Below are 72,089 nucleotides of genomic sequence, written 5' to 3' on the forward strand. Positions count from 1 at the left end.
AATGGGTCCAAAATGACCAAAATCGCACCCCCGGCCCATGTAGCCCGAAATGGGTCAAAAATGATGAAAATTGCACCCCCGGACCTTTTAGCACAAAATGAGTCAAGAATGACCAAAATCGCACCCTCTGAGCTTTTAGCCAAAAATGGGTCCAAAATTACCAAAATCGCACCCTCGCCCTTTTAGCTGGAAATCAGTCAAAAATGACCAAAATTGGACCCCCGACCCTTTTAGCCCAAAATAGTTCAAAAATGGCCAAAATCGCACCCTCAGACCTTTTAGCCCAAAATGGGTCCAAAATGACCAAAATCGCACCCCCGGCCCTTTTAGCCCAAAATGGGTACAAAATGACCAAAATCGCACCCCCAACCTCTTTAGCCCAAAATGGTTCAAAAATGACCAAAATCGCACCCCTGGACCTTTTTGCCCAAAATGGGTAAAAAATGACCAAAATCGCACCCTCGGACCTTTTAGCCCAAAATGGGTACAAAATGACCAAAATCGCACCCCTGGCCCTTTTAGCCCAGAATGGGTACAAAATGACCAAAATCGCTCCCCCGGCCTTTTAGCTGGAAATCAGTCAAAAATGACCAAATTCGCACCCCTGGCCCTTTTAGCCCAAAATGGGTCCAAAATGACCAAAATCGCACCCCTGGCCCTTTTAGCCCAAAATGGGTCCTAAATGACCAAAATCGCACCCCCGGCGATTTTAGCACAAAATGGGTACAAAATGACCAAAATCGCACCCCCGGCCCATTTAGCCCAAAATGGTTCAAAAATGACCAAAATCGCATCCCCGGCCCTTTTAGCCCAAAATGGGTCCAAAATGACCAAAATCGCACCCCCGCCCTTTTAGCTGGAAATCAGTCAAAAATGACCAAAATCGCACCCCCGGCCCTTTTAGCCTAAAATGGGTACAAAATGACCAAAATCGCACCCCCGACCCTTTTAGCCCAAAATAGTTCAAAAATGGCCAAAATCGCACCCTCAGACCTTTTAGCCCAAAATGGTTCAAAAATGACCAAAATCGCACCCCAGGACCTTTTTGCCCAAAATGGGTCAAAAACGACCAAAATCGCACCCCCCCACCCTTTTAGCCCCAAATGGGTCCAAAATTACCAAAATCGCACCCCGGTCCTTTTAGCCCAAAATGGGTCCAAAATGACCAAAATCGCACCCCCTGCCCTTTTAGCCCAAAATGGGTCAAAAATGACCAAAATTGCAACTCCGGACCTTTTAGCTCAAAATGGGTCAAAAATTACCAAAATCGCACCCTTTGACCTTTTAGCCCAAAATGGGTAAAAAATGACCAAAATCACACCCCCGAACAATTTAGCCCAAAATGGGTCCAAAATTACCAAAATCGCACCCCCGCCCTTTTCGCTGAAAATCAATCAAGAATGACCAAATTCGCACCCCCAGCCCTTTTAGCCCAAAATGGTTCAAAAATGACCAAAATCGCACCCCGGCCCTTTTAGCACAAAACGGGTCAAAAATGACAAAAATCGCACCGCCAGCCCTTTTAGCCCAAAATGGGTCAAAAATTACCGAAATAGCACCCCCGGCCCTTATAGCTGAAAATCAGTCAAGAATTACCAAAATCGCACACCCAGCCCTTTTTAGCCCAAAATGGTTCAAAAATGACCAAAATCGCACCCCCGGCCCTTTAAGCCCAAAATGGGTCCAAAATGACCAAAATCGCACCCCGCCCTTTTAGTTGGAAATCAGTCAAAAATGATCAAAATCGCACCCCCGGCCTTTTTAGCCCAAAATGGGTTCAAAATGACCAAAATCGCACCCCCGGCCCATGTAGCCCAAAATGGGTCAAAAATGATGAAAATTGCACCCCCGGACCTTTTAGCCCAAAATGAGTCAAGAATGACCAAAATCGCACCCTCTGAGCTTTTAGCCAAAAATGGGTCCAAAATTACCAAAATCGCACCCTCGCCCTTTTAGCTGGAAATCAATCAAAAATGACCAAAATCGCACCCCTGGCCCTTTTAGCCCAAAATAGTTCAACAATGGCCAAAATCGCACCCTCAGACCTTTTAGCCCAAAATGGGTCCAAAATGACCAAAATCGCACCCCCGGCCCTTTTAGCCCAAAATGGGTACAAAATGACCAAAATCGCACCCCCAGCCCTTTTAGCCGAAAACGTGTCAAAAATGACAAAAATCGCACCCCCGACCCTTTTAGCCGAAAATGGGTCAAAAATGACCAAAATTGCAGTCCTGGCCCTTTTAGCACAAAACAGGTCAAAAATCACAAAAATCGTACCCCCGGCCTTTTTAGCTAAAAACAGGTCAAAAATGACCAAAATCGCACCCCTGGCCCTGTTAGCCGAAAACAGGTCAAAAATGACCAAAATCGAACCCTCGGCCCTTTTAGCCCAAATCGGGTCAAAAATTACCAAAATCGCACCCCCGGCCCTTTTAGCCAAAAATCGGTCAAAAATGACCAAAATCGCACCCCCGGCCCTTTTAGCCGAAAACGGGTCAAAAATGACCCAAATCCCACCCCCGGCCCTTTTAACCAAAAACGGGTCAAAAATGACCAAAATCGCACCCCCGGCCCCTTTAGCCAAAAACGGGTCAAAAATGACGAAACTCGCATCCCCCGGCCATTTTAGCCAAAAACGGGTCAAAAATAACCAAAATCGCACCCCCGGCCCTTTTAGCACAAAACGGGTAAAAAATTACAAAAATCGCACCTCCGGACCTTTTAGCCGAAAATCGGTCAAAAATGACCAAAATCGCACCCCCAGCCCTTTTAGCACAAAACGGGTGAAAAATGAACAAAATCGCACCCTCGGCCCTTTTAGCCGAAAACGGGTCAAAAATGACCAAAATCGCACCCCCCGGCCCCTTTAGCCAAAAACGGGTCAAAAATGACGAAACTCGCACCCCCGGCCCTTTTAGCCAAAAACGGGTCAAAAATAACCAAAATCGCACCCCCGGCCCTTTTAGCACAAAACGGGTCAAAAATGACCAAAATCGCACCTCCGGACCTTTTAGCCGAAAAACGGTCAAAAATTACCAAAATTGCACCCCCAGCCCTTTTAGCCGAAAACATGTCAAAAATGACAAAAATCGCACCCCCGGGCCTTTTAACCGAAAACGGGTCAAAAATGACCAAAATCGCACCCCCGGCCCTTTTAGCCGAAAATCGGTCAAAAATGACCAAAATTGCAGTCCCGGCCCTTTTAGCACAAAACGGGTCAAAAATGACAAAAATCGCACCCCCGGCCTTTTTAGCCAAAAACAGGTCAAAAATGACCAAAATCGCACCCCCGGCCCTTTTAGCCGAAAACAGGTCAAAAATGACCAAAATCGAACCCCCGGCCCTTTTAGCCCAAAACGGGTCAAAAATGAAGAAAAAACGCACCCCCAGCCCTTTTAGCACAAAACGGGGTCAAAAATGACCAAAATCGCACCCCCGGCCCTTTTAGCCGAAAACAGGTCAAAAATGACCAAAATCGCACCCCAGGCCCTTTTAGCCGAAAATCGGTCAATAATGACCAAAATCGCACCCCCGGCCCTTTTAGCCGAAAACGGGTCAAAAATGACCCAAATCCCACCCCCGGCCCTTTTAGCCAAAAATGGGTCAAAAATGACCAAAATCGCACCCCCGGCCCCTTTAGCCAAAAACGGGTCAAAAATGACGAAACTCGCACCCCCAGCCCTTTTAGCACAAAACGGGTCAAAAATGACCAAAATCGCACCCCCGGCCCTTTTAGCCGAAAATTGGTCAAAAATGACCAAAATCGCACCCCCGGCCCTTTTAGCCAAAAATAGGTCAAAAATGACCAAAATCGCACCCCCGGCCCCTTTAGCCCAAAATGGGTCATAAATGACCAAAATCGCACCCCTGGCCCTTTTAGCCAAAAACGGGTCAAAAATGACCAAAATCGCACCCCCGGCCCTTTTAGCCGAAAACGGGTCAAAAATGACCCAAATCGCACAACCAGCCCTTTTAGCACAAAACGGGTCAAAAATGATCAAAATCGCACCCCAAGCCCTTTTAACCAAAAACGTGTCAAAAATTACAAAAATCGCACCCCAGGCCCCTTTTAGCGGAAAATCGGTCAAAAATGACCAAAATCGCACCCCCGGCCCCTTTAGCCCAAAATGGGTCACAAATGACCAAAATCGCACCCCTGGCCCTTTTAGCCCAAAACGGGTCAAAAATGACCAAAATCGCACCCCCGGCCCTTTTAGCCAAAAACGGGTAAAAAATGACCAAAATCGAACCCCCGGCCCTTTTAGCCGAAAACGGGTCAAAAATGACCCAAATCGCACAACCGGCCCTTTTAGCACAAAACGGGTCAAAAATGATCAAAATCGCACCCCCAGCCCTTTTAGCCAAAAACGTGTCCAAAAATGACCAAAATCGCACCCCCGGCCCTTTTAGCACAAAACGGGTCAAAAATGACCAAAATCGCACCACCGGCCCTTTTTGCCGAAAATCGGTCAAAAATGACAAAAATCGCACCCCCGGCCCTTTTAGCTGAAAACAGGTGAAAAATGACAAAAATCGCACCCCCAGCCCTTTTAGCCGAAAACGGGTCAAAAATTACCAAAATCGCATCCCCGGCCCTTTTAGCCCAAAACGGGTCAAAAATGACCAAAATCGCACCCCCGGCCCTTATAGCACAAAACGGGTCAAAGATGAACAAAATCGAACCCCCGGCCCTTTTAGCCGAAAACGGGTCAAAAATGACCAAAATCGCACCCCCGGCCCTTTTAGCCGAAAACAGGTCAAAAATGACCAAAATCGAACTCCCGGCACTTTTAGCCCAGAACGGGTCAAAAATGACCAAAATCGCACCTCCGGACCTTTTAACCAAAAACGGGTCAAAAATGACAAAACTCGCACCCCCGGCCCTTTTAGCCAAAAACGGGTCAAAAATGACCAAAATCGCACCCCCGGCCCTTTTAGCCGAAAACAGGTCAAAAATGACCAAAATCGAACCCCCGGCCCTTTTAGCCCAGAACTGGTCAAAAATGACCAAAATTGCACCTCCGGACCTTTTAGCCAAAAACGAGTCAAAAATGACAAAACTCGCACCCCCGGCACTTTTAGCCAAAAACGGGTCAAAAATGACCAAAATCGCACCCCCGGCCCTTTTAGCACAAAACGTGTAAAAAATGACCAAAATCGCACCCCCGGGCCTTTTAGCCGAAAACGGGTCAAAAATGACCCAAATCGCACCCCCGGGCCTTTTAGCCAAAAACGGGTCAAAAATTACCAAAATCGCACCCCCGGCCCCTTTAGCCAAAAACGGGTCAAAAATGACGAAACTCGCACCCTCGGCCCTTTTAGTCAAAAACGGGTCCAAAATAACCAAAATCGCACCCCCGGCCCTTTTAGCACAAAATGGGTCAAAAATGACCAAAATCGCACCTCCGGACCTTTTAGCCGAAAATCGGTCAAAAATTACCAAAATTGCACCCCCAGCCCTTTTAGCCGAAAACGTGTCAAAAATGACAAAAATCGCACCCCCGGGCCTTTTAGCCGAAAACGGGTCAAAAATGACCAAAATCGCACCCCCGGCCCTTTTAGCCGAAAATCGATCAAAAATGACCAAAATTGCAGTCCCGGCCCTTTTAGCACAAAACGGGTCAAAAATGACAAAAATCGCACCCCCTGGCTTTTTTAGCCAAAAACAGGTAAAAAATGACCAAAATCGCACCCCCGTCCCTTTTAGCCGAAAACAGGTCAAAAATGACCAAAATCGAACCCCCGGCCCTTTTAGCCCAAAACGGGTCAAAAATGACCAAAATCGCACCCCCAGCCCTTTTAGCACAAAACGGGTCAAAAATGACAAAAATCGCACCCCCGGCCTTTTTAGCCAAAAACAGGTCAAAAATGACCAAAATCGCACCCCCGGCCCTTTTAGCCGAAAACAGGTCAAAAATGACCAAAATCGAACCCCCGGCCCTTTTAGCCCAAAACGGGTCAAAAATGAAGAAAAAACGCACCCCCAGCCCTTTTAGCACAAAACGGGTCAAAAATGACCAAAATCGCACCCCCCGGCCCTTTTAGCCGAAAACAGGTCAAAAATGACCAAAATCGCACCCCAGGCCCTTTTAGCCGAAAATCGGTCAATAATGACCAAAATCGCACCCCCGGCCCTTTTAGCCGAAAACGGGTCAAAAATGACCCAAATCCCACCCCCGGCCCTTTTAGCCAAAAATGGGTCAAAAATGACCAAAATCGCACCCCCCGGCCCCTTTAGCCAAAAACGGGTCAAAAATGACGAAACTCGCACCCCCAGCCCTTTTAGCACAAAACGGGTCAAAAATGACCAAAATCGCACCCCCGGCCCTTTTAGCCGAAAATTGGTCAAAAATGACCAAAATCGCACCCCCGGCCCTTTTAGCCAAAAATAGGTCAAAAATGACCAAAATCGCACCCCCGGCCCCTTTAGCCCAAAATGGGTCATAAATGACCAAAATCGCACCCCTGGCCCTTTTAGCCAAAAACGGGTCAAAAATGACCAAAATCGCACCCCCGGCCCTTTTAGCCGAAAACGGGTCAAAAATGACCCAAATCGCACAACCAGCCCTTTTAGCACAAAACGGGTCAAAAATGATCAAAATCGCACCCCAAGCCCTTTTAACCAAAAACGTGTCAAAAATTACAAAAATCGCACCCCAGGCCCCTTTTAGCGGAAAATCGGTCAAAAATGACCAAAATCGCACCCCCGGCCCCTTTAGCCCAAAATGGGTCACAAATGACCAAAATCGCACCCCTGGCCCTTTTAGCCCAAAACGGGTCAAAAATGACCAAAATCGCACCCCCGGCCCTTTTAGCCAAAAACGGGTAAAAAATGACCAAAATCGAACCCCCGGCCCTTTTAGCCGAAAACGGGTCAAAAATGACCCAAATCGCACAACCGGCCCTTTTAGCACAAAACGGGTCAAAAATGATCAAAATCGCACCCCCAGCCCTTTTAGCCAAAAACGTGTCCAAAAATGACCAAAATCGCACCCCCGGCCCTTTTAGCACAAAACGGGTCAAAAATGACCAAAATCGCACCACCGGCCCTTTTTGCCGAAAATCGGTCAAAAATGACAAAAATCGCACCCCCGGCCCTTTTAGCTGAAAACAGGTGAAAAATGACAAAAATCGCACCCCCAGCCCTTTTAGCCGAAAACGGGTCAAAAATTACCAAAATCGCATCCCCGGCCCTTTTAGCCCAAAACGGGTCAAAAATGACCAAAATCGCACCCCCGGCCCTTATAGCACAAAACGGGTCAAAGATGAACAAAATCGAACCCCCGGCCCTTTTAGCCGAAAACGGGTCAAAAATGACCAAAATCGCACCCCCGGCCCTTTTAGCCGAAAACAGGTCAAAAATGACCAAAATCGAACTCCCGGCACTTTTAGCCCAGAACGGGTCAAAAATGACCAAAATCGCACCTCCGGACCTTTTAACCAAAAACGGGTCAAAAATGACAAAACTCGCACCCCCGGCCCTTTTAGCCAAAAACGGGTCAAAAATGACCAAAATCGCACCCCCGGCCCTTTTAGCCGAAAACAGGTCAAAAATGACCAAAATCGAACCCCCGGCCCTTTTAGCCCAGAACTGGTCAAAAATGACCAAAATTGCACCTCCGGACCTTTTAGCCAAAAACGAGTCAAAAATGACAAAACTCGCACCCCCGGCACTTTTAGCCAAAAACGGGTCAAAAATGACCAAAATCGCACCCCCGGCCCTTTTAGCACAAAACGTGTAAAAAATGACCAAAATCGCACCCCCGGGCCTTTTAGCCGAAAACGGGTCAAAAATGACCCAAATCGCACCCCCGGGCCTTTTAGCCAAAAACGGGTCAAAAATTACCAAAATCGCACCCCCGGCCCCTTTAGCCAAAAACGGGTCAAAAATGACGAAACTCGCACCCTCGGCCCTTTTAGTCAAAAACGGGTCCAAAATAACCAAAATCGCACCCCCGGCCCTTTTAGCACAAAATGGGTCAAAAATGACCAAAATCGCACCTCCGGACCTTTTAGCCGAAAATCGGTCAAAAATTACCAAAATTGCACCCCCAGCCCTTTTAGCCGAAAACGTGTCAAAAATGACAAAAATCGCACCCCCGGGCCTTTTAGCCGAAAACGGGTCAAAAATGACCAAAATCGCACCCCCGGCCCTTTTAGCCGAAAATCGATCAAAAATGACCAAAATTGCAGTCCCGGCCCTTTTAGCACAAAACGGGTCAAAAATGACAAAAATCGCACCCCCTGGCTTTTTTAGCCAAAAACAGGTAAAAAATGACCAAAATCGCACCCCCGTCCCTTTTAGCCGAAAACAGGTCAAAAATGACCAAAATCGAACCCCCGGCCCTTTTAGCCCAAAACGGGTCAAAAATGACCAAAATCGCACCCCCAGCCCTTTTAGCACAAAACGGGTCAAAAATGACCAAAATCGCACCCCCGGCCTTTTTAGCCAAAAATAGGTCAAAAATGACCAAAATCGCACCCCCGGCCCTTTTAGCCCAAAATGGGTCATAAATGACCAAAATCGCACCCCTGGCCCTTTTAGCCCAAAACGGGTCAAAAATGACCAAAATCACACCCCTGGCCCTTTTAGCCAAAAACGGGTCAAAAATAACCAAAATCGCACCCTCTGCCCTTTTAGCCCAAATCGGGTCAAAAATGACCAAAATCGCACCCCCGGCCCTTTTAGCCGAAAACGGGTCAAAAATGACCCAAATCGCACCCCCGGCCCTTTTAGCCAAAAACGGGTCAAAAATGACCAAAATTGCACCCCTGGCCCTTTTAGCCCAAAATGGGTCCAAAATGACCAAAATCGCACCCCTGGCCCTTTTAGCCCAAAACGAGTCAAAAATGACCAAAATTGCACCCCCGGCCCCTTTAGCCAAAAACGGGTCAAAAATGACAAAACTCGCACCCCCGGCCCTTTTAGCCAAAAACGGGTCAAAAATGACCAAAATCGCACCCCCGGCCCTTTTAGCACAAAACGTGTAAAAAATGACCAAAATCGCACCCCCAGCCCTTTTAGCCGAAAACGGGCCAAAAATGACCAAAATCGCACCCCGGACCCTTTTAGCACAAAACGGGTCAAAAATGACAAAATTCGCACCGCCAGCCCTTTTAGCCCAAAATGGGTCAAAAATGACCGAAATCGCACCCCCGGCCCTTATAGCTGAAAATCAGTCAAGAATTACCAAGATCGCACACCCAGCCCTTTTAGCCCAAAATGGTTCAAAAATGACCCAAATCGCATCCCCGGCCCTTTAAGCCCAAAATGGGTCCAAAATGACCAAAATCGCACCCCCGGCCCATGTAGCCCAAAATGGGTCAAAAATGATGAAAATTGCACCCCCCAGACCTTTTAGCACAAAATGAGTGAAGAATGACCAAAATCGCACCCTCTGAGCTTTTAGCCAAAAATGGGTCCAAAATGACCAAAATCGCACCCTCGCCCTTTTAGCTGGAAATCAGTCAAAAATGACCAAAATTGCACCCCTGGCCCTTTTAGCCCAAAATGGGTCCAAAATGACCAAAATCGCACCCCTGGCCCTTTTAGCCCAAAACGGGTCAAAAATGACCAAAATCGCACCCCCTGCCCTTTTAGCACAAAACGGGTCAAAAAAGACCAAAATCGCACCCCGGCCCTTTTAGCACAAAACGGTTCAAAAATGACCAAATTCGCACCCCCGGCCCTTTTAGCCAGAAATCGCACCCCCGGCCCTTTTAGCCGAAAACGGGTCAAAAATGACAAAAATCGCACCCCCGGCCCTTTTAGCCGAAAACGGGTCAAAAATTACCAAAATCGAACCCCCGGCCCTTTTAGCCAAAAATCGGTCAAAAATGACAAAAATCGCACCCCCGGCCCTTTTAGCTGAAAAGGGGTCAATAATCACAAAAATCGCACCCCCGTCCCTTGTAGCACAACACATGTCATAAATAACCAAAATCGCACCCCCGGCCCTTTTAGCACAAAACGGGTAAAAAATTACAAAAATCGCACCTCCGGACCTTTTAGCCGAAAATCGGTCAAAAATGACCAAAATCGCACCCCCAGCCCTTTTAGCACAAAACGGGTGAAAAATGAACAAAATCGCACCCTCGGCCCTTTTAGCCGAAAACGGGTCAAAAATGACCAAAATCGCACCCCCGGCCCCTTTAGCCAAAAACGGGTCAAAAATGACGAAACTCGCACCCCCGGCCCTTTTAGCCCAAAATGGGTCATAAATGACCAAAATCGCACCCCTGGCCCTTTTAGCTCAAAACGGGTCAAAAATGACCAAAATCACACCCCCGGCCCTTTTAGCCAAAAACGGGAAAAAAATGGCCAAAATCGCACCCTCGGCACGTTTAGCCCAAAATGGGTCATAAATGACCAAAATCGCACCCCCGGCCCTTTTAGCCGAAAATCGGTCAAAAATGACCAAAATTGCAGTCCCGGTCCTTTTAGCACAAAACGGGTCAAACATGACAAAAATCGCACCCCCGGCCTTTTTAGCCAAAAACAGGTCAAAAATGACCAAAATCGCACCCCCGGCCCTTTTAGCCCAAAATGGGTCAAAATTGACCAAAATCGAACCCCCGGCCCTTTTAGCCCAAAATGGGTCAAAAATGACCAAAATCGCACCCCCAGCCCTTTTAGCACAAAACGGGTCAAAAATGACCAAAATCGCACCCCCGACCCTTTTAGCCGAAAATTGGTCAAAAATGACCAAAATCGCACCCCCGGCCCTTTTAGCCAAAAATATGTCAAAAATGACCAAAATCGCACCCCCGGCCCTTTTAGCCCAAAATGGGTCATAAATGACCAAAATCGCACCCCTGGCCCTTTTAGCCCAAAACGGATTAAAAATGACCAAAATCGCACCCCCGGCCCTTTTAGTCAAAAACGGATCAAAAATGACCAAAATCGCACCCTCGGCACTTTTAGCCCAAATCGGGTCAAAAATGACCAAAATCGCACCCCCGGCCCTTTTAGCCGAAAACGGGTAAAAAATGACCCAAATCGCACCCCCGGCCCTTTTAGCCAAAAACGGGTCAGAAATGACCAAAATCGCACCCCCGGCCCCTTTAGCCAAAAACGGGTTAAAAATGACAAAACTCGCACCCCCGGCCCTTTTAGCCAAAAACGGGTCAAAAATGACCAAAATCGCACCCCCGGCCCTTTTAGCACAAAACGTGTAAAAAATGACCAAAATCGCACCCCCGGCCCTTTTAGCCGAAAACGGGTCAAAAATGACCCAAATCGCACCCCCGGCCCTTTTAGCCAAAAACGGGTCAAAAATGACCAAAATCACACCCCCGGCCCCTTTAGCCAAATATGGGTCAAAAATGACGAAACTCGCATCCCCGGCCCTTTTAGCCAAAAACGGGTCAAAAATAACCAAAATCGCATCCCCGGCCCTTTTAGCACAAAACGGGTCAAAAATGACCAAAATAGCACCTCCGGACCTTTTAGCCGAAAATCGTTAAAAAATGACCAAAATTGCACCCCCAGCACTTTTAGCCGAAAACGTGTCAAAAATGACAAAAATCGCACCCCCGGGCCTTTTAGCCGAAAACGGGTCAAAAATGACCAAAATCGCACCCCCGGCCCTTTTAGCCGAAAATCGATCAAAAATGACCAAAATTGCAGTCCCGGCCCTTTTAGCACAAAACGGGTCAAAAATGACAAAAATCGCACCCCCGGCCTTTTTAGCCAAAAACAGGTAAAAAATGACCAAAATCGCACCCCCGGCCCTTTTAGCCGAAAACAGGTCAAAAATGACCAAAATCGAACCCCCGGCCCTTTTAGCCCAAAACGGGTCAAAAATGACCAAAATCGCACCCCTAGCCCTTTTAGCACAAAACGGTTCAAAAATGACCAAAATCGCACCCCCGGCCCTTTTAGCCAAAAATAGGTCAAAAATGACAAAAATCGCACCCCCGGCCCTTTTAGCCCAAAATGGGTCATAAATGACCAAAATCGCACCCCTGGCCCTTTTAGCCCAAAACCGGTCAAAAATAACCAAAATCGCACCCTCGGCCCTTTTAGCCCAAATCGGATCAAAAATGACCAAAATCGCACCCCCGGCCCTTTTAGCCGAAAATCGGTCAAAAATGACCAAAATTGCAGTCCCCGCCCTTTTAGCACAAAACGGGTCAAAAATGACAAAAATCGCACCCCCGGCCCTTGTAGCCAAAAACGGGTCAAAAATGACCAAAATCGCACCCCCGGCCCTTTTAGCCCAAAACGGGTCAGAAATGACCAAAATCGCACCCCCGGCCCTTTTAGCCGAAAATCGGTCAAAAATGACCAAAATTGCAGTCCCCGCCCTTTTAGCACAAAACGGGTCAAAAATGACCAAAATTGCACCCCCGGACCTTTTAGCACAAAATGAGTCAAGAATGACCAAAATCGCACCCCCGGCCCTTATAGCTGAAAATCAGTCAAGAATTTCCAAGATCGCACACCCAGCCCTTTTAGCCCAAAATGGTTCAAAAATAACCAAAATCGCACCCCCGGCCCTTTAAGCCCAAAATGGGTCCAAAATGACCAAAATCGCACCCCCTGCCCTTTTAGCCAAAAACGGGTCAGAAATGACCAAAATCGCACCCCCTGCCCTTTTAGCCAAAAACGGGTCAGAAATGACCAAAATCGCACCCCCGGCCCCTTTAGCCAAAAACGGGTTAAAAATGACAAAACTCGCACCCCTGGCCCTTTTAGCCAAAAACGGGTCAAAAATGACCAAAATCGCACCCCCGGCCCTTTTAGCACAAAACGTGTAAAAAAATGACCAAAATCGCACCCCCGGCCCTTTTAGCCGAAAACGGGTCAAAAATGACCCAAATCGCACCCCCGGCCCTTTTAGCCAAAAACGGGTCAAAAATGACCAAAATCGCACCCCCGGCCCATTTAGCCAAAAACGGGTCAAAAATGACGAAACTCGCACCCCCGGCCCTTTTAGCCAAAAACGGGTCAAAAATAACCAAAATCGCATCCCCGGCCCTTTTAGCACAAAACGGGTCAAAAATGACCAAAATAGCACCTCCGGACCTTTTAGCCGAAAATCGGTCAAAAATGACCAAAATTGCACCCCCAGCACTTTTAGCCGAAAACGTGTCAAAAATGACAAAAATCGCACCCCCGGGCCTTTTAGCCGAAAACGGGTCAAAAATGACCAAAATCGCACCCCCGGCCCTTTTAGCCTAAAATCGATCAAAAATGACCAAAATTGCAGTCCCGGCCCTTTTAGCACAAAACGGGTCAAAAATGACAAAAATCGCACCCCCGGCCTTTTTAGCCAAAAACAGGTAAAAAATGACCAAAATCGCACCCCCGGCCCTTTTAGCCGAAAACAGGTCAAAAATGACCAAAATCGAACCCCCGGCCCTTTTAGCCCAAAACGGGTCAAAAATGACCAAAATCGCACCCCCAGCCCTTTTAGCACAAAACGGGTCAAAAATGACCAAAATCGCACCCCCGGCCCCTTTAGCCAAAAATAGGTCAAAAATGACCAAAATCGCACCCCCGGCCCTTTTAGCCCAAAATGGGTCATAAATGACCAAAATCGCACCCCTGGCCCTTTTAGCCCAAAACGGGTCAAAAATGACCAAAATCACACCCCCGGCCCTTTTAGCCAAAAACGGGTCAAAAATAACCAAAATCGCACCCTCGGCCCTTTTAGCCCAAATCGGGTCAAAAATGACCAAAATCGCACCCCCGGCCCTTTTAGCCGAAAACGGGTCAAAAATGACCCAAATCGCACCCCCGGCCCTTTTAGCCAAAAACGGGTCAAAAATGACCAAAATCGCACCCCCGGCCCTTTTAGCCCAAAATGGGTCATAAATGACCAAAATCGCACCCCTGGCCCTTTTAGCCCAAAACGGGTCAAAAATGACCAAAATTGCACCCCCGGCCCCTTTAGCCAAAAACGGGTCAAAAATGACCAAAATCGCACCCCCGGCCCTTTTAGCACAAAACGTGTAAAAAATGACCAAAATCGCACCGCCAGCCCTTTTAGCCGAAAACGGGCCAAAAATGACCAAAATCGCACCCCGGCCCTTTTAGCACAAAACGGGTCAAAAATGACAAAAATCGCACCGCCAGCCCTTTTAGCCCAAAATGGGTCAAAAATGACCGAAATCGCACCCCCGGCCCTTATTGCTGAAAATCAGTCAAGAATTACCAAGATCGCACACCCAGCCCTTTTAGCCCAAAATGGTTCAAAAATGACCAAAATCGAACCCCCGGCCCTTTAAGCCCAAAATGGGTCCAAAATGACCAAAATCGCACCCTCGCCCTTTTAGCTGGAAATCAGTCAAAAATGACCAAAATTGCACCCCTGGCCCTTTTAGCCCAAAATGGGTCCAAAATGACCAAAATCGCACCCCTGGCCCTTTTAGCCCAAAACGGGTCAAAAATGACCAAAATCGCACCCCCTGCCCTTTTAGCACAAAACGGGTCAAAAAAGACCAAAATCGCACCCCCGGCCCTTTTAGCCAGAAATTGCACCCCCGGCCCTTTTAGCCGAAAACGGGTCAAAAATGACAAAAATCGCACCCCCGGCCCTTTTAGCCGAAAACGGGTCAAAAATTACCAAAATCGAACCCCCGGCCCTTTTAGCCGAAAATCGGTCAAAAATGACAAAAATCGCACCCCCGGCCCTTTTAGCTGAAAAGGTGTCAAAAATGACAAAAATCGCACCCCCGTCCCTTGTAGCACAACACATGTCACAAATGACCAAAATCGCTCCCCCAGCCCTTTTAGCCGAAAATCGGTAAAAAATAACCAAAATCACACCCACAGCCCTTTTAGCCAAAAATTAGTCAAAAATGACCAAAATCGCACCCCCGGCCTTTTTAGCCCAAAACGGGTCAAAAATGACCAAAATCGCATCCCCGGCCCTTTTAGCTGAAAACGGGTCAAAAATGACCAAATTCGCACCCCCGGCCCTTTTAGCCGAAAACAGGTCAAAAATGACCAAAATTGCACCCCCGGCCCTTTGAGCCCAAAACGGGTCAAAAATGACCAAAATCGCACCCCCGGCCCTTATAGCACAAAACGGGTCAAAAATGAACAAAATCGAACCCCCGACCCTTTTAGCCGAAAAAGGGTCAAAAATGACCAAAATCGCACCCCCGGCCCTTTTAGCCGAAAACAGGTCAAAAATGACCAAAATCGAACCCCCGGTCCTTTTAGCCCAAAACGGGTCAAAAATGAACAAAATCGCACCCCCAGCCCTTTTAGCCCAAAACGGATTAAAAATGACCAAAATCGCACCCCCGACACTTTTAGCCCAAATCGGGTCAAAAATGACCAAAATCGCACCCCCGGCCCTTTTAGCCGAAAACGGGTCAAAAATGACCCAAATCGCACCCCCGGCCCTTTTAGCCAAAAACGGGTCAGAAATGACCAAAATCGCACCCCCGGCCCCTTTAGCCAAAAACGAGTTAAAAATGACAAAACACGCACCCCCGGCCCTTTTAGCCAAAAACGGGTCAAAAATTACCAAAATCGCACCCCCGGCCCTTTTAGCACAAAACGTGTAAAAAATGACCCAAATCGCACCCACGGCCCTTTTAGCCAAAAATGGGTCAAAAATGACCAAAATCGCACCCCCGGCCCCTTTAGCCAAAAACGGGTCAAAAATGACGAAACTCGCACCCCCGGCCCTTTTAGCCAAAAACGGGACAAAAATAACCAAAATCGCATCCCCGGCCCTTTTAGCACAAAACGGGTCAAAAATGACCAAAATAGCACCTCCGGACCTTTTAGCCGAAAATCGGTCAAAAATGCCCAAAATTGCACCCCCAGCACTTTTAGCCGAAAACGTGTCAAAAATGACAAAAATCGCACCCCCGGGCCTTTTAGCCGAAAACGGGTCAAAAATGACCAAAATCGCACCCCCAGCCCTTTTAGCCGAAAATCGATCAAAAATGACCAAAATTGCAGTCCCGGCCCTTTTAGCACAAAACAGGTAAAAAATGACCAAAATCGCACCCCTGGCCCTTTTAGCCGAAAACAGATCAAAAATTACCAAAATCGAACCCCCGGCCCTTTTAGCCCAAAACGGGTCAAAAATGACCAAAATCGCACCCCCAGCCCTTTTAGCACAAAACGGGTCAAAAATGACCAAAATCGCACCCCCGGCCCTTTTAGCCAAAAACGGGTCAAAAATGACCAAAATCGCACCCCCAGCCCTTTTAGCACAAAACGGGTCAAAAATGACCAAAATCACACCCGGCCCTTTTAGCCATAAACGGGTCAAAAATAACCAAAATCGCATCCACGGCCCTTTTAGACCAAATCAGGTCAAAAATGACCAAAATCGCACCCCCGGCCCTTTTAGCCGAAAACGGGTCAAAAATGACCCAAATCGCACCCCCGGCCCTTTTAGCCAAAAACGGGTCAAAAATGACCAAAATCGCACCCCCGGCCCTTTTAGCCCAAAATGGGTCATAAATGACCAAAATCGCACCCCCGGCCACTTTAGCCAAAAACGGGTCAAAAATGACAAAACTCGCACCCCCGGCCCTTTTAGCCAAAAACGTGTCAAAAATGACCAAAATCGCACCCCCGGCCCTTTTAGCACAAAACGTGTAAAAAATGACCAAAATCGCACCCCCAGCCCTTTTAGCCGAAAACTGGCCAAAAATGACCAAAATCGCACCCCGGCCCTTTTAGCACAAAACGGGTCAAAAATGACAAAAATCGCACCGCCAGCCCTTTTAGCCCAAAATGGGTAAAAAATGACCGAAATCGCACCCCCGGCCTTTATAGCTGAAAATCAGTCAAGAATTACCAAAATCGCACACCCAGCCCTTTTAGCCCAAAATGGTTCAAAAATGACCAAAATCGCACCCCCGGCCCTTTAAGCCCAAAATGGGTCCAAAATGACCAAAATCGCACCCCCGCCCTTTTAGTTGGAAATCAGTCAAAAATGATCAAAATCGCACCCCCGGCCCTTTTAGCCCAAAATGGGTCCAAAATGACCAAAATCGCACCCCCGGCCCATGTAGCCCAAAATGGGTCAAAAATGATGAAAATTGCACCCCCGGACCTTTTAGCACAAAATGAGTCAAGAATGACCAAAATCGCACCCTCTGAGCTTTTAGCCAAAAATGGGTCCAAAATGACCAAAATCGCACCCTCGCCCTTTTAGCTGGAAATCAGTCAAAAATGACCAAAATTGCAACCCTGGCCCTTTTAGCCCAAAACGGGTCAAAAATGACCAAAATTGCACCCCCGGCCACTTTAGCCAAAAACGGGTCAAAAATGACAAAACTCGCACCCCCGGCCCTTTTAGCCAAAAACGGGTCAAAAATGACCAAAATCGCACCCCCGGCCCTTTTAGCACAAAACGTGTAAAAAATTACCAAAATCGCACCCCCAGCCCTTTTAGCCGAAAACTGGCCAAAAATGACCAAAATCGCACCCCGGCCCTTTTAGCACAAAACGGGTCAAAAATGACAAAAATCGCACCGCCAGCCCTTTTAGCCCAAAATGGGTAAAAAATGACCGAAATCGCACCCCCGGCCTTTATAGCTGAAAATCAGTCAAGAATTACCAAAATCGCACACCCAGCCCTTTTAGCCCAAAATGGTTCAAAAATGACCAAAATCGCACCCCCGGCCCTTTAAGCCCAAAATGGGTCCAAAATGACCAAAATCGCACCCCCGCCCTTTTAGTTGGAAATCAGTCAAAAATGATCAAAATCGCACCCCCGGCCCTTTTAGCCCAAAATGGGTCCAAAATGACCAAAATCGCACCCCCGGCCCATGTAGCCCGAAATGGGTCAAAAATGATGAAAATTGCACCCCCGGACCTTTTAGCACAAAATGAGTCAAGAATGACCAAAATCGCACCCTCTAAGCTTTTAGCCAAAAATGGGTCCAAAATGACCAAAATCGCACCCTCGCCCTTTTAGTTGGAAATCAGTCAAAAATGACCAAAATTGCACCCCTGGCCCTTTTAGCCCAAAACGGGTCAAAAATGACCAAAATCGCACCCCTGCCCTTTTAGCACAAAACGGGTCAAAAAAGACCAAAATCGCACCCCGGCCCTTTTAGCACAAAACGGGTCAAAAATGACCAAAATCGCACCCCCGGCCCTTTTAGCCGAAAATCGGTCAAAAATGACAAAAATCGCACCCCCGGCCCTTTTAGCTGAAAAGGGGACAAAAATTACAAAAATCGCACCCCCGGCCCTTGTAGCACAACACGTGTCAAAAATGACCAAAATCGCACCCCCAGGCCTTTTAGCCGAAAATCGGTAAAAAATGACCAAAATCGCACCCCCGGCCCTTTTAGCCAAAAATAGGTCAAAAATGATCAAAATCGCACCCCCGGCCCTTTTAGCCCAAAATGGGTCATAAATGACCAAAATCGCACCCCTGGCCCTTTTAGCCCAAAACGGGTCAAAAATGACCAAAATCACACCCCCGGCCCTTTTAGCCATAAACGGGTCAAAAATAACCAAAATCGCATCCACGGCCCTTTTAGCCCAAATCAGGTCAAAAATGACCAAAATCGCACCCCCGGCCCTTTTAGCCGAAAACGGGTCAAAAATGACCCAAATCGCACCCCCGGCCCTTTTAGCCAAAAACGGGTCAAAAATGACCAAAATCGCACCCCCGGCCCTTTTAGCCCAAAATGGGTCATAAATGACCAAAATCGCACCCCTGGCCCTTTTAGCCCAAAACGGGTCAAAAATGACCAAAATTGCACCCCCGGCCACTTTAGCCAAAAACGGGTCAAAAATGACAAAACTCGCACCCCCGGCCCTTTTAGCCAAAAACGGGTCAAAAATGACCAAAATCGCACCCCCAGCCCCTTTAGCACAAAACGTGTAAAAAATGACCAAAATCGCACCCCCAGCCCTTTTAGCCGAAAACTGGCCAAAAATGACCAAAATCGCACCCCGGCCCTTTTAGCACAAAACGGGTCAAAAATGACAAAAATCGCACCGCCAGCCCTTTTCGCCCAAAATGGGTAAAAAATGACCGAAATCGCACCCTCGGCCTTTATAGCTGAAAATCAGTCAAGAATTACCAAAATCGCACACCCAGCCCTTTTAGCCCAAAATGGTTCAAAAATGACCAAAATCGCACCCCCGGCCCTTTAAGCCCAAAATGGGTCCAAAATGACCAAAATCGCACCCCCGCCCTTTTAGTTGGAAATCAGTCAAAAATGATCAAAATCGCACCCCCGGCCCTTTTAGCCCAAAATGGGTCCAAAATGACCAAAATCGCACCCCCGGCCCATGTAGCCCGAAATGGGTCAAAAATGATGAAAATTGCACCCCCGGACCTTTTAGCACAAAATGAGTCAAGAATGACCAAAATCGCACCCTCTGAGCTTTTAGCCAAAATGGGTCCAAAATGACCAAAATCGCACCCTCGCCCTTTTAGCTGGAAATCAGTCAAAAATGACCAAAATTGCACCCCTGGCCCTTTTAGCCCAAAATGGGTCCAAAATGACCAAAATCGCACCCCTGGCCCTTTTAGCCCAAAACGGGTCAAAAATGACCAAAATCGCACCCCCTGCCCTTTTAGCACAAAACGGGTCAAAAAAGACCAAAATCGCACCCCGGCCCTTTTAGCACAAAACGGGTCAAAAATGACCAAAATCGTACCCCCGGCCCTTTTAGCCGAAAATCGGTCAAAAATGACAAAAATCGCACCCCCGGCCCTTTTAGCTGAAAAGGGGTCAAAAATGACCAAAATCGCACCCCCTGCCCTTTTAGCACAAAACGGGTCAAAAAAGACCAAAATCGCACCCCCGGCCCTTGTAGCACAACACGTGTCAAAAATGACCAAAATCGCACCCCCGGCCACTTTAGCCAAAAACGGGTCAAAAATGACAAAACTCGCACCCCCGGCCCTTTTAGCCAAAAACGGGTCAAAAATGACCAAAATCGCACCCCCGGCCCTTTTAGCACAAAACGTGTAAAAAATGACCAAAATCGCACCCCCAGCCCTTTTAGCCGAAAACTGGCCAAAAATGACCAAAATCGCACCCCGGCCCTTTTAGCACAAAACGGGTCAAAAATGACAAAAATCGCACCGCCAGCCCTTTTCGCCCAAAATGGGTAAAAAATGACCGAAATCGCACCCTCGGCCTTTATAGCTGAAAATCAGTCAAGAATTACCAAAATCGCACACCCAGCCCTTTTAGCCCAAAATGGTTCAAAAATGACCAAAATCGCACCCCCGGCCCTTTAAGCCCAAAATGGGTCCAAAATGACCAAAATCGCACCCCCGCCCTTTTAGTTGGAAATCAGTCAAAAATGATCAAAATCGCACCCCCGGCCCTTTTAGCCCAAAATGGGTCCAAAATGACCAAAATCGCACCCCCGGCCCATGTAGCCCGAAATGGGTCAAAAATGATGAAAATTGCACCCCCGGACCTTTTAGCACAAAATGAGTCAAGAATGACCAAAATCGCACCCTCTGAGCTTTTAGCCAAAATGGGTCCAAAATGACCAAAATCGCACCCTCGCCCTTTTAGCTGGAAATCAGTCAAAAATGACCAAAATTGCACCCCTGGCCCTTTTAGCCCAAAATGGGTCCAAAATGACCAAAATCGCACCCCTGGCCCTTTTAGCCCAAAACGGGTCAAAAATGACCAAAATCGCACCCCCTGCCCTTTTAGCACAAAACGGGTCAAAAAAGACCAAAATCGCACCCCGGCCCTTTTAGCACAAAACGGGTCAAAAATGACCAAAATCGTACCCCCGGCCCTTTTAGCCGAAAATCGGTCAAAAATGACAAAAATCGCACCCCCGGCCCTTTTAGCTGAAAAGGGGTCAAAAATGACCAAAATCGCACCCCCTGCCCTTTTAGCACAAAACGGGTCAAAAAAGACCAAAATCGCACCCCCGGCCCTTGTAGCACAACACGTGTCAAAAATGACCAAAATCGCACCCCCAGCCCTTTTAGCCGAAAATTGGTAAAAAATGACCAAAATCACACCCACGGCCCTTTTAGCCAAAAATTAGTCAAAAATGACCAAAATCGCACCCCCGGCCCTTTTAGCCCAAAATGGGTCAAAAATGACCAAAATCGCATCCCCGGCCCTTTTAGCTGAAAACGGGTCAAAAATGACCAAATTCGCATCCCCGGCCCTTTTAGCCGAAAACATGTCAAAAATGACCAAAATTGCACCCCCGGCCCTTTAAGCCCAAAACGGGTCAAAAATGACCAAAATCGCACCCCCGGTCCTTTTAGCACAAAACGTGTAAAAAATGACCAAAATCGCACCCCCAGCCCTTTTAGCCGAAAACGGGCCAAAAATGACCAAAATCGCACCCCGGCCCTTTTAGCACAAAACGGGTCAAAAATGACAAAAATCGCACCGCCAGCCCTTTTAGCCCAAAATGGGTCAAAAATGACCGAAATCGCACCCCCGGCCCTTATAGCTGAAAATCAGTCAAGAATTACCAAGATCGCACACCCAGCCCTTTTAGCCCAAAATGGTTCAAAAATGACCAAAATCGCACCCCCGGCCCTTTAAGCCCAAAATGGGTCCAAAATGCCCAAAATCGCACCCCCGCCCTTTTAGTTGGAAATCAGTCAAAAATGATCAAAATCGCACCCCAGGCCCTTTTAGCCCAAAATGGGTCCAAAATGACCAAAATCGCACCCCCGGCCCATGTAGCCCGAAATGGGTCAAAAATGATGAAAATTTCACCCCCGGACCTTTTAGCACAAAATGAGTCAAGAATGACCAAAATCGCACCCTCTGAGCTTTTAGCCAAAAATGGGTCCAAAATGACCAAAATCGCACCCTCGCCCTTTTAGCTGGAAATCAGTCAAAAATGACCAAAATTGCACCCCTGGCCCTTTTAGCCCAAAATGGGTCCAAAATGACCAAAATCGCACCCCTGGCCCTTTTAGCCCAAAACGGGTCAAAAATGACCAAAATCGCACCCCCTGCCCTTTTAGCACAAAACGGGTCAAAAAAGACCAAAATCGCACCCCGGCCCTTTTAGCACAAAACGGGTCAAAAATGACCAAAATCGCACCCCCGGCCCTTTTAGCCAGAAATCGCACCCCCGGCCCTTTTAGCCGAAAACGGGTCAAAAATGACAAAAATCGCACCCCCGGCGCTTTTAGCCGAAAACGGGTCAAAAATTACCAAAATCGAACCCCCGGCCCTTTTAGCCGAAAATCGGTCAAAAATGACAAAAATCGCACCCCCGGCCCTTTTAGCTGAAAAGGGGTCAAAAATGACAAAAATCGCACCCCCGTCCCTTGTAGCACAACACATGTCAAAAATTACCAAAATCGCACCCCCGGCCCTTTTAGCCGAAAACAGGTCAAAAATGACCAAAATTGCACCCCCGGCCCTTTTAGCCCAAAACGGGTCAAAAATGACCAAAATCGCACCCCCGGCCCTTATAGCACAAAACGGGTCAAAAATGAACAAAATCGAACCCCCGACCCTTTTAGCCGAAAACAGGTCAAAAATGACCAAAATTGCACCCCCGGCCCTTTTAGCCCAAAACGGGTCAAAAATGACCAAAATCGCACCCCCGGCCCTTATAGCACAAAACGGGTCAAAAATGACCAAAATCGAACCCCCGGTCCTTTTAGCCCAAAACGGGTCAAAAATGACCAAAATCGCACCCCCAACCCTTTTAGCCCAAAACGGATTAAAAATGACCAAAATCGCACCCCCGGCCCTTTTAGCCAAAAACGGGTCAAAAATGACCAAAATCGCACCCTCTGCACTTTTAGCCCAAATCGGGTCAAAAATGACCAAAACCGCACCCCCGGCCCTTTTAGCCGAAAACGGGTCAAAAATGACCCAAATCGCACCCCCGGCTCCTTTAGCCAAAAACGGGTCAGAAATGACCAAAATCGCACCCCCGGCCCCTTTAGCCAAAAACGGGTTAAAAATGACAAAACACGCACCCCCGGCCCTTTTAGCCAAAAACGGGTCAAAAATGACCAAAATCGCACCCCCGGCCCTTTTAGCACAAAACGTGTAAAAAATGACCAAAATCGCACCCCCGGCCCTTTTAGCCGAAAACGGGTCAAAAATGACCCAAATCGCACCCAGGGCCCTTTTAGCCAAAAACGGGTGAAAAATGACCAAAATCGCACCCTCGGCACTTTTAGCCCAAATCGGGTCAAAAATGACCAAAATCGCACCCCTGGCCCTTTTAGCCGAAAACGGGTCAAAAATGACCCAAATCGCACCCCCGGCCCTTTTAGCCAAAAACGGGTCAAAAATGACCAAAATCGCACCCCCGGCCCTTTTAGCCGAAAATGGGTCAAAAATGACCCAAATCGCACCCCCGGCCCTTTTAGCCAAAAACGGGTCAAAAATGACCAAAATCGCACCCCCGGCCCTTTTAGCCGAAAACGGGTCAAAAATGACCAAAATCGCACCCCCGGCCCTTTTAGCACAAAACGTGTAAAAAATGACAAAAATCGCACCCCCGGCCCTTTTAGCCGAAAACGGGTCAAAAATTACCAAAATCGAACCCCCGGCCCTTTTAGCCAAAAATCGGTCAAAAATGACAAAAATCGCACCCCCGGCCCTTTTAGCTGAAAAGGGGTCAAAAATGACAAAAATCGCACCCCCGTCCCTTGTAGCACAACACATGTCAAAAATGACCAAAATCGCACCCCCAGCCCTTTTAGCCGAAAATCGTTAAAAAATGACCAAAATCACACCCACGGCCCTTTTAGCCAAAAATTAGTCAAAAATGACCAAAATCGCACCCACGGCCTTTTTAGCCCAAAATGGGTCAAAAATGACCAAAATCGCATCCCCGGCCCTTTTAGCTGAAAACGGGTCAAAAATGACCAAATTCGCACCCCCGGCCCTTTTAGCCGAAAACAGGTCAAAAATGACCAAAATTGCACCCCCGGCCCTTTTAGCCCAAAACGGGTCAAAAATGACCAAAATCGCACCCCCGGCCCTTTTAGCCCAAAATGGGTCAAAAATGACCAAAATCGAACCCCCGACCCTTTTAGCCCAAAATGGGTCAAAAATGACCAAAATCGCACCCCCAGCCCTTTTAGCACAAAACGGGTCAAAAATGACCCAAATCGCACCCCCGGCTCCTTTAGCCAAAAACGGGTCAGAAATGACCAAAATCGCACCCCCGGCCCCTTTAGCCAAAAACGGGTTAAAAATGACAAAACACGCACCCCCGGCCCTTTTAGCCAAAAACGGGTCAAAAATGACCAAAATCGCACCCCCGGCCCTTTTAGCACAAAACGTGTAAAAAATGACCAAAATCGCACCCCCGGCCCTTTTAGCCGAAAACGGGTCAAAAATGACCCAAATCGCACCCAGGGCCCTTTTAGCCAAAAACGGGTGAAAAATGACCAAAATCGCACCCTCGGCACTTTTAGCCCAAATCGGGTCAAAAATGACCAAAATCGCACCCCTGGCCCTTTTAGCCGAAAACGGGTCAAAAATGACCCAAATCGCACCCCCGGCCCTTTTAGCCAAAAACGGGTCAAAAATGACCAAAATCGCACCCCCGGCCCTTTTAGCCGAAAATGGGTCAAAAATGACCCAAATCGCACCCCCGGCCCTTTTAGCCAAAAACGGGTCAAAAATGACCAAAATCGCACCCCCGGCCCTTTTAGCCGAAAACGGGTCAAAAATGACCAAAATCGCACCCCCGGCCCTTTTAGCACAAAACGTGTAAAAAATGACAAAAATCGCACCCCCGGCCCTTTTAGCCGAAAACGGGTCAAAAATTACCAAAATCGAACCCCCGGCCCTTTTAGCCAAAAATCGGTCAAAAATGACAAAAATCGCACCCCCGGCCCTTTTAGCTGAAAAGGGGTCAAAAATGACAAAAATCGCACCCCCGTCCCTTGTAGCACAACACATGTCAAAAATGACCAAAATCGCACCCCCAGCCCTTTTAGCCGAAAATCGTTAAAAAATGACCAAAATCACACCCACGGCCCTTTTAGCCAAAAATTAGTCAAAAATGACCAAAATCGCACCCACGGCCTTTTTAGCCCAAAATGGGTCAAAAATGACCAAAATCGCATCCCCGGCCCTTTTAGCTGAAAACGGGTCAAAAATGACCAAATTCGCACCCCCGGCCCTTTTAGCCGAAAACAGGTCAAAAATGACCAAAATTGCACCCCCGGCCCTTTTAGCCCAAAACGGGTCAAAAATGACCAAAATCGCACCCCCGGCCCTTTTAGCCCAAAATGGGTCAAAAATGACCAAAATCGAACCCCCGACCCTTTTAGCCCAAAATGGGTCAAAAATGACCAAAATCGCACCCCCAGCCCTTTTAGCACAAAACGGGTCAAAAATGACCAAAATCGCACCCCCGGCCCTTTTAGCCGAAAATTGGTCAAAAATGACCAAAATCGCACCCCCGGCCCTTTTAGCCAAAAATATGTCAAAAATGACCAAAATCGCACCCCCGGACCTTTTAGCCCAAAATGGGTCATAAATGACCAAAATCGCACCCCTGGCCCTTTTAGCCCAAAACGGATTAAAAATGACCAAAATCGCACCCCCGGCCCTTTTAGTCAAAAACGGGTCAAAAATGACCAAAATCGCACCCTCGGCACTTATAGCCCAAATCGGGTCAAAAATGACCAAAATCGCACCCCCGGCCCTTTTAGCCGAAAACGGGTAAAAAATGACCCAAATCGCACCCCCGGCCCTTTTAGCCAAAAACGGGTCAGAAATGACCAAAATCGCACCCCCGGCCCCTTTAGCCAAAAACGGGTTAAAAATGACAAAACTCGCACCCCCGGCCGTTTTAGCCAAAAACGGGTCAAAAATGACCAAAATCGCACCCCCGGCCCTTTTAGCACAAAACGTGTAAAAAATGACCAAAATCGCGCCCCCGGCCCTTTTAGCCGAAAACGGGTCAAAAATGACCCAAATCGCACCCCCGGCCCTTTTAGCCAAAAACGGGTCAAAAATGACCAAAATCGCACCCCCGGCCCCTTTAGCCAAAAACGGGTCAAAAATGACGAAACTCGCACCCCCGGCCCTTTTAGCCAAAAACGGGTCAAAAATAACCAAAATCGCATCCCCGGCCCTTTTAGCACAAAACGGGTCAAAAATGACCAAAATAGCACCTCCGGACCTTTTAGCCGAAAATCGGTCAAAAATGACCAAAATTGCACCCCCAGCACTTTTAGACGAAAACGTGTCAAAAATGACAAAAATCGCACCCCCGGGCGTTTTAGCCGAAAACGGGTCAAAAATGACCAAAATCGCACCCCCGGCCCTTTTAGCCGAAAATCGATCAAAAATGACCAAAATTGCAGTCCCGGCCCTTTTAGCACAAAACGGGTCAAAAATGACAAAAATCGCACCCCCGGCCTTTTTAGCCAAAAACAGGTAAAAAATGACCAAAATCGCACCCCCGGCCCTTTTAGCCGAAAACAGGTCAAAAATGACCAAAATCGAACCCCCGGCCCTTTTAGCCCAAAACGGGTCAAAAATGACCAAAATCGCACCCCTAGCCCTTTTAGCACAAAACGGGTCAAAAATGACCAAAATCGCACCCCCGGCCTTTTTAGCCAAAAATAGGTCAAAAATGACAAAAATCGCACCCCCGGCCCTTTTAGCCCAAAATGGGTCATAAATGACCAAAATCACACCCCTGGCCCTTTTAGCCCAAAACGGGTCAAAAATGACCAAAATCACCCCCCCGGCCCTTTTAGCCAAAAACGGGTCAAAAATAACCAAAATCGCACCCTCAGCCCTTTTAGCCCAAATCGGGTCAAAAATGACCAAAATCGCACCCCCGGCCCTTTTAGCCGAAAATCAGTCAAAAATGACCAAAGTTGCAGTCCCGGCCCTTTTAGCCCAAAATGGGTCAAAAATGACCAAAATCGAACCCCCGGCCCTTTTAGCCCAAAATGGGTCAAAAATGACCAAAATCGCACCCCCAGCCCTTTTAGCACAAAACGGGTCAAAAATGACCAAAATCGCACCCCCGGCCCTTTTAGCCGAAAATTGGTCAAAAATGACCAAAATCGCACCCCCGGCCCTTTTAGCCAAAAATATGTCAAAAATGACCAAAATCGCACCCCCGGCCCTTTTAGCCCAAAATGGGTCATAAATGACCAAAATCGCACCCCTGGCCCTTTTAGCCCAAAACGGATTAAAAATGACCAAAATCGCACCCCCGGCCCTTTTAGTCAAAAACGGGTCAAAAATGACCAAAATCGCACCCTCGGCACTTTTAGCCCAAATCGGGTCAAAAATGACCAAAATCGCACCCCCGGCCCTTTTAGCCGAAAACGGGTAAAAAATGACCCAAATCGCACCCCCGGCCCTTTTAGCCAAAAACGGGTCAGAAATGCCCAAAATCGCACCCCCGGCCCCTTTAGCCAAAAACGGGTTAAAAATGACAAAACTCGCACCCCCGGCCCTTTTAGCCAAAAACGGGTCAAAAATGACCAAAATCGCACCCCCGGCCCTTTTAGCCGAAAACGTGTAAAAAATGACCCAAATCGCACCCCCGGCCCTTTTAGCCATAAACGGGTCAAAAATGACCAAAATCGCACCCCCGGCCCCTTTTGCCAAAAACGGGTCAAAAATGACGAAACTCGCACCCCCGGCCCTTTTAGCCAAAAACGGGTCAAAAATAACCAAAATCGCATCCCCGGCCCTTTTAGCACAAAACGGGTCAAAAATGACGAAAATAGCACCTCCGGACCTTTTAGCCGAAAATCGGTCAAAAATGACCAAAATTGCACCCCCAGCACTTTTAGCCGAAAACGTGTCAAAAATGACAAAAATCGCACCCCCGGGCCTTTTGGCCGAAAACGGGTCAAAAATGACCAAAATCGCACCCCCCGGCCCTTTTAGCCGAAAATTGATCAAAAATGACCAAAATTGCAGTCCCGGCCCTTTTAGCACAAAACGGGTCAAAAATGACAAAAATCGCACCCCCGGCCTTTTTAGCCAAAAACAGGTAAAAAATGACCAAAATCGCACCCCCGGCCCTTTTAGCCGAAAACAGGTAAAAAATGACCAAAATCGAACCCCCGGCCCTTTTAGCCCAAAACGGGTCAAAAATGACCAAAATCGCACCCCCAGCCCTTTTAGCACAAAACGGGTCAAAAATGACCAAAATCGCACCCACGGCCCTTTTAGCCAAAAATAGGTCAAAAATGACCAAAATCGCACCCCCGGCCCTTTTAGCCCAAAATGGGTCATAAATGACCAAAATCGCACCCCTGGCCCTTTTAGCTCAAAACGGGTCAAAAATGACCAAAATCACACCCCCGGCCCTTTTAGCCAAAAACGGGTCAAAAATAACCAAAATCGCACCCTCGGCCCTTTTAGCCCAAATCGGGTCAAAAATGACCAAAATCGTACCCCCGGCCCTTTTAGCCGAAAACGGGTCAAAAATGACCCAAATCGCACCCCCGGCCCTTTTAGCCAAAAACGGGTCAAAAATGACCAAAATCGCACCCCCGGCCCTTTTAGCCCAAAATGGGTCATAAATGACCAAAATCGCACCCCTGGCCCTTTTAGCCCAAAACGGGTCAAAAATGACCAAAGTTGCACCCCCGGCCCCTTTAGCCAAAAACAGGTCAAAAATGACAAAACTCGCACCCCCGGCCCTTTTAGCACAAAACGTGTAAAAAATGACCAAAATCGCACCCCCAGCCCTTTTAGCCGAAAACGGGCCAAAAATGACCAAAATCGCACCCCGGCCCTTTTAGCACAAAACGGGTCAAAAATGACAAAAATCGCACCGCCAGCCCTTTTAGCCCAAAATGGGTCAAAAATGACCGAAATCGCACCCCCGGCCCTTATAGCTAAAAATCAGTCAAGAATTACCAAGATCGCACACCCAGCCCTTTTAGCCCAAAATGGTTCAAAAATGACCAAAATCGCACCCCCGGCCCTTTAAGCCCAAAATGGGTCCAAAATGACCAAAATCGCACCCCCGCCCTTTTAGTTGGAAATCAGTCAAAAATGATCAAAATCGCACCCCCGGCACTTTTATCCCAAAATGGGTCCAAAATGACCAAAATCGCACCCCCGGCCCATGTAGCTCGAAATGGGTCAAAAATGATGAAAATTGCACCCCCGGATCTTTTAGCACAAAATGAGTCAAGAATGACCAAAATCGCACCCTCTGAGCTTTTAGCCAAAAATGGGTCCAAAATGACCAAAATCGCACCCTCGCCCTTTTAGCTGGAAATCAGTCAAAAATGACCAAAATTGCACCCCTGGCCCTTTTAGCCCAAAATGGGTCCAAAATGACCAAAATCGCACCCCTGGCCCTTTTAGCCCAAAACAGGTCAAAAATGACCAAAATCGCACCCCCTGCCCTTTTAGCACAAAACGGGTCAAAAAAGACCAAAATCGCACCCCGGCCCTTTTAGCACAAAACGGGTCAAAAATGACCAAAATCGCACCCCCGGCCCTTTTAGCCAGAAATCGCACCCCCGGCCCTTTTAGCCGAAAACAGGTCAAAAATTACCAAAATCGAACCCCCGGCCCTTTTAGCCGAAAATCGGTCAAAAATGACAAAAATCGCACCCCCGGCCCTTTTAGCTGAAAAGGGGTCAAAAATGACAAAAATCGCACCCCCGTCCCTTGTAGCACAACACATGTCAAAAATGACCAAAATCGCACCCCCAACCCTTTTAGCCGAAAATCGGTAAAAAATGACCAAAATCACACCCACGGCCCTTTTAGCCAAAAATTAGTCAAAAATTACCAAAATCGCACCCCCGGCCTTTTTAGCCCAAAATGGGTCAAAAATGACCAAAATCGCATCCCCGGCCCTTTTAGCTGAAAACGGGTCAAAAATGACCAAATTCGCACCCCCGGCCCTTTTAGCCGAAAACAGGTCAAAAATGACCAAAATTGCACCCCCGGCCCTTTTAGCCCAAAACGGGTAAAAAATGACCAAAATCGCACCCCCGGCCCTTATAGCACAAAACGGGTCAAAAATGAACAAAATCGAACCCCCGACCCTTTTAGCCGAAAAAGGGTCAAAAATGACCAAAATCGCACCCCCGGCCCTTTTAGCCGAAAACAGGTCAAAAATGACCAAAATCGAACCCCCGGTCCTTTTAGCCCAAAACGGGTCAAAAATGACCAAAATCGCACCCCCAGCCCTTTTAGCCCAAAACGGATTAAAAATGACCAAAATCGCACCCCCGGCCCTTTTAGCCAAAAACGGGTCAAAAATGACCAAAATCGCACCCTCGGCACTTTTAGCCCAAATCAGGTCAAAAATGACCAAAATCGCACCCCCGGCCCTTTTAGCCGAAAACGGGTCAAAAATGACCAAAATCGCACCCCCGGCCCTTTTAGCCAAAAACGGGTCAGAAATGACCAAAATCGCACCCCCGGCCCTTTTAGCCAAAAACGGGTCAAAAATGACCAAAATCGCACCCCCGGCCCTTTTAGCACAAAACGTGTAAAAAATGACCAAAATCGCACCCCCGGCCCTTTTAGCCGAAAACGGGTCAAAAATGACCCAAATCGCACCCACGGCCCTTTTAGCCAAAAAAGGGTAAAAAATGACCAAAATCGCACCCCCGGCCCCTTTAGCCAAAAACGGGTCAAAAATGACGAAACTCGCACCCCCGGCCCTTTTAGCCAAAAACGGGTCAAAAATAACCAAAATCGCATCCCCGGCCCTTTTAGCACAAAACGGGTCAAAAATGACAAAAATAGCACCTCCGGACCTTTTAGCCGAAAATCGGTCAAAAATGCCCAAAATTGCACCCCCAGCACTTTTCGCCGAAAACTTGTCAAAAATGACAAAAATCGCACCCCCGGGCCTTTTAGCCGAAAACGGGTCAAAAATGACCAAAATCGCACCCCCAGCCCTTTTAGCCGAAAATCGATCAAAAATGACCAAAATTGCAGTCCCAGCCCTTTTAGCACAAAATAGGTAAAAAATGACCAAAATCGCACCCCTGGCCCTTTTAGCCGAAAACAGGTCAAAAATGACCAAAATCGAACCCCCGGCCCTTTTAGCCTAAAAAGGGTCAAAAATGACCAAAATCGCACCCCCAGCCCTTTTAGCACAAAACGGGTCAAAAATGACCAAAATCGCACCCCCGGCCCTTTTAGCCAAAAATAGGTCAAAAATGACCAAAATCGCACCCCCGGCCCTTTTAGCCCAAAATTGGTCATAAATGACCAAAATCGCACCCCTGGCCCTTTTAGCCCAAAACGGGTCAAAAATGACCAAAATCACACCCCCGGCCCTTTTAGCCATAAACGGGTCAAAAATAACCAAAATCGCATCCACGGCCCTTTTAGCCCAAATCGGGTCAAAAATGACCAAAATCGCACCCCCGGCCCTTTTAGCCAAAAACGGGTCAAAAATTACCCAAATTGAACCCCCGGCCCTTTTAGCTGAAAACGGGTCAAAAATGACCAAATTCGCACCCCCGGCCTTTTTAGCCGAAAACAGGTCAAAAATGACCAAAATTGCACCCCCGGCCCTTTTAGCCCAAAACGGGTCAAAAATGACCAAAATCGCACCCCCGGCCCTTATAGCACAAAACGGGTCAAAAATGAACAAAATCGAACCCCCGACCCTTTTAGCCGAAAACGGGTCAAAAATGACCAAAATCGCACCCCCGGCCCTTTTAGCCGAAAACAGGTCAAAAATGACCAAAATCGAACCCCCGGTCCTTTTAGCCCAAAACGGGTCAAAAATGACCAAAATCGCACCCCCAGCCCTTTTAGCCCAAAACGGATTAAAAATGACCAAAATCGCACCCCCGGCCCTTTTAGCCAAAAACGGGTCAAAAATGACCAAAATCGCACCCCCGGCTGTTTTAGCCGAAAATCGGTCAAAAATGACCAAAATTGCAGTCCCGGCCCTTTTAGCACAAAACGGGTCAAAAATGACAAAAATCGCACCCCCGGCCTTTTTAGCCAAAAACAGGTCAAAAATGACCAAAATCGCACCCCCGGCCCTTTTAGCCGAAAACAGGTCAAAAATGACCAAAATCGAACCCCCGGCCCTTTTAGCCCAAAACGGGTCAAAAATGACCAAAATCGCACCCCCAGCCCTTTTAGCACAAAACGGGTCAAAAATGACCAAAATCGCACCCCCGGCCCTTTTAGCCAAAAATAGGTCAAAAATGACCAAAATCGCACCCCCGGCCCTTTTAGCCCAAAATGGGTCATAAATGACCAAAATCGCACCCCTGGCTCTTTTAGCCCAAAACGGGTCAAAAATGACCAAAATCGCACCCACAGCCCTTTTAACCAAAAACGGGTCAAAAATGACCAAAATCGCACCCTCGGCCCTTTTAGCCCAAATCGGTCAAAAATGACCAAAATCGCACCCCCGGCCCTTTTAGCCGAAAACGGGTCAAAAATTACCCAAATCGCACCACCGGCCCTTTTAGTCAAAAACGGGTCAAAAATGACAAAAATCGCACCGCCAGCCCTTTTAGCCCAAAATGGGTCAAAAATGACCGAAATCGCACCCCCGGCCCTTATAGCTGAAAATCAGTCAAGAATTACCAAAATCGCACACCCAGCCCTTTTAGCCCAAAATGGTTCAAAAATGACCAAAATCGCACCCTCTGCACTTTTAGCCCAAATCGGGTCAAAAATGACCAAAATCGCACCCCCGGCCCTTTTAGCCGAAAACGGATCAAAAATGACCCAAATCGCACCCCCGGCCCTTTTAGCCAAAAACGGGTCAGAAATGACCAAAATCGCACCCCCGGCCCCTTTAGCCAAAAACGGGTTAAAAATGACAAAACACGCACCCCCGGCCCTTTTAGCCAAAAACGGGTCAAAAATGACCAAAATCGCACCCCCGGCCCTTTTAGCACAAAACGTGTAAAAAATGACCAAAATCGCACCCCCGGCCCTTTTAGCCGAAAACGGGTCAAAAATGACCCAAATCGCACCCACGGCCCTTTTAGCCAAAAACGGGTCAAAAATGACCAAAATCGCACCCCCAGCCCCTTTAGCCAAAAACGGGTCAAAAATGACGAAACTCGCACCCCCGGCCCTTTTAGCCAAAAACGGGTCAAAAATAACCAAAATCGCATCCCCGGCCCTTTTAGCACAAAACGGGTCAAAAATGACCAAAATAGCACCTCCGGACCTTTTAGCCGAAAATCGGTCAAAAATGACCAAAATCGCACCCCCGGCTGTTTTAGCCGAAAATCGGTCAAAAATGACCAAAATTGCAGTCCCGGCCCTTTTAGCACAAAACGGGTCAAAAATGACAAAAATCGCACCCCCGGCCTTTTTAGCCAAAAACAGGTCAAAAATGACCAAAATCGCACCCCCGGCCCTTTTAGCCGAAAACAGGTCAAAAATGACCAAAATCGAACCCCCGGCCCTTTTAGCCCAAAACGGGTCAAAAATGACCAAAATCGCACCCCCAGCCCTTTTAGCACAAAACGGGTCAAAAATGACCAAAATCGCACCCCCGGCCCTTTTAGCCAAAAATAGGTCAAAAATGACCAAAATCGCACCCCCGGCCCTTTTAGCCCAAAATGGGTCATAAATGACCAAAATCGCACCCCTGGCTCTTTTAGCCCAAAACGGGTCAAAAATGACCAAAATCGCACCCACAGCCCTTTTAACCAAAAACGGGTCAAAAATGACCAAAATCGCACCCTCGGCCCTTTTAGCCCAAATCGGTCAAAAATGACCAAAATCGCACCCCCGGCCCTTTTAGCCGAAAACGGGTCAAAAATGACCCAAATCGCACCACCGGCCCTTTTAGTCAAAAACGGGTCAAAAATGACAAAAATCGCACCGCCAGCCCTTTTAGCCCAAAATGGGTCAAAAATGACCGAAATCGCACCCCCGGCCCTTATAGCTGAAAATCAGTCAAGAATTACCAAAATCGCACACCCAGCCCTTTTAGCCCAAAATGGTTCAAAAATGACCAAAATCGCACCCTCTGCACTTTTAGCCCAAATCGGGTCAAAAATGACCAAAATCGCACCCCCGGCCCTTTTAGCCGAAAACGGGTCAAAAATGACCCAAATCGCACCCCCGGCCCTTTTAGCCAAAAACGGGTCAGAAATGACCAAAATCGCACCCCCGGCCCCTTTAGCCAAAAACGGGTTAAAAATGACAAAACACGCACCCCCGGCCCTTTTAGCCAAAAACGGGTCAAAAATGACCAAAATCGCACCCCCGGCCCTTTTAGCACAAAACGTGTAAAAAATGACCAAAATCGCACCCCCGGCCCTTTTAGCCGAAAACGGGTCAAAAATGACCCAAATCGCACCCACGGCCCTTTTAGCCAAAAACGGGTCAAAAATGACCAAAATCGCACCCCCGGCCCCTTTAGCCAAAAACGGGTCAAAAATGACGAAACTCGCACCCCCGGCCCTTTTAGCCAAAAACGGGTCAAAAATAACCAAAATCGCATCCCCGGCCCTTTTAGCACAAAACGGGTCAAAAATGACCAAAATAGCACCTCCGGACCTTTTAGCCGAAAATCGGTCAAAAATGCCCAAAATTGCACCCCCAGCCCTTTTAGCCGAAAATCGATCAAAAATGACCAAAATTGCAGTCCCGGCCCTTTTAGCACAAAACAGGTAAAAAATGACCAAAATCGCACCCCTGGCCCTTTTAGCCGAAAACAGGTCAAAAATGACCAAAATCGAACCCCCGGTCCTTTTAGCCCAAAACGGGTCAAAAATGACCCAAATCGCACCCCCGGCCCTTTTAGCCAAAAACGGGTCAGAAATGACCAAAATCGCACCCCCGGCCCCTTTAGCCAAAAACGGGTTAAAAATGACAAAACACGCACCCCCGGCCCTTTTAGCCAAAAACGGGTCAAAAATGACCAAAATCGCACCCCCGGCCCTTTTAGCACAAAATGTGTAAAAAATGACCAAAATCGCACCCCCGGCCCTTTTAGCCGAAAACGGGTCAAAAATGACCCAAATCGCACCCACGGCCCTTTTAGCCAAAAACGGGTCAAAAATGACCAAAATCGCACCCCCGGCCCCTTTAGCCAAAAACGGGTCAAAAATGACGAAACTCGCACCCCCGGCCCTTTTAGCCAAAAACGGGTCAAAAATGACCAAAATCGCACTCCCAGCTGTTTTAGCCGAAAATCGGTCAAAAATGACCAAAATTGCAGTCCCGGCCCTTTTAGCACAAAACGGGTCAAAAATGACAAAAATCGCACCCCCGGCCTTTTTAGCCAAAAAAGGTCAAAAATGACCAAAATCGCACCCCCGGCCCTTTTAGCCCAAAACGGGTCAAAAATGACCAAAATCGCACCCCCAGCCCTTTTAGCAAAAAACGGGTCAAAAATGACCAAAATCGCACCCCCGGCCCTTTTAGCCAAAAATAGGTCAAAAATGACCAAAATCGCACCCCCGGCCCTTTTAGCCCAAAATGGGTAATAAATGACCAAAATCGCACCCCTGGCTCTTTTAGCCCAAAACGGGTCAAAAATGACCAAAATCGCACCCACAGCCCTTTTAGCCGAAAACGGGTCAAAAATGACCCAAATCGCACCCCCGGCCCTTTTAGTTAAAAACGGGTCAAAAATGACCAAAATCGCACCCCCGGCCCCTTTAGCCAAAAACGGGTCAAAAATGACAAAACTCGCACCCCCGGCCCTTTTAGCCAAAAACGGGTCAAAAATGACCAAAATCGCACCCCCGACCCTTTTAGCACAAAACGTGTAAAAAATGACCAAAATCGCACCCCCAGCCCTTTTAGCCGAAAACGGGCCAAAAATGACCAAAATCGCACCACGGCCCTTTTAGCACAAAACGGGTCAAAAATGACAAAAATCGCACCGCCAGCCCTTTTAGCCCAAAATGGGTCAAAAATGACCGAAATCGCACCCCCGGCCCTTATAGCTGAAAATCAGTCAAAAATGACCAAAATCGCACCCCCGGCCCTTTAAGCCCAAAATGGGTCCAAAATGACCAAAATCGCACCCCCGCCCTTTTAGTTGGAAATCAGTCAAAAATGATCAAAATCACACCCCCGGCCCTTTTAGACCAAAATGGGTCCAAAATGACAAAAATCGCACCCCCGGCCCATGTAGCCCGAAATGGGTCAAAAATGATGAAAATTGCACCCCCGGACCTTTTAGCACAAAATGAGTCAAGAATGACCAAAATCGCACCCTCTGAGCTTTTAGCCAAAAATGGGTCCAAAATGACCAAAATCGCACCCTCGCCCTTTTAGCTGGAAATCAGTCAAAAATGACCAAAATTGCACCCCTGGCCCTTTTAGCCCAAAATGGGTCCAAAATTACCAAAATCGCACCCCTGGCCCTTTTAGCCCAAAATGGGTCCTAAATGACCAAAATCGCACCCCCGGCCCTTTTAGCCGAAAACGGGTCAAAAATGACCCAAATCGCACCCCCGGCCCTTTTAGCCAAAAACGGGTCAAAAATGACCAAAATCGCACCCCCGGCCCTTTTAGCCGAAAATCGGTCAAAAATGACCAAAATTGCAGTCCCGGCCCTTTTAGCACAAAACGGGTCAAAAATGACAAAAATCGCATCCACGGCCCTTTTAGCACAAAACGGGTCAAAAATGACCAAAATAGCACCTCCGGACCTTTTAGCCGAAAATCGGTCAAAAATGCCCAAAATTGCACCCCCAGCACTTTTAGCCGAAAACGTGTCAAAAATGACAAAAATCGCACCCCCGGGCCTTTTAGCCGAAAACGGGTCAAAAATGACCAAAATCGCACCCCCAGCCCTTTTAGCCGAAAATCGATCAAAAATGACCAAAATTGCAGTCCCAGCCCTTTTAGCACAAAACAGGTAAAAAATGACCAAAATCGCACCCCTGGCCCTTTTAGCCGAAAACAGGTCAAAAATGACCAAATTCGAACCCCCGGCCCTTTTAGCCCAAAACGGGTCAAAAATGACCAAAATCGCACCCCCAGCCCTTTTAGCACAAAACGTTCAAAAATGACCAAAATCGCACCCTCTGAGCTTTTAGCCAAAAATGGGTCCAAAATGACCAAAATCGCACCCTCGCCCTTTTAGCTGGAAATCAGTCAACAATGACCAAAATTGCACCCCTGGCCCTTTTAGCCCAAAATGGGTCCAAAATGACCAAAATCGCACCCCTGGCCCTTTTAGCCCAAAACGGGTCAAAAATGACCAAAATCGCACCCCCTGCCCTTTTAGCACAAAACGGGTCAAAAAAGACCAAAATCGCACCCCGGCCCTTTTAGCACAAAACGGGTCAAAAATGACCAAAATCGCACCCCCGGCCCTTTTAGCCAGAAATCGCACCCCCGGCCCTTTTAGCCGAAAACGGGTCAAAAATGACAAAAATCGCACCCCCGGCGCTTTTAGCCGAAAACGGGTCAAAAATTACCAAAATCGAACCCCCGGCCCTTTTAGCCGAAAATCGGTCAAAAATGACAAAAATCGCACCCCCGGCCCTTTTAGCTGAAAAGGGGTCAAAAATGACAAAAATCGCACCCCCGTCCCTTGTAGCACAACACATGTCAAAAATTACCAAAATCGCACCCCCGGCCCTTTTAGCCGAAAACAGGTCAAAAATGACCAAAATTGCACCCCCGGCCCTTTTAGCCCAAAACGGGTCAAAAATGACCAAAATCGCACCCCCGGCCCTTATAGCACAAAACGGGTCAAAAATGAACAAAATCGAACCCCCGACCCTTTTAGCCGAAAACGGTTCAAAAATGACCAAAATCGAACCCCCGGTCCTTTTAGCCCAAAACGGGTCAAAAATGACCAAAATCGCACCCCCAACCCTTTTAGCCCAAAACGGATTAAAAATGACCAAAATCGCACCCCCGGCCCTTTTAGCCAAAAACGGGTCCTAAATGACCAAAATCGCACCCCCGGCCCTTTTAGCCGAAAACGGGTCAAAAATGACCCAAATCGCACCCCCGGCCCTTTTAGCCAAAAACGGGTCAAAAATGACCAAAATCGCACCCCCGGCCCTTTTAGCCGAAAATCGGTCAAAAATGACCAAAATTGCAGTCCCGGCCCTTTTAGCACAAAACGGGTCAAAAATGACAAAAATCGCACCCCCGGCCTTTTTAGCCAAAAAAAGTCAAAAATGACCAAAATCGCACCCCCGGCCCTTTTAGCCCAAAACGGGTCAAAAATGACCAAAATCGCACCCCCAGCCCTTTTAGCAAAAAACGGGTCAAAAATGACCAAAATCGCACCCCCGGCCCTTTTAGCCAAAAATAGGTCAAAAATGACCAAAATCGCACCCCCGGCCCTTTTAGCCCAAAATGGGTAATAAATGACCAAAATCGCACCCCTGGCTCTTTTAGCCCAAAACGGGTCAAAAATGACCCAAATCGCACCCCCGGCCCTTTTAGCCAAAAACGGGTCAAAAATGACCAAAATCGCACCCCCGGCCCTTTTAGCCGAAAATGGGTCAAAAATGACCCAAATCGCACCCCCGGCCCTTTTAGCCAAAAACGGGTCAAAAATGACCAAAATCGCACCCCCGGCCCTTTTAGCCGAAAACGGGTCAAAAATGACCAAAATCGCACCCCCGGCCCTTTTAGCACAAAACGTGTAAAAAATGACAAAAATCGCACCCCCGGCCCTTTTAGCCGAAAACGGGTCAAAAATTACCAAAATCGAACCCCCGGCCCTTTTAGCCAAAAATCGGTCAAAAATGACAAAAATCGCACCCCCGGCCCTTTTAGCTGAAAAGGGGTCAAAAATGACAAAAATCGCACCCCCGTCCCTTGTAGCACAACACATGTCAAAAATGACCAAAATCGCACCCCCAGCCCTTTTAGCCGAAAATCGTTAAAAAATGACCAAAATCACACCCACGGCCCTTTTAGCCAAAAATTAGTCAAAAATGACCAAAATCGCACCCACAGCCTTTTTAGCCCAAAATGGGTCAAAAATGACCAAAATCGCATCCCCGGCCCTTTTAGCTGAAAACGGGTCAAAAATGACCAAATTCGCACCCCCGGCCCTTTTAGCCGAAAACAGGTCAAAAATGACCAAAATTGCACCCCCGGCCCTTTTAGCCCAAAACGGGTCAAAAATGACCAAAATCGCACCCCCGGCCCTTTTAGCCCAAAATGGGTCAAAAATGACCAAAATCGAACCCCCGACCCTTTTAGCCCAAAATGGGTCAAAAATGACCAAAATCGCACCCCCAGCCCTTTTAGCACAAAACGGGTCAAAAATGACCAAAATCGCACCCCCGGCCCTTTTAGCCGAAAATTGGTCAAAAATGACCAAAATCGCACCCCCGGCCCTTTTAGCCAAAAATATGTCAAAAATGACCAAAATCGCACCCCCGGACCTTTTAGCCCAAAATGGGTCATAAATGACCAAAATCGCACCCCTGGCCCTTTTAGCCCAAAACGGATTAAAAATGACCAAAATCGCACCCCCGGCCCTTTTAGTCAAAAACGGGTCAAAAATGACCAAAATCGCACCCTCGGCACTTATAGCCCAAATCGGGTCAAAAATGACCAAAATCGCACCCCCGGCCCTTTTAGCCGAAAACGGGTAAAAAATGACCCAAATCGCACCCCCGGCCCTTTTAGCCAAAAACGGGTCAGAAATGACCAAAATCGCACCCCCGGCCCCTTTAGCCAAAAACGGGTTAAAAATGACAAAACTCGCACCCCCGGCCGTTTTAGCCAAAAACGGGTCAAAAATGACCAAAATCGCACCCCCGGCCCTTTTAGCACAAAACGTGTAAAAAATGACCAAAATCGCGCCCCCGGCCCTTTTAGCCGAAAACGGGTCAAAAATGACCCAAATCGCACCCCCGGCCCTTTTAGCCAAAAACGGGTCAAAAATGACCAAAATCGCACCCCCGGCCCCTTTAGCCAAAAACGGGTCAAAAATGACGAAACTCGCACCCCCGGCCCTTTTAGCCAAAAACGGGTCAAAAATAACCAAAATCGCATCCCCGGCCCTTTTAGCACAAAACGGGTCAAAAATGACCAAAATAGCACCTCCGGACCTTTTAGCCGAAAATCGGTCAAAAATGACCAAAATTGCACCCCCAGCACTTTTAGACGAAAACGTGTCAAAAATGACAAAAATCGCACCCCCGGGCGTTTTAGCCGAAAACGGGTCAAAAATGACCAAAATCGCACCCCCGGCCCTTTTAGCCGAAAATCGATCAAAAATGACCAAAATTGCAGTCCCGGCCCTTTTAGCACAAAACGGGTCAAAAATGACAAAAATCGCACCCCCGGCCTTTTTAGCCAAAAACAGGTAAAAAATGACCAAAATCGCACCCCCGGCCCTTTTAGCCGAAAACAGGTCAAAAATGACCAAAATCGAACCCCCGGCCCTTTTAGCCCAAAACGGGTCAAAAATGACCAAAATCGCACCCCTAGCCCTTTTAGCACAAAACGGGTCAAAAATGACCAAAATCGCACCCCCGGCCTTTTTAGCCAAAAATAGGTCAAAAATGACAAAAATCGCACCCCCGGCCCTTTTAGCCCAAAATGGGTCATAAATGACCAAAATCGCACCCCTGGCCCTTTTAGCCCAAAACGGGTCAAAAATGACCAAAATCACCCCCCCGGCCCTTTTAGCCAAAAACGGGTCAAAAATAACCAAAATCGCACCCTCAGCCCTTTTAGCCCAAATCGGGTCAAAAATGACCAAAATCGCACCCCTGGCCCTTTTAGCCGAAAATCAGTCAAAAATGACCAAAATTGCAGTCCCGGCCCTTTTAGCCCAAAATGGGTCAAAAATGACCAAAATCGAACCCCCGGCCCTTTTAGCCCAAAATGGGTCAAAAATGACCAAAATCGCACCCCCAGCCCTTTTAGCACAAAACGGGTCAAAAATGACCAAAATCGCACCCCCGGCCCTTTTAGCCGAAAATTGGTCAAAAATGACCAAAATCGCACCCCCGGCCCTTTTAGCCAAAAATATGTCAAAAATGACCAAAATCGCACCCCCGGCCCTTTTAGCCCAAAATGGGTCATAAATGACCAAAATCGCACCCCTGGCCCTTTTAGCCCAAAACGGATTAAAAATGACCAAAATCGCACCCCCGGCCCTTTTAGTCAAAAACGGGTCAAAAATGACCAAAATCGCACCCTCGGCACTTTTAGCCCAAATCGGGTCAAAAATGACCAAAATCGCACCCCCGGCCCTTTTAGCCGAAAACGGGTAAAAAATGACCCAAATCGCACCCCCGGCCCTTTTAGCCAAAAACGGGTCAGAAATGCCCAAAATCGAACCCCCGGCCCCTTTAGCCAAAAACGGGTTAAAAATGACAAAACTCGCACCCCCGGCCCTTTTAGCCAAAAACGGGTCAAAAATGACCAAAATCGCACCCCCGGCCCTTTTAGCCGAAAACGTGTAAAAAATGACCCAAATCGCACCCCCGGCCCTTTTAGCCAAAAACGGGTCAAAAATGACCAAAATCGCACCCCCGGCCCCTTTTGCCAAAAACGGGTCAAAAATGACGAAACTCGCACCCCCGGCCCTTTTAGCCAAAAACGGGTCAAAAATAACCAAAATCGCATCCCCGGCCCTTTTAGCACAAAACGGGTCAAAAATGACGAAAATAGCACCTCCGGACCTTTTAGCCGAAAATCGGTCAAAAATGACCAAAATTGCACCCCCAGCACTTTTAGCCGAAAACGTGTCAAAAATGACAAAAATCGCACCTCCGGGCCTTTTGGCCGAAAACGGGTCAAAAATGACCAAAATCGCACCCCCCGGCCCTTTTAGCCGAAAATTGATCAAAAATGACCAAAATTGCAGTCCCGGCCCTTTTAGCACAAAACGGGTCAAAAATGACAAAAATCGCACCCCCGGCCTTTTTAGCCAAAAACAGGTAAAAAATGACCAAAATCGCACCCCCGGCCCTTTTAGCCGAAAACAGGTCAAAAATGACCAAAATCGAACCCCCGGCCCTTTTAGCCCAAAACGGGTCAAAAATGACCAAAATCGCACCCCCAGCCCTTTTAGCACAAAACGGGTCAAAAATGACCAAAATCGCACCCACGGCCCTTTTAGCCAAAAATAGGTCAAAAATGACCAAAATCGCACCCCCGGCCCTTTTAGCCCAAAATGGGTCATAAATGACCAAAATCGCACCCCTGGCCCTTTTAGCTCAAAACGGGTCAAAAATGACCAAAATCACACCCCCGGCCCTTTTAGCCAAAAACGGGTCAAAAATAACCAAAATCGCACCCTCGGCCCTTTTAGCCCAAATCGGGTCAAAAATGACCAAAATCGTACCCCCGGCCCTTTTAGCCGAAAACGGGTCAAAAATGACCCAAATCGCACCCCCGGCCCTTTTAGCCAAAAACGGGTCAAAAATGACCAAAATCGCACCCCCGGCCCTTTTAGCCCAAAATGGGTCATAAATGACCAAAATCGCACCCCTGGCCCTTTTAGCCCAAAACGGGTCAAAAATGACCAAAATTGCACCCCCGGCCCCTTTAGCCAAAAACGGGTCAAAAATGACAAAACTCGCACCCCCGGCCCTTTTAGCACAAAACGTGTAAAAAATGACCAAAATCGCACCCCCAGCCCTTTTAGCCGAAAACGGGCCAAAAATGACCAAAATCGCACCCCGGCCCTTTTAGCACAAAACGGGTCAAAAATGACAAAAATCGCACCGCCAGCCCTTTTAGCCCAAAATGGGTCAAAAATGACCGAAATCGCACCCCCGGCCCTTATAGCTGAAAATCAGTCAAGAATTACCAAAATCGCACACCCAGCCCTTTTAGCCCAAAATGGTTCAAAAATGACCAAAATCACAACCTCTGCACTTTTAGCCCAAATCGGGTCAAAAAAGACCAAAATCGCACCCCCGGCCCTTTTAGCCGAAAACGGGTCAAAAATGACCCAAATCGCACCCCCGGCCCTTTTAGCCAAAAACGGGTCAGAAATGACCAAAATCGCACCCCCGGCCCCTTTAGCCAAAAACGGGTTAAAAATGACAAAACACGCACCCCCGGCCCTTTTAGCCAAAAACGGGTCAAAAATGACCAAAATCGCACCCCCGGCCCTTTTAGCACAAAACGTGTAAAAAATGACCAAAATCGCACCCCCGGCCCTTTTAGCCGAAAACGGGTCAAAAATGACCCAAATCGCACCCACGGCCCTTTTAGCCAAAAACGGGTCAAAAATGACCAAAATCGCACCCCCGGCCCCTTTAGCCAAAAACGGGTCAAAAATGACGAAACTCGCACCCCCGGCCCTTTTAGCCAAAAACGGGTCAAAAATGACCAAAATCGCACTCCCGGCTGTTTTAGCCGAAAATCGGTCAAAAATGACCAAAATTGCAGTCCCGGCCCTTTTAGCACAAAACGGGTCAAAAATGACAAAAATCGCACCCCCGGCCTTTTTAGCCAAAAAAGGTCAAAAATGACCAAAATCGCACCCCCGGCCCTTTTAGCCCAAAACGGGTCAAAAATGACCAAAATCGCACCCCCAGCCCTTTTAGCAAAAAACGGGTCAAAAATGACCAAAATCGCACCCCCGGCCCTTTTAGCCAAAAATAGGTCAAAAATGACCAAAATCGCACCCCCGGCCCTTTTAGCCCAAAATGGGTAATAAATGACCAAAATCGCACCCCTGGCTCTTTTAGCCCAAAACGGGTCAAAAATGACCAAAATCGCACCCACAGCCCTTTTAGCCGAAAACGGGTCAAAAATGACCCAAATCGCACCCCCGGCCCTTTTAGTTAAAAACGGGTCAAAAATGACCAAAATCGCACCCCCGGCCCCTTTAGCCAAAAACGGGTCAAAAATGACAAAACTCGCACCCCCGGCCCTTTTAGCCAAAAACGGGTCAAAAATGACCAAAATCGCACCCCCGACCCTTTTAGCACAAAACGTGTAAAAAATGACCAAAATCGCACCCCCAGCCCTTTTAGCCGAAAACGGGCCAAAAATGACCAAAATCGCACCCCGGCCCTTTTAGCACAAAACGGGTCAAAAATGGCAAAAATCGCACCGCCAGCCCTTTTAGCCCAAAATGGGTCAAAAATGACCGAAATCGCACCCCCGGCCCTTATAGCTGAAAATCAGTCAAGAATTACCAAAATCGCACACCCAGCCCTTTTAGCCCAAAATGGTTCAAAAATGACCAAAATCGCACCCCCGGCCCTTTAAGCCCAAAATGGGTCCAAAATGACCAAAATCGCACCCCCGCCCTTTTAGTTGGAAATCAGTCAAAAATGATCAAAATCGCACCCCCGGCCCTTTTAGACCAAAATGGGTCCAAAATGACAAAAATCGCACCCCCGGCCCATGTAGCCCGAAATGGGTCAAAAATGATGAAAATTGCACCCCCGGACCTTTTAGCACAAAATGAGTCAAGAATGACCAAAATCGCACCCTCTGAGCTTTTAGCCAAAAATGGGTCCAAAATGACCAAAATCGCACCCTCGCCCTTTTAGCTGGAAATCAGTCAAAAATGACCAAAATTGCACCCCTGGCCCTTTTAGCCCAAAATGGGTCCAAAATGACCAAAATCGCACCCCTGGCCCTTTTAGCCCAAAATGGGTCCTAAATGACCAAAATCGCACCCCCGGCCCTTTTAGCCGAAAACGGGTCAAAAATGACCCAAATCGCACCCCCGGCCCTTTTAGCCAAAAACGGGTCAAAAATGACCAAAATCGCACCCCCGGCCCTTTTAGCCGAAAATCGGTCAAAAATGACCAAAATTGCAGTCCCGGCCCTTTTAGCACAAAACGGGTCAAAAATGACAAAAATCGCATCCACGGCCCTTTTAGCACAAAACGGGTCAAAAATGACCAAAATAGCACCTCCGGACCTTTTAGCCGAAAATCGGTCAAAAATGCCCAAAATTGCAACCCCCAGCACTTTTAGCCGAAAACGTGTCAAAAATGACAAAAATCGCACCCCCGGGCCTTTTAGCCGAAAACGGGTCAAAAATGACCAAAATCGCACCCCCAGCCCTTTTAGCCGAAAATCGATCAAAAATGACCAAAATTGCAGTCCCAGCCCTTTTAGCACAAAACAGGTAAAAAATGACCAAAATCGCACCCCTGGCCCTTTTAGCCGAAAACAGGTCAAAAATGACCAAAATCGAACCCCCGGCCCTTTTAGCCCAAAACGGGTCAAAAATGACCAAAATCGCACCCCCAGCCCTTTTAGCACAAAACGGGTCAAAAATGACCAAAATCGCACCCCCGGCCCTTTTAGCCAAAAATAGGTCAATAATGACCAAAATCGCACCCCCGGCCCTTTTAGCCCAAAATTGGTCATAAATGACCAAAATCGCACCCCTGGCCCTTTTAGCCCAAAACGGGTCAAAAATGACCAAAATCACACCCCCGGCCCTTTTAGCCATAAACGGGTCAAAAATAACCAAAATCGCATCCACGGCCCTTTTAGCCCAAATCGGGTCAAAAATGACCAAAATCGCACCCCCGGCCCTTTTAGCCGAAAACGGGTCAAAAATGACCCAAATTGAACCCCCGGCCCTTTTAGCTGAAAACGGGTCAAAAATGACCAAATTCGCACCCCCGGCCCTTTTAGCCGAAAACAGGTCAAAAATGACCAAAATTGCACCCCCGGCCCTTTTAGCCCAAAACAGGTCAAAAATGACCAAAATCGCACCCCCGGCCCTTATAGCACAAAACGGGTCAAAAATGAACAAAATCGAACCCCCGACCCTTTTAGCCGAAAACGGGTCAAAAATGACCAAAATCGCACCCCCGGCCCTTTTAGCCGAAAACAGGTCAAAAATGACCAAAATCGAACCCCCGGTCCTTTTAGCCCAAAACGGGTCAAAAATGACCAAAATCGCACCCCCAGCCCTTTTAGCCCAAAACGGATTAAAAATGACCAAAATCGCACCCCCGGCCGTTTTAGCCAAAAACGGGTCAAAAATGACCAAAATCGCACCCCCGGCTGTTTTAGCCGAAAATCGGTCAAAAATGACCAAAATTGCAGTCCCGGCCCTTTTAGCACAAAACGGGTCAAAAATGACAAAAATCGCACCCCCGGCCTTTTTAGCCAAAAACAGGTCAAAAATGACCAAAATCGCACCCCCGGCCCTTTTAGCCGAAAACAGGTCAAAAATGACCAAAATCGAACCCCCGGCCCTTTTAGCCCAAAACGAGTCAAAAATGATCAAAATCGCACCCCCAGCCCTTTTAGCACAAAACGGGTCAAAAATGACCAAAATCGCACCCCCGGCCCTTTTAGCCAAAAATAGGTCAAAAATGACCAAAATCGCACCCCCGGCCCTTTTAGCCCAAAATGGGTCATAAATGACCAAAATCGCACCCCTGGTTCTTTTAGCCCAAAACGGGTCAAAAATGACCAAAATCGCACCCACAGCCCTTTTAACCAAAAACGGGTCAAAAATGACCAAAATCGCACCCTCGGCCCTTTTAGCCCAAATCGGGTCAAAAATGACCAAAATCGCACCCCCGGCCCTTTTAGCCGAAAACGTGTCAAAAATGACCCAAATCGCACCACCGGCCCTTTTAGTCAAAAACGGGTCAAAAATGACCAAAATCGCACCCCCGGCCCCTTTAGCCAAAAACGGGTCAAAAATGACAAAACTCGCACCCCCGGCCCTTTTAGCCAAAAACGGGTCAAAAATGACCAAAATCGCACCCCCGGCCCTTTTAGCACAAAACGTGTAAAAAATGACCAAAATCGCACCCCCAGCCCTTTTAGCCGAAAACGGGCCAAAAATGACCAAAATCGCACCCCGGCCCTTTTAGCACAAAACGGGTCAAAAATGACAAAAATCGCACCGCCAGCCCTTTTAGCCCAAAATGGGTCAAAAATGACCGAAATCGCACCCCCGGCCCTTATAGCTGAAAATCAGTCAAGAATTACCAAAATCGCACACCCAGCCCTTTTAGCCCAAAATGGTTCAAAAATGACCAAAATCGCACCCTCTGCACTTTTAGCCCAAATCGGGTCAAAAATGACCAAAATCGCACCCCCGGCCCTTTTAGCCGAAAACGGGTCAAAAATGACCCAAATCGCACCCCCGGCCCTTTTAGCCAAAAACGGGTCAGAAATGACCAAAATCGCACCCCCGGCCCCTTTAGCCAAAAACGGGTTAAAAATGACAAAACACGCACCCCCGGCCCTTTTAGCCAAAAACGGGTCAAAAATGACCAAAATCGCACCCCCGGCCCTTTTAGCACAAAACGTGTAAAAAATGACCAAAATCGCACCCCCGGCCCTTTTAGCCGAAAACGGGTCAAAAATGACCCAAATCGCACCCACGGCCCTTTTAGCCAAAAACGGGTCAAAAATGACCAAAATCGCACCCCCGGCCCCTTTAGCCAAAAACGGGTCAAAAATGACGAAACTCGCACCCCCGGCCCTTTTAGCCAAAAACGGGTCAAAAATAACCAAAATCGCATCCCCGGCCCTTTTAGCACAAAACGGGTCAAAAATGACCAAAATAGCACCTCCGGACCTTTTAGCCGAAAATCGGTCAAAAATGCCCAAAATTGCACCCCCAGCACTTTTAGCCGAAAACGTGTCAAAAATGACAAAAATCGCACCCCCGGGCCTTTTAGCCGAAAACGGGTCAAAAATGACCAAAATCGCACACCCAGCCCTTTTAGCCGAAAATCGATCAAAAATGACCAAAATTGCAGTCCCGGCCCTTTTAGCACAAAACAGGTAAAAAATGACCAAAATCGCACCCCTGGCCCTTTTAGCCGAAAACAGGTCAAAAATGACCAAAATTGAACCCCCGGTCCTTTTAGCCCAAAACGGGTCAAAAATGACCCAAATCGCACCCCCGGCCCTTTTAGCCAAAAACGGGTCAGAAATGACCAAAATCGCACCCCCGGCCCCTTTAGCCAAAAACGGGTTAAAAATGACAAAACACGCACCCCCGGCCCTTTTAGCCAAAAACGGGTCAAAAATGACCAAAATCGCACCCCCGGCCCTTTTAGCACAAAACGTGTAAAAAATGACCAAAATCGCACCCACGGCCCTTTTAGCCGAAAACGGGTCAAAAATGACCCAAATCGCACCCCCGGCCCCTTTAGCCAAAAACGGGTCAAAAATGACGAAACTCGCACCCCCGGCCCTTTTAGCCAAAAACGGGTCAAAAATGACCAAAATCGCACCCCCGGCTGTTTTAGCCGAAAATCGGTCAAAAATGACCAAAATTGCAGTCCCGGCCCTTTTAGCACAAAACGGGTCAAAAATGACAAAAATCGCACCCCCGGCCTTTTTAGCCAAAAAAAGGTCAAAAATGACCAAAATCGCACCCCCGGCCCTTTTAGCCCAAAACGGGTCAAAAATGACCAAAATCGCACCCCCAGCCCTTTTAGCAAAAAACGGGTCAAAAATGACCAAAATCGCACCCCCGGCCCTTTTAGCCAAAAATAGGTCAAAAATGACCAAAATCGCACCCCCGGCCCTTTTAGCCCAAAATGGGTCATAAATGACCAAAATCGCACCCCTGGCTCTTTTAGCCCAAAACGGGTCAAAAATGACCAAAATCGCACCCACAGCCCTTTTAGCCGAAAACGGGTCAAAAATGACCCAAATCGCACCCCCGGCCCTTTTAGTCAAAAACGGGTCAAAAATGACCAAAATCGCACCCCCGGCCCCTTTAGCCAAAAACGGGTCAAAAATGACAAAACTCGCACCCCCGGCCCTTTTAGCCAAAAACGGGTCAAAAATGACCAAAATCGCACCCCCGGCCCTTTTAGCACAAAACGTGTAAAAAATGACCAAAATCGCACCCCCAGCCCTTTTAGCCGAAAACGGGCCAAAAATGACCAAAATCGCACCCCGGCCCTTTTAGCACAAAACGGGTCAAAAATGACAAAAATCGCACCGCCAGCCCTTTTAGCCCAAAATGGGTCAAAAATGACCGAAATCGCACCCCCGGCCCTTATAGCTGAAAATCAGTCAAGAATTACCAAAATCGCACACCCAGCCCTTTTAGCCCAAAATGGTTCAAAAATGACCAAAATCGCACCCCCGGCCCTTTAAGCCCAAAATGGGTCCAAAATGACCAAAAACGCACCCCCGCCCTTTTAGTTGGAAATCAGTCAAAAATGATCAAAATCGCACCCCCGGCCCTTTTAGACCAAAATGGGTCCAAAATGACCAAAATCGCACCCCCGGCCCATGTAGCCCGAAATGGGTCAAAAATGATGAAAATTGCACCCCCGGACCTTTTAGCACAAAATGAGTCAAGAATGACCAAAATCGCACCCTCTGAGCTTTTAGCCAAAAATGGGTCCAAAATGACCAAAATCGCACCCTCGCCCTTTTAGCTGGAAATCAGTCAAAAATGACCAAAATTGCACCCCTGGCCCTTTTAGCCCAAAATGGGTCCAAAATGACCAAAATCGCACCCCTGGCCCTTTTAGCCCAAAATGGGTCCTAAATGACCAAAATCGCACCCCTGGCCCTTTTAGCCCAAAATGGGTACAAAATGACCAAAATCGCACCCCCATCCCATTTAGCCCAAAATGTTTCAAAAATGACCAAAATCGCAACCCCGCCCTTTTAGCTGGAAATCAGTCAAAAATGACCAAAATCGCACCCCCGTCCCTTTTAGCCCAAAATGGGTACAAAATGACCAAAATTGGACCCCCGACCCTTTTAGCCCAAAATAGTTCAAAAATGGCCAAAATCGCACCCTCAGACCTTTTAGCCCAAAATGGGTCCAAAATGACCAAAATCGCACCCCCGGCCCTTTTAGCCCAAAATGGGTACAAAATGACCAAAATCGCACCCCCGGCCTTTTAGCTTGAAATCAGTCAAAAATGACCAAATTCGCACCCCTGGCCCTTTTAGCCCAAAATGGGTCCAAAATGACCAAAATCGCACCCCTGGCCCTTTTAGCCCAAAATGGGTCCTAAATGACCAAAATCGCACCCCCGGCCCTTTTAGCACAAAATGGGTACAAAATGACCAAAATCGCACCCCCAACCTCTTTAGCCCAAAATGGTTCAAAAATGACCAAAATCGCACCCCTGGACCTTTTTGCCCAAAATGGGTCAAAAATGACCAAAATCGCACCCTCTGTCCTTTTAGCCCAAAATGGGTCCAAAATGACCAAAATCGCACCCCTGGCCCTTTTAGCCCAGAATGGGTACAAAATGACCAAAATCGCACCCCCGGCCTTTTAGCTGGAAATCAGTCAAAAATGACCAAATTCGCACCCCTGGTCCTTTTAGCCCAAAATGGGTACAAAATGACGAAAATCGCACCCCCGGCCCATTTAGCCCAAAATGGTTCAAAAATGACCAAAATCGCATCCCCGGCCCTTTTAGCCCAAAATGGGTCCAAAATGACCAAAATCGCACCCCCGCCCTTTTAGCTGGAAATCAGTCAAAAATGACCAAAATCGCACCCCCGGCCCTTTTAGCCCAAAATGGGTACAAAATGTCCAAAATTGCACCCCCAACCTCTTTAGCCCAAAATGGTTCAAAAATGACCAAAATCGCACCCCTGGACCTTTTTGCCCAAAATGGGTCAAAAATGACGAAAATCGCACCCTCGGACCTTTTAGCCCAAAATGGGTCCAAAATGACAAAAATCGCACCCCCGGCCCTTTTAGCCCAGAATGGGTAAAAAATGACCAAAATCGCACCCCCGGCCTTTTAGCCCAAAATGGTTCAAAAATGACCAAAATCGCACCCCAGGACCTTTTTGCCCAAAATGGGTCAAAAACGACCAAAATCGCACCCCCCCACCCTTTTAGCCCCAAATGGGTCCAAAATTACCAAAATTGCACCCCGGTCCTTTTAGCCCAAAATGGGTCCAAAATGACCAAAATCGCACCCCCTGCCCTTTTAGCCCAAAATGGGTCAAAAATGACCAAAATTGCAACTCCGGACCTTTTAGCTCAAAATGGGTCCAAAATTACCAAAATCGCACCCCCGCCCTTTTCGCTGAAAATCAATCAAGAATGACCAAATTGGCACCCCCAGCCCTTTTAGCCCAAAATGGTTCAAAAATGACAAAAATCGCACCCCCGCCCTTTAAACCCAAAATGGGTCCTAAATGACCAAAATCGCACCCCCGCCCTTTTAGCTGGAAATCAGTCAAAAATGACCAAAATCGCACCCCCGGCCCTTTTTGCCGAAAACAGGTCAAAAATGACCAAAATCGAACCCCTGGCCCTTTTAGCCCAAAACGGGTCAAAAATTACAAAAATCGCACCCCCAGCCCTTTTAGCACAAAACGGGTCAAAAATGACCAAAATCGCACCCCCGGCCCTTTTAGCCGAAAATCGTTCAAAATTGACCAAAATCGCACCCCCGGCCCTTTTAGGCGAAAACGGGTCAAAAATGACCCAAATCGCACCCCCGGCCCTTTTAGCCAAAAACGGGTCAAAAAAGACCAAAATCGCACCCCCGGCCCCTTTAGCCAAAAACGGGTCAAAAATGACGAAACTCGCACCCCCTGCCCTTTTAGTCAAAAACGGGTAAAAAATAACCAAAATCGCACCCCCGGCCCTTTTAGCACAAAACAGGTCAAAAATGACCAAAATCGCACCTCCGGACCTTTTAGCCGAAAATCGGTCAAAAATGACCAAAATTGCACCACCAGCCCTTTTAGCCGAAAACGGGTCAAAAATGACAAAAATCGCACCCCCGGGCCTTTTAGCCGAAAACGGGTCAAAAATAACCAAAATCGCACCCCCGGCCCTTTTAGCCGAAAATCGGTCAAAAATGACCAAAATTGCAGTCCCGGCCCTTTTAGCACAAAACGGGTCAAAAATGACCAAAATCGCATCCCCGGCCCTTTTAGCTGAAAACGGGTGAAAAATGACCAAATTCGCACCCCCGGCCCTTTTAGCCGAAAACAGGTCAAAAATGACCAAAATCGAACCCCCCGGTCCTTTTAGCCCAAAACGGTCAAAAATGACAAAAATCGCACCCCCAGCCCTTTTAGCACAAAACGGGTCAAAAATGACCAAAATCGCACCCTCAGCCCTTTTAGCCCAAATCGGGTCAAAAATGACCAAAATCGCACCCCCGGCCCTTTTAGCCGAAAATCGGTCAAAAATGACCAAAATCGCACCCCCGGCCCTTTTAGCCGAAAACGGGTCAAAAATGACCCAAATCCCACCCCCGGCCCTTTTAGCCAAAAACGGGTCAAAAATGACCAAAATCGCACCCCCGGCCCCTTTAGCCAAAAACGGGTCAAAAATGACGAAACTCGCACCCCCGGCCCTTTTAGCCAAAAAAGGGTCAAAAATAACCAAAATCGCACCCCCGGCCCTTTTAGCACAAAACGGGTCAAAAATGACCAAAATCGCACCTCCGGACCTTTTAGCCGAAAATCGGTCAAAAATTACCAAAATTGCACCCCCAGCCCTTTTAGCCAAAAACGTGTCAAAAATGACAAAAATCGCACCCCCGGGCCTTTTAGCCGAAAACGGGTCAAAAATGACCAAAATCGCACCCCCGGCCCTTTTAGCCGAAAATCGGTCAAAAATGACCAAAATTGCAGTCCCGGCCCTTTTAGCACAAAACGGGTCAAAAATGACAAAAATCGCACCCCCGGCCTTTTTAGCCAAAAACAGGTCAAAAATGACAAAAATCGCACCCCCGGCCCTTTTAGCCGAAAACAGGTCAAAAATGACCAAAATCGAACCCCCGGCCCTTTTAGCCCAAAACGGGTCAAAAATGAAGAAAAAACACACCCCCAGCCCTTTTAGCACAAAACGGGTCAAAAATGACCAAAATCGCACCCCCGGCCCTTTTAGCCGAAAATTGGTCAAAAATGACCAAAATCGCACCCCCGGCCCTTTTAGCCAAAAATAGGTCAAAAATGACCAAAATCGCACCCCCGGCCCCTTTAGCCCAAAATGGGTCATAAATGACCAAAATCGCACCCCTGGCCCTTTTAGCCCAAAACGGGTCAAAAATGACCAAAATCACACCCCCGGCCCTTTTAGCCAAAAACGGGAAAAAAATGGCCAAAATCGCACCCTCGGCACGTTTAGCCCAAAATGGGTCATAAATGACCAAAATCGCACCCCTGGCTCTTTTAGCCCAAAACGGGTCAAAAATGACCAAAATCGCACCCCCGGCCCTTTTAGCCAAAAACGGGTCAAAAATGACCAAAATTGCACCCTCGGCCCTTTTAGCCCAAATCGGGTCAAAAATGACCAAAATCGCAACCCCCGGCCTTTTTAGCCGAAAACGGGTCAAAAATGACCCAAATCGCACCCCCGGCCCTTTTAGTCAAAAACGGGTCAAAAATGATCAAAATCGCACCCCCGGCCCTTTTAGCCAAAAACGGGTCAAAAATGACCAAAATCGCACCCCCGGCCCTTTTAGCACAAAACGTGTAAAAAATGACCAAAATCGCACCCCCAGCCCTTTTAGCCGAAAACGGGCCAAAAATGACCAAAATCGCACCCCGGCCCTTTTAGCACAAAACAGGTCAAAAATGACAAAAATCGCACCGCCAGCCCTTTTAGCCCAAAATGGGTCAAAAATGACCGAAATCGCACCCCCGGCCCTTATAGCTGAAAATCAGTCAAGAATTACCAAAATCGCACACCCAGCCCTTTTAGCCCAAAATGGTTCAAAAATGACCCAAATCGCACCCCCGGCCCTTTAAGCCCAAAATGGGTCCAAAATGACCAAAATCGCACCCCGCCCTTTTAGTTGGAAATCAGTCAAAAATGATCAAAATCGCACCCCCGGCCCTTTTAGCCCAAAATGGGTCCAAAATGACCAAAATCGCACCCCCGGCCCATGTAGCCCGAAATGGGTCAAAAATGATGAAAATTGCACCCCCGGACCTTTTAGCACAAAATGAGTCAAGAATGACCAAAATCGCACCCTCTGAGCTTTTAGCCAAAAATGGGTCCAAAATGACCAAAATCGCACCCTCGCCCTTTTAGCTGGAAATCAGTCAAAAATGACCAAAATTGCACCCCTGGCCCTTTTAGCCCAAAATGGGTCCAAAATGACCAAAATCGCAACCCTGGCCCTTTTAGCCCAAAATGGGTCCTAAATGACCAAAATCGCACCCCCGGCCCTTTTAGCCCAAAATGGGTACAAAATGACCAAAATCGCACCCCCATCCCATTTAGCCCAAAATGGTTCAAAAATGACCAAAATCGCATCCCCGGCCCTTTTAGCCCAAAATGGGTCCAAAATGACCAAAATCGCAACCCCGCCCTTTTAGCTGGAAATCAGTCAAAAATGACCAAAATCGCACCCCCGGCCCTTTTAGCCCAAAATGGGTACAAAATGACCAAAATTGGACCCCCGACCCTTTTAGCCCAAAATAGTTCAAAAATGGCCAAAATCGCACCCTCAGACCTTTTAGCCCAAAATGGGTCCAAAATGACCAAAATCGCACCCCCGGCCCTTTTAGCCCAAAATGGGTACAAAATGACCAAAATCGCACCCCCAACCTCTTTAGCCCAAAATGGTTCAAAAATGACCAAAATCGCACCCCTGGACCTTTTTGCCCAAAATGGGTAAAAAATGACCAAAATCACACCCTCGGACCTTTTAGCCCAAAGTGGGTACAAAATGACCAAAATCGCACCCCTGGCCCTTTTAGCCCAGAATGGGTACAAAATGACCAAAATCGCACCCCCGGCCTTTTAGCTGGAAATCAGTCAAAAATGACCAAATTCGCACCCCTGGCCCTTTTAGCCCAAAATGGGTCCAAAATGACCAAAATCGCACCCCTGGCCCTTTTAGCCCAAAATGGGTCCTAAATGACCAAAATCGCACCCCCGGCGATTTTAGCACAAAATGGGTACAAAATGACCAAAATCGCACCCCCGGCCCATTTAGCCCAAAATGGTTCAAAAATTACCAAAATCGCATCCCCGGCCCTTTTAGCCCAAAATGGGTCCAAAATGACCAAAATTGCACCCCCGCCCTTTTAGCTGGAAATCAGTCAAAAATGACCAAAATCGCACCCCCGGCCCTTTTAGCCCAAAATGGGTACAAAATGACCAAAATCGCACCCCCAACCCTTTTAGCCCAAAATAGTTCAAAAATGGCCAAAATCGCACCCCCGGCCCTTTTAGCCAAACGGGTCAAAAATAGGGATGAGCTTCGTGTTCGAGTCGAACCCATGTTCGACTCGAACATCGGCTGTTCGATCGTTCGCCGAATTGCGAACGTTATGGGCCGTTCGCGCTAAATTCGTGTGGCGCGTCACGGCCCATAATTCACTGCGGCATCGCAGTGCATTGCTGGCTGATGATTGGCCAAGCATGCACTATGACCCGCATGCTTGGCCAATCACAGCGCTGTCAGTAGAGAGAGCTGTAATTGGCCAAAGCCAGGGTGGCTTTGGCCAATTATGGCTCAGGGGATTTAGTACACACCCCACACTATATAAGGCCGCCTGCACGGCGGCCCTGTGTAGTGTGTGTTCCGGTGTGCTGAGAGATAGAGAGAGAGAGAGACAGTGTCATTTGATTTGAGTTAGATAGATTAGGCAGAACAGTCAGTCAGTTAGCTGCACTTACAGTGTATTGTGTATATATATGCATCCCAGGTGTTGCATATATATATATATACACTGTATTCAGTTTAGCTAGATCCGTTCCTGTTATCTTCTATCTAGACTATTTACATTTAATGCAGTGCGTCCTGCTCACAGTGTTCAGCTAGATCCGTTCCTGCTATTTACATTTAGTGCAGTGCGTCCTGCTCACAGTGTTCAGCTAGATCCGTTCCTGTTATCTTCTAGACTATTTACATTTAGTGCAGTGCGTCCTGCTCACAGTGTTCAGCTAGATCCGTTCCTGCAATTTACATTTAGTGCAGTGCGTCCTGCTCACAGTGTTCAGCTAGATCCGTTCCTGCTATTTACATTTAGTGCAGTGCGTCCTGCTCACAGTGTTCAGCTAGATCCGTTCCTGCTATTTACATTTAGTGCAGTGCGTCCTGCTCACAGTGTTCAGCTAGATCCGTTCCTGCTATTTACATTTAGTGCAGTGCGTCCTGCTCACAGTGTTCAGCTAGATCCGTTCCTGCTATTTACATTTAGTGCAGTGCGTCCTGCTCACAGTGTTCAGCTAGATCCGTTCCTGCTATTTACATTTAGTGCAGTGCGTCCTGCTCACAGTGTTCAGCTAGATCCGTTCCTGCTATTTACATTTAGTGCAGTGCGTCCTGCTCACAGTGTTCAGCTAGATCCGTTCCTGCTATTTACATTTAGTGCAGTGCGTCCTGCTCACAGTGTTCAGCTAGATCCGTTCCTGTTATCTTCTAGACTATTTACATTTAGTGCAGTGCGTCCTGCTCACAGTGTTCAGCTAGATCCGTTCCTGCTATTTACATTTAGTGCAGTGCGTCCTGCTCACAGTGTTCAGCTAGATCCGTTCCTGCTATTTACATTTAGTGCAGTGCGTCCTGCTCACAGTGTTCAGCTAGATCCGTTCCTGCTATTTACATTTAGTGCAGTGCGTCCTGCTCACAGTGTTCAGCTAGATCCGTTCCTGCTATTTACATTTAGTGCAGTGCGTCCTGCTCACAGTGTTCAGCTAGATCCGTTCCTGCTATTTACATTTAGTGCAGTGCGTCCTGCTCACAGTGTTCAGCTAGATCCGTTCCTGTTAAATTCCTACTGACCGGCAGGCTTGTCTGGTTACAGTATATAAAGCTACCTGAAGAAAATTACAGGTGTTCTATTTGATCCTATTAGTACCACGGTCAGGCAGCTAGACTATTTACATTTAGTACAGTGCGTCCTGCTCACAGTGTTCAGCTAGATCCGTTCCTGTTATCTTCCTACTGACAGGCAGGCTTGTCTGGTTACAGTATATAAAGCTACCTGAAGAAAATTACAGGTGTTCTATTTGATCCTATTAGTACCACGGTCAGGCAGCTAGACTATTTACATTTAGTACAGTGCGTCCTGCTCACAGTGTACAGCTAGATCCGTTCCTGTTATCTTCCTACTGACAGGCAGGCTTGTCTGGTTACAGTATATAAAGCTACCTGAAGAAAATTACAGGTGTTCTATTTGATCCTATTAGTACCACGGTCAGGCAGCTAGACTATTTACATTTAGTACAGTGCGTCCTGCTCACAGTGTTCAGCTAGATCCGTTCCTGTTATCTTCCTACTGACAGGCAGGCTTGTCTGGTTACAGTATATAAAGCTACTTGAAGAAAATTACAGGTGTTCTATCCCAGCTTAGTGCAGCTACAGGCCATTAGTATGTCTGGAAGGCCAAGAAGGAGAGGCAGACAGTCACAAGCCAATAAGAGAGGGCAAGCAGGCTCTGTGTCTAGTGCTGGTCGTGGAGACGGTGCATCCTCATCAGCACGTGGCCATGGGACACGCTTGGCCTTTTTTTCGGCAGCTGGCCATGTTGAGCCGCAACATGCGGAAGACTTGGTCGAGTGGATGACCAAGCCGTCCTCATCCTCCTCATCCTCTCTCACCCATGCCCAGGGTGCTTTGTCTGGCAAAGCAGCGGCCTCTTCCCTCAGCTCAATGTCATCAGTGACTCCTTCCCTAGCTCCACCATGTCCTCATGAGGATTCCCTCGAACTGTTTGACCACAGTGTTGGGTACATGCTCCAGGAGGATGCCCAGCGTTTGGAAGGCTCTGATGACGATACTGAGCTCGATGAAGGCAGTAACATGAGCGCGGACAGAGGGGGTGCCCAAGAAGGACAGCAATCTGGCAGTCATGCTCCCCCTGCTGCAGCATACTGCCAGGTTTGCTCCAGTGATGAGGAGGGAGGGGATGATGAGGTCACTGACTCAACGTGGGTGCCTGATAGGAGAGAGGAGGAGGAGGAGGAGGAGGAGGAGGAGGAGGCGGCAGCACATCACCAACGAGGCAGGATGCCCTCCAGGGGCCAGCCTAAGGGCAGCACATTGACTGCATCACACCCCAAAGCTCCACATGTGCAGGGCGCTGCAGTCTCTGCGCGTTATTCAAAAAGTTCTTTGGTGTGGGCCTTTTTTGAGACGAGTGCATCAGATCGCACCGCTGCTATTTGCAACATATGTCTCAAGCGTATCTCGCGTGGCCAAAATATCTCCCGCTTGGGTACCACATGCTTGACCAGACATATGTTGACCTGCCATGCAGTTCGTTGGCAAGCGTATCTAAAAGACCCACACCAAAGAACAAAGAGGATCTCTCCTTGCTCCTCATCAGCTGAGATTTCCAACCCCACTAGACCTTCAGTCCTCTCTGAGACCTGCAGTGAGAGGAATGAAGGTGTAGAATTAGGTGTGTCACAGCCAAGTACTTGTGGGCAATCTGCTTTTGGTACACCGACGTCAGATTGTACCAGGCAAATTTCCCTGCCCCAGCTGCTGCACCGCCGAAAGAAGTTTGCTCCCAGCCATCCACATGCCCAGCGGTTGAATGCTAGCTTGGCAAAATTGCTAGCACTTCAACTGCTGCCTTTTCAGTTGGTAGACTCTGCCCCCTTCCGTGAGTTTGTGGAATGTGCGGTTCCTCAGTGGCAGGTACCCAAACGCCACTTTTTCTCACGGAAGGCGATTCCGGCTCTCTACTGGCATGTGGAAGGCAATGTCCATGCCTCGCTGGACAGGGCGGTCAGCGGTAAGGTGCATATTACCGCTGACTCATGGTCCAGCAGGCATGGACAGGGACGTTACCTAAGTTTCACGGCGCATTGGGTGACTCTGCTGGCAGCTGGGAAGGATGCAGGACAAGGTGCAGTAGTGTTGGAGGTTGTTCCGCCACCACGCCTCCAAAATGCTGATTGTGACACACCTCTCTCCTCCACCCCCTCCTCTTCTTCTTCCTCCATGGCCTCTTCCTCGGAACCAGCGGTGCTCCGTAGGCGTTCAAGGGGCTACGCAAGTACGCAGGCCAAAAGATGCCATGCGGTGCTTGAGCTGGTGTGCTTGGGGGACAGGAGCCACACTGGGGCAGAGGTTCTGTCAGCTCTGCAGGGGCAGGTTCAGAGGTGGTTGACGCCACGCCAACTTAAGGCAGGAATGGTGGTTTGCGACAATGGCACCAACCTCCTCTCTGCCCTCCGACAGGGACAAATGACCCATGTGCCCTGTTTGGCTCACGTCCTTAACTTGGTGGTGCAGCGGTTCTTGGGCAGGTACCCGGGCTTACAGGATGTCCTGAGGCAGGCCAGGAAAGTCTGTGTGCATTTCCGCCGGTCATATAATGCCAGTGCTCGGCTGACGGACCTCCAAAAGGAGTTTAACCTGCCCAAGAACCGCCTAATCTGTGACATGCCCACCAGGTGGAACTCAACGTTGGCCATGCTGCAGCGGCTGCACACGCAGCAGAGGGCCATCAATGAGTACCTGTGCGACTATGGCACCAGGACAGGGTCAGGGGAGCTTGGTTTTTTTTCCCCACGCCAGTGGGCCATGATCAGGGATGCATGCACTGTCCTGTCACCATTCGAGGAGGCCACGAGGATGGTGAGCAGTGACAGTGCATGCATCAGTGACACTGTCCCCCTTGTCCACCTGTTGGAGCACACGCTGCGTGGAATAATGGACAGGGCACTTGAGGCAGAACAGAGGCAGGAAGAGGAGGACTTCCTTAGCTCTCAAGGCCCCCTTTATCCAGACAGTGTTCCTGCGTGCCCGCCGATCACACAGGAAGAGGACGAGGAGGAAGAGGAGGAGGAGGAAGATTGTGTCAGTATGGAGGTGGAGCCTGGCACTCAGCATCAGCAGCAGTCTTTAAGGGATCAGTCCCAAGAAACACATGGACTTGTACGTGGCTGGGAGGAGGTGGCTGCGGACCATGTCGTTCTTAGTGACCCAGAGGACTCCGGACCGAATGCCTCAGCAAACCTACGCTGCATGGCCTCCCTGATCCTGCAAAGCCTGCGTAAGGATCCTCGTATTCGTGGTATCAAGGAGAAGGACCAATACTGGCTGGCAACCCTCCTTGATCCACGTTACAAGGGTAAGGTTGCGGACCTTATCTTGCCATCGCAGAGGGAGCAGAGGATGAAACATCTTCGGGAGGCCTTGCAGAAAGGTCTGTGCAACGCGTTCCCAGAGACTGGGAGGTTACAAACTCCTGTTTCTGGACAACGTGTTGCTGAGGCTTCGGTCAGTCAAAGAAGGAGCGGTGGAGAAGGTGGCCGTCTGACCGATGCGTTCAGACAATTTTTTGGTCCGCAGCCCCAAGGTATGATCGGTTCCAGCAACCATCGCCAGCGTCTGTTTTACATGGTGCAGGAATACCTAGGGGCAAGATCAGACTTGGACACCTTTCCCACCGAAAATCCTCTGGGTTACTGGGTCTTGAGGATGGATCACTGGCCAGAGCTTGCACAGTATGCAATTGAGCTACTGGCCTGTCCTGCATCCAGCGTTCTTTCGGAACGCACATTCAGTGCTGCTGGAGGCGTGGTAACCGATCACAGGGTGCGTCTGTCCACCGACTCGGTCGATCGGCTGACCTTCATAAAAATGAATGAGTCTTGGATCACCACCAGCTACCAAGCACCTGATGCTGATGTAACCGAATAATTTTTTTTGAAATCTCAGATCCCTTCAAAGACTGCCTATGCTGATGCTGAGTGACTATCCCTGAGTAATTATCCTCTTCCTCCTCAGTCATCACGCTGATAGCTTGTAAGAACATTTTTGGTTCTGGGCGCCACCACCAGTGCCTAAGGCACAATTTTTCAGCCCCTGTTTAACAGGGGCGTGTAATTACAATTTTTGATGTAATACTTTGCAGCAGGGCTCGTTCCTGCATTCCAACTAGAGTGTCTGTGAGGGGTTGCAGTGTTGTGGCACCAGCACCAGTGCCTAGGGCCCAATTTTTCTGCCCCTGTCTAACAGGGGCGTGTAATTACAATTTTTGATGCAATACTTTGCAGCAGGGCTCGTTCCTGCGTTCCAACTAGAGTGTCTGTGAGGGGTTGCAGTGTTGTGGCACCAGCACCAGTGCCTAAGGCCCAATTTTTCTGCCCCTGTCTAACAGGGGCGTGTAATTACAATTTTTGATGCAATACTTTGCAGCAGGGCTCGTTCCTGCGTTCCAACTAGAGTGTCTGTGAGGGGTTGCAGTGTTGTGGCACCAGCACCAGTGCCTAAGGCCCAATTTTTCTGCCCCTGTCTAACAGGGGCGTGTAATTACAATTTTTGAAGCAATAATTTGCAGCAGGGCTCGTTCCTGCGTTCCAACTAGAGTGTCTGTGAGGGGTTGCAGTGTTGTGGCACCAGCACCAGTGCCTAAGGCCTAATTTTTCAGCTCCTGTTCAACAGGGGCATGTAATTACAATTCTTGATCTAATATTTCACAGCAGGGCCCTGTGAGGGCTTACAGTGTTGTGGCCACAGCAACACCTAAGGCCCAAATTTCTGCTGAGTATATAGGGCAGGACCCTACTTTCAAACATCTAACTTACAAACGACTCCTACTTGCAAACGGAAGGAGACAACAGGAAGTGAGATGAAATCTACCCCTAGGAAGGGAAATTCTCTCCTGTAAGAGTTAATATGGGAAAACAAGTTCTCCTTTCCACTGATGCTTTCCAATCCTTGTTCCACAAAAAAACCCAAATTTTCAAAAAACATTTTTCATTGGGACAAAAAAGTGAGGTGAAATCTTCTGAAGAGGAGGAAAGACAGCAAAACAAATGTCACAGGGGTGATAACCCTTCCCTATGTTTTCCAAAAAGCTTAGAAAAGATTTTTTGGCTGGAGCTAAACACGTTAAAAATGTTCAAAATTACAAACAGATTCTACTTAACAACAAACCTACAGTCCCTGTCTTGTTTGCACCGCCTGTATACTGCTGTTCAGAGTATATAGGGCCTGGTGGCCCCACACCTTTCCTTATTTTAATTTGGGTGCGGGGTTCCCCTTAATATCCATACAAGACCCAAAGGGACTGGTAATGGACTGGGGGGTACCCATGCCGTTTGTCTCACTGATTTTCATCCATATTGCCATGACCCGACATGACATTAAACCCGCAAGCAGTTTTAAATGAGATTTTTTCCTTTAAAAATGACATTTGGTGCAGGGACTGTTCTAAACATGGGAAACACGCGTCACTTTACAGGCATACTATAGACACCCCCCAGGTACGATATTTAAAGGAATATTTCACTTTTTTTTTTTTACTTTAAGCATCATTAAAATCACTGCTCCCGAAAAAACGGCCGTTTTTAAAAGTTTTTTTTGCATTGATACATGTCCCCTGGGGTAGGACCCGGGTCCCCAAACCCTTTTTAGGACAATACCATGCAAATTAGCCTTTAAAATGAGCACTTTTGATTTCGAACGTTCGAGTCCCATAGACGTCAATGGGGTTCTAACGTTCGTGCGAACTTTCGGTCCGTTCGCGGGTTCTGGTGCGAACCGAACCGGGGGGTGTTCGGCTCATCCCTAGTCAAAAATGACCAAAATCGCACCCCCGGCCCCTTTAGCCAAAAACGGGTCAAAAATGACAAAACTCGCACCCCCGGCCCTTTTAGCCAAAAACGGGTCAAAAATGACCAAAATCGCACCCCCGGCCCTTTTAGCACAAAACGTGTAAAAAATGACCAAAATCGCACCCCCAGCCCTTTTAGCCGAAAATGGGCCAAAAATGACCAAAATCGCACCCCGGACCTTTTAGCACAAAACGGGTCAAAAATGACAAAAATCGCACCGCCAGCCCTTTTAGCCCAAAATAGGTAAAAAATGACCGAAATCGCACCCCCGGCCTTTATAGCTGAAAATCAGTCAAGAATTACCAAAATCGCACACCCAGCCCTTTTAGCCCAAAATGGTTCAAAAATGACCAAAATCGCACCCCCGGCCCTTTAAGCCCAAAATGGGTCCAAAATGACCAAAATCGCACCCCCGCCCTTTTAGTTGGAAATCAGTCAAAAATTATCAAAATCGCACCCCCGGCCCTTTTAGCCCAAAATGGGTCCAAAATGACCAAAATCGCACCCCCGGCCCATGTAGCCCGAAATGGGTCAAAAATGATGAAAATTGCACCCCCGGACCTTTTAGCACAAAATGAGTCAAGAATGACCAAAATCGCACCCTCTGAGCTTTTAGCCAAAAATGGGTCCAAAATTACCAAAATCGCACCCTCGCCCTTTTAGCTGGAAATCAGTCAAAAATGACCAAAATTGGACCCCCGACCCTTTTAGCCCAAAATAGTTCAAAAATGGCCAAAATCGCACCCTCAGACCTTTTAGCCCAAAATGGGTCCAAAATGACCAAAATCGCACCCCCGGCCCTTTTAGCCCAAAATGGGTACAAAATGACCAAAATCGCACCCCCAACCTCTTTAGCCCAAAATGGTTCAAAAATGACCAAAATCGCACCCCTGGACCTTTTTGCCCAAAATGGGTAAAAAATGACCAAAATCGCACCCTCGGACCTTTTAGCCCAAAATGGGTACAAAATGACCAAAATCGCACCCCTGGCCCTTTTAGCCCAGAATGGGTACAAAATGACCAAAATCGCACCCCCGGCCTTTTAGCTGGAAATCAGTCAAAAATGACCAAATTCGCACCCCTGGCCCTTTTAGCCCAAAATGGGTCCAAAATGACCAAAATCGCACCCCTGGCCCTTTTAGCCCAAAATGGGTCCTAAATGACCAAAATCGCACCCCCGGCGATTTTAGCACAAAATGGGTACAAAATGACCAAAATCGCACCCCCGGCCCATTTAGCCCAAAATGGTTCAAAAATGACCAAAATCGCATCCCCGGCCCTTTTAGCCCAAAATGGGTCCAAAATGACCAAAATCGCACCCCCGCCCTTTTAGCTGGAAATCAGTCAAAAATGACCAAAATCGCACCCCCGGCCCTTTTAGCCTAAAATGGGTACAAAATGACCAAAATCGCACCCCCGACCCTTTTAGCCCAAAATAGTTCAAAAATGGCCAAAATCGCACCCTCAGACCTTTTAGCCCAAAATGGTTCAAAAATGACCAAAATCGCACCCCAGGACCTTTTTGCCCAAAATGGGTCAAAAACGACCAAAATCGCACCCCCCCACCCTTTTAGCCCCAAATGGGTCCAAAATTACCAAAATCGCACCCCGGTCCTTTTAGCCCAAAATGGGTCCAAAATGACCAAAATCGCACCCCCTGCCCTTTTAGCCCAAAATGGGTCAAAAATGACCAAAATTGCAACTCCGGACCTTTTAGCTCAAAATGGGTCAAAAATTACCAAAATCGCACCCTTTGACCTTTTAGCCCAAAATGGGTAAAAAATGACCAAAATCACACCCCCGAACAATTTAGCCCAAAATGGGTCCAAAATTACCAAAATCGCACCCCCGCCCTTTTCGCTGAAAATCAATCAAGAATGACCAAATTCGCACCCCCAGCCCTTTTAGCCCAAAATGGTTCAAAAATGACCAAAATCGCACCCCGGCCCTTTTAGCACAAAACGGGTCAAAAATGACAAAAATCGCACCGCCAGCCCTTTTAGCCCAAAATGGGTCAAAAATTACCGAAATAGCACCCCCGGCCCTTATAGCTGAAAATCAGTCAAGAATTACCAAAATCGCACACCCAGCCCTTTTTAGCCCAAAATGGTTCAAAAATGACCAAAATCGCACCCCCGGCCCTTTAAGCCCAAAATGGGTCCAAAATGACCAAAATCGCACCCCGCCCTTTTAGTTGGAAATCAGTCAAAAATGATCAAAATCGCACCCCCGGCCTTTTTAGCCCAAAATGGGTTCAAAATGACCAAAATCGCACCCCCGGCCCATGTAGCCCAAAATGGGTCAAAAATGATGAAAATTGCACCCCCGGACCTTTTAGCCCAAAATGAGTCAAGAATGACCAAAATCGCACCCTCTGAGCTTTTAGCCAAAAATGGGTCCAAAATTACCAAAATCGCACCCTCGCCCTTTTAGCTGGAAATCAATCAAAAATGACCAAAATCGCACCCCTGGCCCTTTTAGCCCAAAATAGTTCAACAATGGCCAAAATCGCACCCTCAGACCTTTTAGCCCAAAATGGGTCCAAAATGACCAAAATCGCACCCCCGGCCCTTTTAGCCCAAAATGGGTACAAAATGACCAAAATCGCACCCCCAGCCCTTTTAGCCGAAAACGTGTCAAAAATGACAAAAATCGCACCCCCGACCCTTTTAGCCGAAAATGGGTCAAAAATGACCAAAATTGCAGTCCTGGCCCTTTTAGCACAAAACAGGTCAAAAATCACAAAAATCGTACCCCCGGCCTTTTTAGCTAAAAACAGGTCAAAAATGACCAAAATCGCACCCCTGGCCCTGTTAGCCGAAAACAGGTCAAAAATGACCAAAATCGAACCCTCGGCCCTTTTAGCCCAAATCGGGTCAAAAATTACCAAAATCGCACCCCCGGCCCTTTTAGCCAAAAATCGGTCAAAAATGACCAAAATCGCACCCCCGGCCCTTTTAGCCGAAAACGGGTCAAAAATGACCCAAATCCCACCCCCGGCCCTTTTAACCAAAAACGGGTCAAAAATGACCAAAATCGCACCCCCGGCCCCTTTAGCCAAAAACGGGTCAAAAATGACGAAACTCGCATCCCCCGGCCATTTTAGCCAAAAACGGGTCAAAAATAACCAAAATCGCACCCCCGGCCCTTTTAGCACAAAACGGGTAAAAAATTACAAAAATCGCACCTCCGGACCTTTTAGCCGAAAATCGGTCAAAAATGACCAAAATCGCACCCCCAGCCCTTTTAGCACAAAACGGGTGAAAAATGAACAAAATCGCACCCTCGGCCCTTTTAGCCGAAAACGGGTCAAAAATGACCAAAATCGCACCCCCGGCCCCTTTAGCCAAAAACGGGTCAAAAATGACGAAACTCGCACCCCCGGCCCTTTTAGCCAAAAACGGGTCAAAAATAACCAAAATCGCACCCCCGGCCCTTTTAGCACAAAACGGGTCAAAAATGACCAAAATCGCACCTCCGGACCTTTTAGCCGAAAAACGGTCAAAAATTACCAAAATTGCACCCCCAGCCCTTTTAGCCGAAAACATGTCAAAAATGACAAAAATCGCACCCCCGGGCCTTTTAACCGAAAACGGGTCAAAAATGACCAAAATCGCACCCCCGGCCCTTTTAGCCGAAAATCGGTCAAAAATGACCAAAATTGCAGTCCCGGCCCTTTTAGCACAAAACGGGTCAAAAATGACAAAAATCGCACCCCCGGCCTTTTTAGCCAAAAACAGGTCAAAAATGACCAAAATCGCACCCCCGGCCCTTTTAGCCGAAAACAGGTCAAAAATGACCAAAATCGAACCCCCGGCCCTTTTAGCCCAAAACGGGTCAAAAATGAAGAAAAAACGCACCCCCAGCCCTTTTAGCACAAAACGGGTCAAAAATGACCAAAATCGCACCCCCGGCCCTTTTAGCCGAAAACAGGTCAAAAATGACCAAAATCGCACCCCAGGCCCTTTTAGCCGAAAATCGGTCAATAATGACCAAAATCGCACCCCCGGCCCTTTTAGCCGAAAACGGGTCAAAAATGACCCAAATCCCACCCCCGGCCCTTTTAGCCAAAAATGGGTCAAAAATGACCAAAATCGCACCCCCGGCCCCTTTAGCCAAAAACGGGTCAAAAATGACGAAACTCGCACCCCCAGCCCTTTTAGCACAAAACGGGTCAAAAATGACCAAAATCGCACCCCCGGCCCTTTTAGCCGAAAATTGGTCAAAAATGACCAAAATCGCACCCCCGGCCCTTTTAGCCAAAAATAGGTCAAAAATGACCAAAATCGCACCCCCGGCCCCTTTAGCCCAAAATGGGTCATAAATGACCAAAATCGCACCCCTGGCCCTTTTAGCCAAAAACGGGTCAAAAATGACCAAAATCGCACCCCCGGCCCTTTTAGCCGAAAACGGGTCAAAAATGACCCAAATCGCACAACCAGCCCTTTTAGCACAAAACGGGTCAAAAATGATCAAAATCGCACCCCAAGCCCTTTTAACCAAAAACGTGTCAAAAATTACAAAAATCGCACCCCAGGCCCCTTTTAGCGGAAAATCGGTCAAAAATGACCAAAATCGCACCCCCGGCCCCTTTAGCCCAAAATGGGTCACAAATGACCAAAATCGCACCCCTGGCCCTTTTAGCCCAAAACGGGTCAAAAATGACCAAAATCGCACCCCCGGCCCTTTTAGCCAAAAACGGGTAAAAAATGACCAAAATCGAACCCCCGGCCCTTTTAGCCGAAAACGGGTCAAAAATGACCCAAATCGCACAACCGGCCCTTTTAGCACAAAACGGGTCAAAAATGATCAAAATCGCACCCCCAGCCCTTTTAGCCAAAAACGTGTCCAAAAATGACCAAAATCGCACCCCCGGCCCTTTTAGCACAAAACGGGTCAAAAATGACCAAAATCGCACCACCGGCCCTTTTTGCCGAAAATCGGTCAAAAATGACAAAAATCGCACCCCCGGCCCTTTTAGCTGAAAACAGGTGAAAAATGACAAAAATCGCACCCCCAGCCCTTTTAGCCGAAAACGGGTCAAAAATTACCAAAATCGCATCCCCGGCCCTTTTAGCCCAAAACGGGTCAAAAATGACCAAAATCGCACCCCCGGCCCTTATAGCACAAAACGGGTCAAAGATGAACAAAATCGAACCCCCGGCCCTTTTAGCCGAAAACGGGTCAAAAATGACCAAAATCGCACCCCCGGCCCTTTTAGCCGAAAACAGGTCAAAAATGACCAAAATCGAACTCCCGGCACTTTTAGCCCAGAACGGGTCAAAAATGACCAAAATCGCACCTCCGGACCTTTTAACCAAAAACGGGTCAAAAATGACAAAACTCGCACCCCCGGCCCTTTTAGCCAAAAACGGGTCAAAAATGACCAAAATCGCACCCCCGGCCCTTTTAGCCGAAAACAGGTCAAAAATGACCAAAATCGAACCCCCGGCCCTTTTAGCCCAGAACTGGTCAAAAATGACCAAAATTGCACCTCCGGACCTTTTAGCCAAAAACGAGTCAAAAATGACAAAACTCGCACCCCCGGCACTTTTAGCCAAAAACGGGTCAAAAATGACCAAAATCGCACCCCCGGCCCTTTTAGCACAAAACGTGTAAAAAATGACCAAAATCGCACCCCCGGGCCTTTTAGCCGAAAACGGGTCAAAAATGACCCAAATCGCACCCCCGGGCCTTTTAGCCAAAAACGGGTCAAAAATTACCAAAATCGCACCCCCGGCCCCTTTAGCCAAAAACGGGTCAAAAATGACGAAACTCGCACCCTCGGCCCTTTTAGTCAAAAACGGGTCCAAAATAACCAAAATCGCACCCCCGGCCCTTTTAGCACAAAATGGGTCAAAAATGACCAAAATCGCACCTCCGGACCTTTTAGCCGAAAATCGGTCAAAAATTACCAAAATTGCACCCCCAGCCCTTTTAGCCGAAAACGTGTCAAAAATGACAAAAATCGCACCCCCGGGCCTTTTAGCCGAAAACGGGTCAAAAATGACCAAAATCGCACCCCCGGCCCTTTTAGCCGAAAATCGATCAAAAATGACCAAAATTGCAGTCCCGGCCCTTTTAGCACAAAACGGGTCAAAAATGACAAAAATCGCACCCCCGGCCTTTTTAGCCAAAAACAGGTAAAAAATGACCAAAATCGCACCCCCGTCCCTTTTAGCCGAAAACAGGTCAAAAATGACCAAAATCGAACCCCCGGCCCTTTTAGCCCAAAACGGGTCAAAAATGACCAAAATCGCACCCCCAGCCCTTTTAGCACAAAACGGGTCAAAAATGACCAAAATCGCACCCCCGGCCTTTTTAGCCAAAAATAGGTCAAAAATGACCAAAATCGCACCCCCGGCCCTTTTAGCCCAAAATGGGTCATAAATGACCAAAATCGCACCCCTGGCCCTTTTAGCCCAAAACGGGTCAAAAATGACCAAAATCACACCCCTGGCCCTTTTAGCCAAAAACGGGTCAAAAATAACCAAAATCGCACCCTCTGCCCTTTTAGCCCAAATCGGGTCAAAAATGACCAAAATCGCACCCCCGGCCCTTTTAGCCGAAAACGGGTCAAAAATGACCCAAATCGCACCCCCGGCCCTTTTAGCCAAAAACGGGTCAAAAATGACCAAAATCGCACCCCCGGCCCTTTTAGCCCAAAATGGGTCATAAATGACCAAAATCGCACCCCTGGCCCTTTTAGCCCAAAACGAGTCAAAAATGACCAAAATTGCACCCCCGGCCCCTTTAGCCAAAAACGGGTCAAAAATGACAAAACTCGCACCCCCGGCCCTTTTAGCCAAAAACGGGTCAAAAATGACCAAAATCGCACCCCCGGCCCTTTTAGCACAAAACGTGTAAAAAATGACCAAAATCGCACCCCCAGCCCTTTTAGCCGAAAACGGGCCAAAAATGACCAAAATCGCACCCCGGACCCTTTTAGCACAAAACGGGTCAAAAATGACAAAATTCGCACCGCCAGCCCTTTTAGCCCAAAATGGGTCAAAAATGACCGAAATCGCACCCCCGGCCCTTATAGCTGAAAATCAGTCAAGAATTACCAAGATCGCACACCCAGCCCTTTTAGCCCAAAATGGTTCAAAAATGACCCAAATCGCATCCCCGGCCCTTTAAGCCCAAAATGGGTCCAAAATGACCAAAATCGCACCCCCGGCCCATGTAGCCCAAAATGGGTCAAAAATGATGAAAATTGCACCCCCAGACCTTTTAGCACAAAATGAGTGAAGAATGACCAAAATCGCACCCTCTGAGCTTTTAGCCAAAAATGGGTCCAAAATGACCAAAATCGCACCCTCGCCCTTTTAGCTGGAAATCAGTCAAAAATGACCAAAATTGCACCCCTGGCCCTTTTAGCCCAAAATGGGTCCAAAATGACCAAAATCGCACCCCTGGCCCTTTTAGCCCAAAACGGGTCAAAAATGACCAAAATCGCACCCCCTGCCCTTTTAGCACAAAACGGGTCAAAAAAGACCAAAATCGCACCCCGGCCCTTTTAGCACAAAACGGTTCAAAAATGACCAAATTCGCACCCCCGGCCCTTTTAGCCAGAAATCGCACCCCCGGCCCTTTTAGCCGAAAACGGGTCAAAAATGACAAAAATCGCACCCCCGGCCCTTTTAGCCGAAAACGGGTCAAAAATTACCAAAATCGAACCCCCGGCCCTTTTAGCCAAAAATCGGTCAAAAATGACAAAAATCGCACCCCCGGCCCTTTTAGCTGAAAAGGGGTCAATAATGACAAAAATCGCACCCCCGTCCCTTGTAGCACAACACATGTCAAAAATGACCAAAATCGCACCCCCAGCCCTTTTAGCCGAAAATCGGTAAAAAATGACCAAAATCACACCCACGGCCCTTTTAGCCAAAAATTAGTCAAAAATGACCAAAATCGCATCCCCGGCCTTTTTAGCCCAAAATGGGTCAAAAATGACCAAAATCGCACCCCCGGCCCTTTTAGCCCAAAATGGGTCAAAAATGACCAAAATGGAACCCCCGACCCTTTTAGCCCAAAATGGGTCAAAAATGACCAAAATCGCACCCCCAGCCCTTTTAGCACAAAACGGGTCAAAAATGACCAAAATCGCACCCCCGGCCCTTTTAGCCGAAAATTGGTCAAAAATGACCAAAATCGCACCCCCGGCCCTTTTAGCCCAAAATGGGTCATAAATGACCAAAATCGCACCCCTGGCCCTTTTAGCCCAAATCGGATTAAAAATGACCAAAATCGCACCCCCGGCCCTTTTAGTCAAAAACGGGTCAAAAATTACCAAAATCGCACCCTCGGCACTTATAGCCAAAAACGGGTCAAAAATTACCAAAATCGCACCCCCGGCCCCTTTAGCACAAAACGTGTAAAAAATGACCAAAATCGCACCCCTGGCCCTTTTAGCCGAAAACGGGTCAAAAATGACCCAAATCGCACCCCCGGCCCTTTTAGCCAAAAACGGGTAAAAAATGACCAAAATCGCACCCCCGGCCCCTTTAGCCAAAAACGGGTCAAAAATGACGAAACTCGCACCCCCGGCCCTTTTAGCCAAAAACGGGTCAAAAATAACCAAAATTGCATCCCCGGCCCTTTTAGCACAAAACGGGTCAAGAATGACCAAAATAGCACCTCCGGACCTTTTAGCCGAAAATCGGTCAAAAATGACCAAAATTGCACCCCCAGCACTTTTAGCCGAAAACGTGTCAAAAATGACAAAAATCGCACCCCCGGGCCTTTTAGCCGAAAACGGGTCAAAAATGACCAAAATCGCACCCCCGGCCCTTTTAGCCGAAAATCGATCAAAAATGACCAAAATTGCAGTCCCGGCCCTTTTAGCACAAAACGGGTCAAAAATGACAAAAATCGCACCCCCTGGCCTTTTTAGCCAAAAACAGGTAAAAAATGACCAAAATCGCACCCCCGGCCCTTTTAGCCGAAAACAGGTCAAAAATGACCAAAATCGAACCCCCGGCCCTTTTAGCCCAAAATGGGTCATAAATGACCAAAATCGCACCCCTAGCCCTTTTAGCACAAAACGGGTCAAAAATGACCAAAATCGCACCCCCGGCCCTTTTAGCCAAAAATAGGTCAAAAATGACAAAAATCGCACCCCCGGCCCTTTTAGCCCAAAATGGGTCATAAATGACCAAAATCGCACCCCTGGCCCTTTTAGCCCAAAACGGGTCAAAAATGACCAAAATCACCCCCCCGGCCCTTTTAGCCAAAAACGGGTCAAAAATAACCAAAATCGCACCCTCGGCCCTTTTAGCTGAAAATCGGTCAAAAATGACCAAAATTGCAGTCCCGGCCCTTTTAGCACAAAACGGGTCAAAAATGACAAAAATCGCACCCCCGGCCCTTTTAGCCGAAAACAGGTCAAAAATGACCAAAATCGAACCCCCGGCCCTTTTAGCCCAAAATGGGTCAAAAATGACCAAAATCGCACCCCCAGCCCTTTTAGCACAAAACGGGTCAAAAATGACCAAAATCGCACCCCCGGCCCTTTTAGCCGAAAATTGGTCAAAAATGACCAAAATCGCACCCCCGGCCCTTTTAGCCAAAAATATGTCAAAAATGACCAAAATCGCACCCCCGGCCCTTTTAGCCCAAAATGGGTCATAAATGACCAAAATCGCACCCCTGGCCCTTTTAGCCCAAAACGGATTAAAAATGACCAAAATCGCACCCCCGGCCCTTTTAGCCAAAAACGGGTCAAAAATTACCAAAATCGCACCCTCGGCACTTTTAGCCCAAATCGGGTCAAAAATGACCAAAATCGCATCCCCGGCCCTTTTAGCCAAAAACGGGTCAGAAATGACCAAAATCGCAC

Source organism: Aquarana catesbeiana, linkage group LG09, assembly GCF_042186555.1.
Source record: "Aquarana catesbeiana isolate 2022-GZ linkage group LG09, ASM4218655v1, whole genome shotgun sequence".
Lineage (NCBI taxonomy): Eukaryota > Metazoa > Chordata > Amphibia > Anura > Ranidae > Aquarana > Aquarana catesbeiana.